This window comes from Arachis stenosperma, chromosome 10 (genome assembly GCF_014773155.1).
Source record: "Arachis stenosperma cultivar V10309 chromosome 10, arast.V10309.gnm1.PFL2, whole genome shotgun sequence".
Lineage (NCBI taxonomy): Eukaryota > Viridiplantae > Streptophyta > Magnoliopsida > Fabales > Fabaceae > Arachis > Arachis stenosperma.
In genome coordinates, this window is record NC_080386.1 from 15,357,758 (window position 1) to 15,429,846 (window position 72,089).

At 33.3% G+C, this 72,089-nt stretch overlaps 1 protein-coding gene and 3 non-coding genes across 4 annotated transcripts; 1 reads left to right on the top strand and 3 right to left on the bottom strand.

Annotated features, from left to right (window-relative positions):
* Positions 1–32,348: 32,348 nt before the first annotated feature.
* On the bottom strand, positions 32,349–34,098 carry LOC130954146 (protein INCREASED RESISTANCE TO MYZUS PERSICAE 1-like). Its single transcript, XM_057880882.1, has 2 exons — positions 33,553–34,098; positions 32,349–32,917 (listed from the first exon to the last, which is right to left on the bottom strand). Exons 1-2 carry the CDS (start codon positions 33,867–33,869, stop codon positions 32,710–32,712), a joined length of 525 nt encoding a protein of 174 aa, XP_057736865.1. The 5' UTR covers positions 33,870–34,098; the 3' UTR covers positions 32,349–32,709.
* Positions 34,099–44,517: 10,419 nt separating this feature from the next.
* On the bottom strand, positions 44,518–44,625 carry LOC130958916 (small nucleolar RNA R71). The gene has a single exon (XR_009078017.1). It is a non-coding gene; the product is annotated as a small nucleolar RNA R71 (small nucleolar RNA).
* Positions 44,626–55,087: 10,462 nt separating this feature from the next.
* LOC130959552 (small nucleolar RNA R71) lies at positions 55,088–55,195 on the bottom strand. Its single transcript, XR_009078625.1, has one exon. It is a non-coding gene; the product is annotated as a small nucleolar RNA R71 (small nucleolar RNA).
* A 15,868-nt stretch (positions 55,196–71,063) lies between these two features.
* On the top strand, positions 71,064–71,167 carry LOC130959221 (small nucleolar RNA R71). Its single transcript, XR_009078315.1, has one exon. It is a non-coding gene; the product is annotated as a small nucleolar RNA R71 (small nucleolar RNA).
* Positions 71,168–72,089: the final 922 nt, after the last annotated feature.

Below are 72,089 nucleotides of genomic sequence, written 5' to 3' on the forward strand. Positions count from 1 at the left end.
GACCATCGGACCTTAGTCAGAGGAAAGATTGTTCATACCCATCCTGACAAGATCAGGGAGATATTTAAGCTTCCTCAACTGAAAGATGACCCAGACTCCTTTAATAGGAGAATGATGAGGGTAATAAAGGTCTAGACAAGATTCTAGAGGATATATGCATCCCTGAAGTCAGGTGGACCACCAGCACGGACCCCCCCCAATTCAACTCAAAAGAGAAGATCTAAAACCAGTAGCCAGAGGCTGGCTGGATTTCATTGGGCGTTCCATATTGCCCACAGCAACCGTTCTGAAGTTACCATTAAAAGAGCAGTAATGATTCACTGCATCATGTTGGGAAAAGAAGTAGAAGTCCATCAACTGATCTCATGCGAATTATACAAAATAGCAAACAGGAATTCAAGGACGCCAGATTGGCCTATCCAAGCTTAATTCTATGCTCTGCAAAGATGCCGGAGTAAAGATGGAATAACAGAGTATATCTCAGTTGAGAGGCCAATCACCAGAATATCAATGGACAGACAACAACTGCAGGATGATCCAATCAAGAGGAGCACAGGAAGTCCTCCCAGAACTCCCTCAATTCGAATATTAGGGACATCTTGAAGCCTCTATTGCCAAATTGCAAGAAGCTATGGACCAAATAAAGGAAGAACAGAACAATCAAAGTAGCATGCTTTGCAAACTGCTTAAGGAACAGAAGAGCAAGGGCGTGATCTAAGGGAGCTGAAGCGCCAAAAATTAATCTTTGAAAAGCACCCCACAGATTAGAAACATCTACTTCTCAAAAACAGGTTGCTGAGTTCCAATTTTAGCTTTAACTCTGTGATAGTTTTTATAGAAATTACCTTAGGAGATATATATAGTAGTAGTAGTAATTAGTATAGTATATCTATTCTGATTTTATTCCCAATTAAGTTATAATTTATTTTTCTCATCACATCAAGCATGAATAAAATAGTAGATAATTAGAATAAAGAAGTAATTTTTCTTTTTCGAGTTCTTAATAATAAATTATAATTAACTATGTGTTGGCAATACTTTTTGTTCTCTGAATGAATGCTTGAACAGTGCATAACTTGTATTTTGAATTTGATGAATATGGCTCCTGAAAGAATGAGAAACACGAAAATATTATTGATGATCTGAAAAATCATGAAATTGATTCTTGAAGCAAGAAAAAGCAGTCAAAAAAAATTTTTTGGATCAAAAGGAATAAAAAAGCCAAACAGCCCTTAAAACCAAAAGGCAAGGGTGAAAAGGATCCAAGGCTTTCGAGTTCTTAATAATAAAATTATAATAACTATGTGTGTGGCAATACTTTTTGTTCTCTGAATGAATGCTTGAACAGTGCATAACTTGTATTTGAATTTGATGAATTGGCTCCTGAAAGAATGAGAAACACGAAAAATATTATTGATGATCTGAAAAATCATGAAATTGATTCTTGAAGCAAGAAAAAGCAGTCAAAAAAAAATTTTTTTGGATCAAAAGGAATAAAAGCCAAACAGCCCTTAAAACCAAAAGGCAAGGGTGAAAAGGATCCAAGGCTTTGAGCATCAGTGGATAGGAGGGCCTAAGGAAATAGTTCCAGGCCTAAGCGGCTAAACCAAGCTGTCCCTAACCATGTGCTTGTGGCATGCAGGTCCAAGCTACAAACTTGAGACTGAGTGGTTAAAGTCGTGATCCAAGGCAAACAGAGTGTGCTCAAGAGCTCTGGACACCTCTGACTGGGGACTCTAGCAAAGCTGAGTCACAATCTGAAAAAGGTTCACCTAGTCATGTGTCTGTGGCATTTATGTATCTGGTGGTAATACTGGAAAACAAAGTGCTTAGGGCCACGGCCAAGACTCATAAAATAACTGTGTTCAAGAATCAACATAATACACTAGGAGAATCAATAATACTATCTGAATTCTGAGTTCCTATGGATGCCAATCATTCTGAAATTCAAAGGATAAAGGGAGATGCCAAAACTATTCAGAAACAAAAAGCTACAAGCCCCGCTCATCTAAAAAGAATCTGAGCTCCATTTAAAACTCTTAGATATTATTACTTCTTAATTTCTTTCATCCTATTTTATTTATCTAGTTGCTTGAGGACAAGCAACAGTTTAAGTTTGGTGTTGTGATGAGCGGATATTTTATACGCTTTTTGGGGATAATTTCATGTAGATTTTAGCATGTTTTAATTAATTTTTAGTTAAATATTACTAGTTTTTAGGCAAAAATTATATTTCTGGACTTTACTATGAGTGCGTGTATTTTTCTGTGATTTCAGGTATTTTCTGGCTGAAATTGAGGAAGCTGAGCAAAAATCTGACTTAGGCTGAAAAAGGACTGCTGATGCTGTTGGATCCTGACCTCCCTGCACTCGAAATGGATTTTCTGGAGCTACAGAAGTCCAATTGGCGCGCTCTCAACGGCGTTGGAAAGTAGACATCCAGGGCTTTCCAGCAATATATAATAGTCCATATTTTGCGCGAAGATAGACGACGTAACTTGGCATTGAACGCCAAGTACATGCTGTTGTCTGGAGTTAAACGCCAGAAACACGTCATGATCCGGAGTTGAACGTCCAAAACACGTCATAACTTGGAGTTCAACTCCAAGAAAAGCCTCTACTCGTGGATAGCTTTAGTCTCAGCCCCAGCACACACCAAGTGGGCCCCAGAAGTGGATTTCTGCACCAATTATCTTAGTTTACTCATATTCTGTAAATCTAGGTTACTAGTTTATTATTTAAACAACTTTTTGAGAATTATTTTGTACCTCATGGCATTTTCAGATCTAAATTACATACTTTTTGACGGCATGAGTCTCTAAACTCCATTGTTGGGGGTGAGGAGCTCTGCAGCGTCTCGATGAATTAATACAATTCCTTTATTTTCCATTCAAACACGCTTGTTCTTATCTAAGATGTTCATTCGCGCTTAATTATGGAGAAGGTGATGATCCGTGACACTCATCACCTTCCTCAATCCATAAACGTGTATCTGACAACCACCTCCGTTCTACATCAGATTGAATGAGTATCTCTTAGATTCATTACTCAGAATCTTCGTGGTATAAGCCGGATTGATGGCGGCATTCATGAGAATCCAGAAAGTCTAAGCCTTGTCTGTGGTATTCTGAGTAGGATTCTGGGATTGAATGACTGTGACGAGCTTCAAACTCCTGAAGGCTGGGCGTTAGTGACAAACGCAAAAGAATCAATGGATTCTATTCCAACCTGATTGAGAACCAACAGATGATTAGCCGTGCTGTGACAGAGCATAGGAACGTTTTCACTGAGAGGATGGGAAGTAGCCATTGACAACGGTGACACCCTACATAGAGCTTGCCATGGAAGGGACTTTGCGTGTGGAAAAGGATTTCAAGGAAGAGTTGAAGTTCAGAGGACAAAGCATCTCCAAAACTCCAACATATTTCTCATTACTGCACAATAAGTAACGCTTTTATTCTCTTTTATTTTTCCAATCTAATAATTCCAACTGATAATTTTAATTAATATCCTGACTAAGAATAATAAGATAAACATAGCTTGATTCAAACCAATAATCTCCGTGGGATCGACCCTTACTCACGTAAGGTATTACTTGGACGACCCAGTGCACTTGCTGGTTAGTTGTGCGGATCACAAATTCATGCACCAGCAGGTCGTGAGGATTTCAGGAGTTTCCATCTAGCTCCAAAACGCGAGTAATTCCTGCAAATACCCGTTTCGGCTGTTTTTGTGATCATCTTTATTGCTAGCATTCATTGGTTCGTGACGTGGAGCTATTCTAGCCACTCAATAAATTCTTAGATAATCAAAGTTTAGGTTATATCATTTTTATAAAGTTACATGTATCCTTGTTATAACAATATTAATAAAAGATAAATGGATAAACACTAAACTATTGTTTGGATATAAGATAAAAAATAAGAGGAAAGAAAAGATTTTTTTTGTGTGCTGTTTAGATTTAAAAAAATGAATGAAAAGAAAATAGAGGAAAAAATTTATTTTGCTTGAATGGAAGGAAAAGTAAGAAGAGAAAAAATTATAATAGAGAAAAATTATATTAATGGTTTTATATATTATATATAAATTATATTTCAAATAGTAACTCTGTATTTTTATCCATGTTTGTACTTTTGAATCAGTTTTCTTCGCAACTTTGAAGAAAAAAAATTTACGTGAGCTTCATATACACTTTTATGTTTTTAATTCAATTTCTTTGTTGAACCAAATAATGAAAAATTGATTTTTCCATCTATTTTCTTCCCCAGCATGTTATTTCTCTACAAATTCTTCTAATCTAAACAATGCATAAATATGTCACATTTTTTTTATATATATAACAAAAACTAATATCACATATTATGTTAATTTACGTTGATAAACCAAAGTCACCCTAAAATTACCTGAATCCCCTAAACTCAATAACGTTACCTAATTGTCTCCATTTAAATCAAATTTAATGAATTCGAAGTAGGGTAATAAGTAATAAATCTAATTTATATTTAATAATTTACCTTTAACTTATGGTAAAAATGTAAGATATGATACCAAAAAAAAAAAACTAAAGTGTCATAAATTTTTTATTAACAAAAAAAATATTTTTTTTTTCATTTTTTAGACACGTATCTATCTTTTTAAGTTATATATTTTGATTTATATAAATTAATTATAATTAAATGTACAAAAAAAATACTAATTAATAAAGGAATAAAATTTAAGATAAACATGTCCTGAATAAATTGAAATAAAATAAAAACTTTTAATTATAATCATTAATTATAATTACATATATTTACTTCAAGATTTATACTTCAAAAATACAGTATATTAATATTTTATATTTTTATTTTTTAATTTTATACTATCACAAACATTAGTTATTCTCCAATAATGACAATACTTTTAAAAAAATAAACATAACTAAATTATCTTAAAATTATATAATAATTTTTAACATAACAAAAAAATATACAATTGCCTAAAATATAATATTTGTGTAGTAACTGAAATTTAATTGTCAATATAAAAAAATATATAATATCATTTCATAATCAAATAACTGTTTAATCAAAGAATTTAATATTTATATAATAATATGACAAAATAAATTAAAGTTTGAGTTTAATCATAGCAAGCGTTCAAGTTTAATTTTTTATAAATTAATTTATTTGTGTTAAAGTGAATTGCGCAATAAAAAATTCATAAAAATTTCATATATTGAAGTAGACAATAATTTATTTATAAATACAAAAAGTGTATTGAATAAGTAAGAAATTATTTTATTTTAATTTGGTCCATAATTCATATGATTTGAATTTAGCTCAATATATGATTTGATTGATTTGATTTAATTATTAGTTGAAAGTATCTCAGTTGCCTATTTTATTCATAGATTTATTATTTTAATGACTAATAAATTAATGAAATTAATTAATTAGTACACACAATAAATTTGGGTTAATAAATTAAAAAAATTAAAAATACTGACAGAATATTAAAATAAATAAATTAAAAAATACTACCAAATCAAATTGATATAAATTATAATAAATTATATAATATTTAAATATTATATCAAATTAATTAGTTGATATGGTTAATTTATCGTAATAACTTATAGTTAATGAGTTAAAAGAAATAAATCGAAAAACATTTTCAAAAGCATGCTATGTCAGGTTCATCGATCATTAAGTACAAAAGTTCGATTTTTATATAATAGAATAGATAAATTTAAATGCATAATATTATTCTTATTAAAATTATCTAATTATATTATGCAACTTAAACTTTTAGAGAAGATTATTAATGACATCTTATTGGTCAAAAAACTTATTAATGACTCTAGAGTCTAGATAACTTGATGTGAATTTTTTTTTTACATTAACTTTAGATAAAAAAAATTAGTTCTGACATATAATTAAAAACTTAAAATGTAATTAATAAAAATTTTTTATCTATAATTATTAATGAGATATAATCTAGATATAATGAGAAATAAATCATATAAATAGAGATTTTGCATAATAGTAGAGTTAAATTCAAGGATAACGATGTTTTTTAATTAATTTTTTTTATTTATTCAATTACAATAATAATAATAATAATAATAATAATAATAATAATAATAATAATAATAATAATATATTTGTCTAACTTAATTTAATTTTTCCGTAGACAATTTTTAATATATTTTATATTCATCTACACTTAAAAAAGAGAAAGAAATGAAGGATATATAATCTTTAACACGACGCTCTTTTAGGTATTTAGAAATCTGAGAAAAAGCCTTGAAAAAACAAATAGCCACCCAACTTTTCTTACCCTCAATTCTATGACCTCACTTCCAAAAACTCAAGAGAGTAGAATATTGCTTGACTTGCTTTCGAATGTAATAAAGAAGAACATGCAACTTCCATCTCGTCGCCGTTATTCCACCTGCCCAGTTACTACTGTTGTCATGTCTGTTCTGCTACCGTGTGCGTTGCTATGCGTCATCCAATTTAATGAATTTAATTAGAATAAACAATAAATTATTTATTTTATTTTAGATTTCATAAATGAAAAAACTAGTTTACTGATATAATGAATTATAATTAACGTAGTCTAATTAATTAAGTAATATAAATTTTAATAAATTATATTAATATTTAAATATTCAATCAAATCAATTAGTTAATATAATTAAGTCATCATAATAAATTGTATTTAATGAGTTAAAATAATTAAATCGAGAAACACTCTCTAGAGCATGCTACGTCAGTTCTATTATTAAGTGCAGAAACTCAATTTTTATATAATAGAATAAATAAATAGAAAAAATAAGCAAGTATTTGCACTATTATACTTCTTGTTCTACATGATGATTTAAGATATTTATTTTGTATGTTAAATAATATAAATAATATTTTGTATCTTATATTCATTAAATATTGATATTAAGATGAGAAAATTATGTAATAAATTTTATAAATAGTAATTATAAAAAATAAATAATTATTTATTATATATAATAATTTTTGGTATACATAGGATCATGTATATATTAGGATATCTATTTTAATTATGTGAGTAATTATTGTTATTTTTAATTTTTATTATATTAGTAAATAATATTTAAAACTAAAAGAAAAAAATAACTAAAAAATTTTCTTAATTTGAATAAAAACTCTCTTATAAATATAGTAAAAATATAAGATGTGATATAGAAAAAAAAGTTAAAGCGACATAAATTTTTACTGAAAATAAAAATATTTTTTTGTTCATTTTTTTAGACACATAACTATTTTATTCAAGGTATAAATTTTAATTGATATTTTACCAAAAAAAAGCAATCAATACAAAAATAAAACTTAAATAAGGAAAATATGTTCCGAAAAAAATTAGAATAAAATAAAAACTCCAATTATAACCATTAATCATAATCATATATATTTATTTTAAGATTTATACTTCGAAAATTCAGAATATTAATATTTTTTATTTTTTATTTTTTTCAATTTTAAACTATTATAAATATTCGTTGTTCTCTAATAATAGTAATCCTTTTAAAAGAATAAACATAATAAAATAATTTTAAAAATATATAATGATTTATAAAATAACAAAAAATATACAATTACCTAAAATATCAATTAAAATTTAATTGCCAATATAAAAATATATATAATATCCTAACATAAACAAATAAGTATTTAATCAAAGAATTTAATATTTATATAATATAAAAAATAAATTAAAATTTGAGCTTAATCATAGTAAACACTCAAGTTTAAATTTTCATAAATCAAATTTTATCATTTTTTTCTCGAAGTAACTTATACGATGAAAAATTCCTAACGCATTATTGATACTCAAATAATAGAAATAATATATTAATAAATAAAAAATATTATTAAAAAGTTAAATATACAGATAAAAAATTATAACTTGCAAAAATATCTCTAAAATTTATTACATAAAATATTAAAAGTCATGTATTTATATAAATTAAATTATATTAAATTGTAAGATATTTAGATATTTAATTAAATTTAAAAATAAATAGTATGCCCATTCAAATAATTTAGATTGAAGATAAAAAAATATATATTCAAATTATATCATATAACATAACATTTCTATAAGTTTCTTTTATAAGAGATTTAATACAAAAATATTTATCATCATCTGTTTAACGTAACAAATTATATTTAGGTGAATTGTTCTAAAAAATACATTTTTCGAATTATTTATTGTTAATATCAAGTCAATTTCATAACATTTAATAATAACATAAATGATTATATTTGAACCACAGAGTTAACTTAAAATAAAATATAGAAATTGATGAGAACAAAATATTAAGACAAAAAATGATTAGAAGCGTAAAAATAGAAAAAAAAATATCAAATCTAAATAATGTCAAAAAGAATCTAATATATAAAGATGTAAATTGTAAAAATAGAGGGATATATATATAAAGAAGAATAGCATGCATGCATAAATATTTTTTCACTATATCATAATTTGCTCCAGCTATACGATGAATTCAGCGGCAGTCGGCAGCTCCAAAAGTTTGCATCGGTACACCTCGAACACATGACCTGATTTCTTAAGCTGCAAGTATGCCGAGCACATTGCCGTCCAATTCCATCAGCAACGTTAATGCCTAAATTGAGATATTTTTAAGTTATAAACAAACAATCAACGAAACACTATTCATCCATACCTTTTCATTTATCCATAAAAGAAATTTTATATAAAGAAAAAAAAAAGAGTTAAAATAGCAAGAGTGATACAAATGATTATTCTTATCATTTTGTTTGGCCGTCTATATATAGAAGACCAGAAAATCATCATTATCTAACAAAAATAATTTGTATTTCTTACATTTAATTTGAATAAACAAAAAATTATCATATTTTAGTTTAGTATTTAATTCACATTATTTGAATTTGACTTAATACGTATAATTTAATTTGATTTAATTATTAGTTAAAAATATCTCAATTACTTATTTTACTTATAGATTTATTATTTTAATTATTAATAATTTAATCAAATCAATTAATTAATATACATAATTTATACCTAATTTGATTTAATAAATTAAAAAATACTACCAGAATATTAAAAGAAATAAATTAGAAAAAACTATTAAAACAAATTGATATAAATTATAATTATTATGTAATATTTAAATATCTAATCAAATCAATTAGTTGATATAATTAATTTCATAATAAATTGTATTTAATGAGTTAAAAGAAATAAATCGAGAAACACTCTCATAAGCATGCCACGCCAGTTCCATCATAGAGTGTAGAAATTCGATTTTTATATAATAGAATAAAATAGACGTTAATTCATATATAGTATATAAATAAATTTAATTAGAATAAATAACAATTTATTTATTTTATTTTAGACTTTATAAATGAAAAGACTAATTCACTAATATAACGAATTATAATTAATGTAGTATAATTAATTAAGTAATATAAATTATAACAAATTATATTTAAAAAAGAAATATTTAAATATCTAATCAAATCAATTAGTTGCTATAATTAATTCAGTGCAATAAATTGTATTAAATGAGTTAAAACAATTAAATTGGGTAACACTATCCGAAGTATGCCACGTCAACTTTATCATTAAGTACAGACATCCAATTTTTATATAATAGAATAGAAGCGGAAAAATAAACTAGGGAACAAAGGAAAAGTTGAGTGTGAAACGCACTAGATGTAGCAATAAATTTAGCTGGTCAATTTTCTTGAGTTCACTTTTTAGGATCTAGGTTCACAAGAATGAGGAGATACGAGATACAACCTAGTTCAAGGAACCCCATCATATGTTTTTTTACACTGCCGTCCTATCATCTGATTCTTGTGAGACACAATCTCATAAAATTCAAGTCTTTGTAGATTTGGGATGCCAAATTTCAACATCTATTTGGATTCTCTTTGTTACTTCATCGTTCTTTGTTGGATTTGTGTCTCGGTGAATCTTACTATTATTACAATGGGAAACAATCAAGAGATGATTTTGTGGGAAATCCAATTCAGATTTTAATTGAGGAAAAATATGTGGATTTGCTTTAAGTCACGTTTTAACGATCACGAGGCAGGTTTTGGCGGATAAAAATTTATGTAAATACCAAAAATCAATTTTCAAATTCTTTATATGTATTTATATGTTATTTTAAATATTTTTCCAATTAGATATCATAATAATTAAATGTGTAGTAAAAGAACCATCAAACTTTCTTCATAACGACAACTGCAGAGCAAAGGTGAACTACGGACTTTAATTGGATGAAACGTTTTCAAAAGAGTATGTATTTTTTGCATTTTAACTTGTTCAAGGATCTGAATTTATGAATCGCAGACACTTCGTTGAGTTGTCGTGTTTGTATGTTGGGCACATTTTGAACACGATACTCATCGACATTTGTCTGATATGCGTGTCTATTGTGTCCAACTGTGTCTTAATAAAAAATAAAAAATTCTTTTCTGTACACGCTTGAATACACATAAATACCATCATGTATCAGCGTGTCCAGTTTTATTCTTAACATATATATATTATTGAAATGAATTTAGATATAGTATATATTATTATTTATTAAAACAAAAAATATTTTAAATACTTGATACAATATAAGACATAAAAATTAATTAAAAAATTAATTTATATTTTAATATCAATAATATATCAAACTATAATTATGATTTATCTAAAAATTATTTTATATTTTATATATATGTGTATTTCTATATCTTATAAGATTTTAAAATTTGCGTGTCAACGTGTCTCGTGTCCGTGTCAGTGTCCGTGCATCATAAATCTAAATACTAAAAATATTATACTATATATATCGGTCTTAGATATCAAAAATACTAAAAAGTTCGACTCAAAAACAATAATGCTAAAATACCGACACTCAGTTTATTGGGCTAAACAAGAATATCAAAACTAAACACAGCCTACGTGAATAATTTTCAGGTTTTTTCAGTTTAGGCCATCCTAGCCAAGGAAATTAGTAAGTTCCGGGTAACATATATTCGCGTATAAGATTGGATATGTTAACCTTTTTTTTTTCACAATAATATAATCAATTTTTTTTATAAAAACTAAATATGTATTCTTATATATATAATAAACTAGTGACTAGTTTTTTATTTATGTAATGTAGTTGTGTTCGATGTTGATGTCAATGACAATGTCACAATGGTAATACGATGGAATACCACTTAATCACTTACGAAAAAGAAAAGAGTTAATATTATGAAATTCTAGATTTAATTAAATTTTACGAGTTTATTAGTCTAAGTTCTCAAGTGCAAGTTAACGAGTTTAATTCATGGATAAATAAAATTCTTATTAATTTATTTGTTAATTTTACTATTCTAATTCATTTTAACTCATGTATAGACTTCACAAATATAGGGGAAGTCTCTTCAATATTTTTTATTTTTTTACTAAAAGTATTGACTGCCTATCATTCTCCTTGTCAATACTGTTTAAGGCGACAAAAGTTTTTTAATTGTTATATTCAATCTCCTCTCAAATTTATTTATTAGGTTGTATTACGAAACGAAAGTGATTGACTAATGAACGTGTATATTGTGTCACTACACGTCGCTAAATATCATTTTCGTCATAATTATTTTCATTTGTAATAAACGAAACTTATTGATTTATTGTTTCTTTACCACAGTGACAGGTTGGCTGATGCACGCACGTCACCGCCACTGCATATATTATTCAAGGACACAAACTAATTTGTTGTATTCCAAACAAACAAAACGATGATTCTTTTGATAAAATAAAGAATAAAAACATGAAATATTGAGCTGCCCACTCTAGTTAATCGCAGTGTATATATATCGTATTAAACAAAATAGAAGATATAAATTAATTAAGATTTTAATATGTTGAGATTTTACTGTTTATTTCTAAAACTATCATTTATTTTGGTCTTTTTACAGTTTAGTTATGGATAGTTGTACATTAATTTAATTATATTAGTATATTTTTGTGTACATGTATTGTTATTTGGCATAAACCTATCAATAAAAAATTTAAGATTAATAGTTTAAGTCGAATTTAAACTTTAATTATATTTAGAATTTTCAGAATTTTCAATAGAGTTTTATTTATAATTAAAAGGCGCCTAAAACTCTATCTATAAATAATTCACAAACAAACCATTATGACAATATACAACACAAAATTAGCAATAATATCTATCAACAATCAGGAATTCTCAAACACTTTCAGCAGTTCAAACTTACTAACCCAAATCGAACCTATCTTAATAACCTAAATCCACTAAAACCAGAAAATTGAATCTAACTAAAATAAACTAACTACATTACATTTAAAAGGCATTAAAATAGTACTCACGTTGTCAAACCACTAGGCCAAATTGTCATCCATACGATGGACGGCGGTGGAGCGGCATTTGGCAGAGATCCGTGAGACGAATCCAGCACCACAGTGTCTGTCACCGGAGGTGTCATCGTCGTCGAAGTCATGGGCTGATGAGTGGATGGAAGTGGTGGAGGAGTCCACTTTGGTGAAGCAGCTGGACGACTTCTTGGTGGCGAGAGTGGTGCAATAGGAGGAGCCACGTAGTTAGGGTTAGGGACCATGATGAACGGTTGATCATGTGACCCCATTGCCTGTGATATCTCAGGGGTAGTCAGAGTAGAAGGCAATGACTGAAAAGTTCCAAGGGTACCAGTAGACACCCTCCTTCTACCTTGACCACGTGATTTGTGACACCTCTTCCTATTATCATGTCTGCAAAGAATTGGAAAACAAACACATATGTTACAAAAACAATATAATAAAGGCAAACAAAGAATATTCTCAAGTTAAAACAAACAAAGAAGTCAACAAGAAGTATGACAACATTCAGACATGATAATCGAGTGTTTGTGAAATGAAACGATGAATGACAAACAAAGAAGTATATCAAAGCAAAGTGCAATAAGCGAAGTAATAATCAATATGAACAAGCATCACCAAGTATATTATATTCTCATGGTGTTCCTACATCGATAGTATCAAAGAAACGTACATTAATTAGCTGATTTGATTTTTAAACAAACTTACATAGCACAAAGTACAAATTCTTGGTACACTTAACAAATTATAAATGTTTGTTAGCTGAGTTTAGAAAAGAAAACAACTTGCAACAAACATTCAAAAGCATGAGCATTTGTCGTTATTCACTATATATTTCAACAATTTCATTCTCAAATCCAATTTTATATGGACCTATTGGAACTGCTTAGCTCTTATCCAACAAAAGCTAATCAATATATAATGAAAGAGAGTCTAATTCAAAATGAGGGGGAGAGGGGGCTGCTAGAGATGGGAGACACGAAAAGGTTAGAGAGAGAGTGAGAGAGAGAGAGAGAAGGGGGAGGGGGAGAGACATTTTCGGTTTGAATTTAGGACAAAATTACTGTCAGGTTTACTGGCGGATTTATCTGTTGGTAACGAATCAGCTAGTAACCAAAACGCAGCGTTCCACTAATTAGGTTTACCGTCGGAAAATTCCAATCCTAAATCCAACGGTAATTATCACACTAATTTTTCTTTTTTCTCTCTAACTATTACTAGTAAATTTACCATCGAAAAAACGAATTTGCTAATAAATCTGTCGCTAACTTGTGACGCTAAATTTAAAGGTAGGCAGAGTTTCTTGTAGCGATATTATACATATTGATTTGCATATTTTTCTAAATAAATGATTAGTCATCACAATAATCAAACTTGCAACAATAAAATACTGAAACCTACAACAAACAAATAATCAAACTTATTTATAGTAAGATGATAAAAAAAAGTTTTATAAGTTGTCAAATATATTTCTTTGAGGTAAATACCAATTTCGTACTCAAAATATTTAAATACTGGCAAAATAGTACCTGAAAGAAGTTATCAACAAAAAGGTCCCTAAAAAAAATTAATTTTGACAAAAGTGACAAACTAACAATTGAATTACTTGAAGTTAAGGTTAAATACTGACATATCAGTTAACAATTATCATACTTACAAAAGTTACCCATACTTTTAATTTTTATAATTTTAAAAACATCCCAATTTTAATTTTCTAAAAATCCTAATCCGTCCTTTTTTTTCTAAAACTCTCATCTCTTCTTCTTCTTCTTCCTCATCATTATCCATCAATGTTTCTTCTTTCTCCCCAATAAAATCCTCATTTCCATTTGCTACTACCTCTACCTTCCTCCTCCTTCTTCCTCCGACCAACCTCCAGCTCTATCTCACTTCAACCGTTGACAATGCCGTCAAAATTCATAAAATCATCGTAACTATTCTATCAAAAAAAGAATAAACAAACACGTTACATTTTCTACCCCATAAACTTGAAATTTGAAAGCACACTTCACTCCCGTTTACTTCTCCTTCAATTCATCATGAAAATTCTTCAATAAGCATCATCGCCAACTTTTTTTTCCTTCTTCAATCTGTCTCAAGTATAAGTTCAAGCCTCCTATTATGACAAAAATACTGTTCCTTTTTTTTTATTTTTTAATTCTGTCCTCAAGGATTACTCACTAACAAGTGTTCTTCTTTGAAAGCTTCAATGGTGGTGGAGCCGCCGCAAATGTGTCCCTAGATGGTGGCACAGTCATTTACCAAAGCAACATACTTGGTTAAACAAACGATACTCAAAGGGTAGTTAGTCACGCGTTTTATTCAATCCCAATCCAATTCAAGAACAAGAACAACAACAAAGTTGTCTCCTTTTTCACCGCATTTGCATTTGCAGTAGTCCCTCAATACTGAACACCCGGTGGCCATGGCTTCTCCTTCACCATTGCTCCCTCTAGGGACCTTTCTAACGGTTACCCAAGCAATTACTTGGGCCTCCTCGACCCAAAAAATGTTGACAACGTTTTAACCACTTTTTTGCAGTGGAGTTTGACACCGTCCAAGACTTCGAGTTCGGAGACATCAATGACAATCATGTGGGAGAAGAGAGAGAAGAAGCTAAGGAGGAAGGAAGAGGGCAGCGTCGTTGAAGTGAGGCAGAGCTGGAGTTTGGTCAAGGAAGAAGGAGGAAGAAAGTAGAAGCGGCAATGAATGGAAATGAGGAGAAGTTTATCGAGGAAGAAAAAGAAAAATATTGGTGGATAATTGATGAGAAAGAGGACGAGATGAGAGTTTCAAAAAAAAGAAATTAGGACTTTTAGAAAATTGAAATGGAAATATTTTTAAAATTATAAAAATTAAAAATATGTATAACTTTTGTAATTATGATAATTGTTAATAGACACGTTAGCATTTAATCTTAATTCTTTGTAACTCAAATGACTGTTAGTCACTTTTATCGAAATTAATTTTTAAAATTTTTTTTTGTTAATAATATTTTAAATATTATTTTATCGGCGTTTTAACCTTTCGAATATTAGATTGGTATTTACCTCATTTTTTTATCTAGTAACCGACCGATAGCTGGTTTTTAATATATATATATATATATATATATATATATATATATATATATCAAAGGCTTTGATATGACAAATAACTGAGATTGTAATAAGATAGTTATAAAACTTTAGTTAAAGACTAACATGTCCTGTGTTATGATTTTATAAATCAAAAAGTTCATTTTAGAATTTCAAGATGAATTATATAACGTAGATGCATGTATGTGTAATTTGAGAGGCTAAATTAAATTATTAATTACCTAAATTTCCAAGTGGACCTTCTAAATTGCACTGAATAATTGATGCATGTGTAAAGGGTAAACTCAATCATCCCAAAGAACAAAACTCCATTAGAGAGGGGAATGGGGGCCCTCTTTTTTTATTTGGCGATGGGGCCCCCATTATTAAACCAAGCTGAATGAAGTGAATGCAAGTGGTCCCATATTGTTGTGACAAAAAGAGGTGTGACTTTGAGTGTTTCAAGGCCCCCACCATTGCCTTGTCTTTCACACACAAAAACCCAATTCAGTCTATTTCAGTTATAATGAATGATGATAGTGGAACTCTTGTCCTTACTCTCAATAAATCAATATTTATAAAGAGATTTAATTAATTTGTGTTTTAAAAATATAATAATAAAAAAATTTTAATACTTTTAATATATTTAATACATTAAAAATATAAAAAATTTATTTTATAAAATATTTTTTATAATATATTTCATCTATATTCTTAAAATATAAATTAGCTAAATCTTTTACAAAGTTTCAAACCACCGGCAATCTCCATGGCCAACATCAATTCATTTTTTTTTCTGGGCTTTTACATTGCCATCACCGTCATGAACTAACTTCATTACGAGTACTTTTCAAATATAATAAAACGGTAAAAAAAAAAAAGTGCATAAAATATGGGCCGTGAGCTGCTTTGCGAATATATATTAAAAATCTAAAATCAATTTAAATTGGTCCAGAATTCAGTTCACTCGTTTACTTAAGTAAAGTGTCGGAAATTTGAATTCTATTTTATACATATAACAATTCATTAGTCAATAGTAGAGCAACAAAAAATATATTAAAAATCTAAATTACTTTGAGATAATATCTTTCTTCTATTTTTATATTTTGATTAGCATATGTCTTATTAATTCAAATTTTAATTATTAAATATATAAATTATAAAAATATAATATTATTCGAAACAGTATATATTTAATATTTTAATAAAAAATGTTGAGTTCACGTCTTATATATAAATAATCATTTTTCATCAATAATAATCAAATTTAGTAATTAATTTTTGTGTGTACAATATATGTATAAAAAGAGGTACAGATATAGATTTAATTGCCATAGGTATAAATTATACATAAGTATAGATACGTACACTCCTACAAAGTTAATTATCAAAATGGTTTCTAAGAGAATAAGAATGAACAATTTGGTTCATAAAATATTCGATAAATCAACTTAGTCTATAAAATATACAAATGTGAGTCCAATTAATCCTTTGGTCAACTTTCCACCATCATGTCAAATATATTAAGTGTTGTATGTCACAAAATAATTTACTGACTTGTTAATTATCAGATATCATTGATATGACAAAACAAATCAAAAATTAATTTCACTCTTGTATAATCTTTCAAATTTTCCTTTTTTTTTTGTTCCGGCTAGCTAGTACTTCTCCAGTTCTCCTCTTCTTATTACTATTGTATTTGTCAGATGTTCTATGCATTAACATATAATTTATTTTAAATAATGTTAAACAATATTAGTGTATTCTTATCACTACAAGAAATAAGGGGTTTAGTCACGAAAAAAATTGTGGCTAAACTCTAAGATAACCGTAACAACTATACATTGGCCACGAAAGAATATTTGTGGCTAATCGGGGGGTTGCATTTTTAATTTGCCACGATTTTAGCGTTATTAGCCACAATTTTAAACATCGTGGAGACCTTCAAAGAGCCACGATTTATATATCATTGTCCACGCATAATGCCGTGGCTAAATAAGAATAATTAAATAAAAAAGTATAATTCTACTACACTTCATTCGTAGTTAATTTGTGCAGGCCGGGTTTTTTAGCCACATTTTTTTGTGGCTAATGTTGGATTATTTAATTACACTATTTTTATGGCTAACTCACTATATTTTTCACATACAATTCAGGACTAATTTGTGCTAATTTGCTCTAATTGAATAATTTTATTAAATTAAAATTATATTTATATATATTACATTAATAACAAAAATCAAACTTTTTAAATATATAATATCCAACATTTTTCCATAAAAAAATACTAATAAAAATTCAGTATAATAATAATAATAATAATAATAATAATAATAATAATAATAATAATAATAATAATAATAATAATAATAATAGTCTAAACTTATATATAATAAGAAATAAAAAAAATTTAACATAAATAAAATAAATTTTAATCCCTTCTAGATTAAATATATTTAAAATTTCAACTATTACTTATTAAATATATTAATTAAATGTCTAACATATCACTGGATAAACTAGGCACTTTATCACTGTATTTTGATAACAAAAATTTGTACAGAGCTGTTATATCCATAGCTTTTTCTCTAAAGTTTCATCCAGTTTCTCTAAATTTATCACACATCATACATTTTCAACACCAAAGACCTTTCCAATTTACAGCATTGCTCTACGAGCCATTACACCCAGAAATCGTATCAATAAATTTACGTCATTATCTCGATTTTGTCCATGCCCATCAAGTTACATAATGTCTTTTTCATCCATTTTCAAATGCCAAACTTGAATTGTCGTCCTTTTGCCAGTTGTAATTTCTTCCATAGAAGTGTCTGCAATGAATATAAAATTGAATAAAAAAAATAAACTAAATATTAGAATTCAAAAAATCACGTAAAAAAATTAAAATTTCATATACCTTTGACATTCACAACTAAAGGGTCATTATAATCTTTTCTGATAGGTATAGTTGGTTGAGACTTATTTCACCCAAACCTTCTGCAAATTCTTCATTGTTGTTGATATTCTGTGTTATCGTAGTTCTGCTAAAAGGGTCTCTTCTAAATTATATGTTTTTGCTTCACGAAAAAATCTACTAAAAAAACTAACAAATAACAAAGAAAAAATCGGTATTTTGAGTTTGGAGGATACCCTGTCATATGATAGGGTTTATATAGTGTGGTTAAAGAGAGTGCTTTTAAGGTGCTGCAGAAAAGTAGGAGTTAAAAGACAACGTGAATGATGGGAAGTTATATTAAAATTTGTCCGTGATTATTTTAACTTTCCGCAAAAAACTACTTCAGAAGTTAAGCGCATATTAAAATTTCAAATTTTAAAAATTCAGCTTGACCAATGTTGTTTAAATTGTCTTTTAACTTTCTTTCATCTTAAGAATATTTCTTTCATCCTACTGTTTATTATCTACTAAATATACCTTAAATTATTTTATTTTTAATACAATAGTTATTTATTTATTTTTTAATGATCAAATATAATAAAAAATTTAAATTTAAATTTTGATTTGTAATATTTTTATCTTTAATTTTTATTACAATAACAATAAATAACCAAAAAACTACTTTAATAAATATATGACCATCACAATCTCTCATTTCATGCAGTTGATAGTTGATGATTTAAATAATATACTATTATTTAATTATTTACCTATTATACATGAAACAATATAACAAGAGTTATACATTAAGTAAATTTTGTAAATATTTTTACCTGAAAATTTTAATGTTTAATAAATTTTAATTACTAAATTAGTTACTAAAATTTTATTACATTAGACAAATTAATTATCAGATAAAATTGTTATAAGAAATTATATAAATTAATTTCTTTGTTACTTAATAAAATTTCAAACTTTTATATAAGTGACTCATAAATTAATTAGTATTAATTTTTTTATCACTGAAAATAATTGTAAAATAATTAATTAATAGAATATACCAATTAAATAATAGTAAAAATAAAAAATTTAATTCATAATTTCACAAAATAATTTTTAAAAAGATAATTATACATATAATAAGAGTACAGTACTCACAAAAATATATAGTATGTACTAAACCATATAAATAAAGACTAATTTTTTTTAATTTATTCTCATTTTTTTAAATTCAAAAAATGATAAATAATTTATTTTTAATAAAAACTAAAAAATTTTTTATACTTACAAATTATTGAACTTTTTATTATCTATTCAAATTATATTATTTTAGTTAAATAAATTTTATCTTTATAATTAACTCAAATATTAGAATCTTATCTTTATTTTTATAATTTTTTATTTTATCTAAATTCATTTTTTTATATTTTTAGATTTAATTTCATAAATATGTGTTAATGTTAGAATATTAAAAAAATGATACTATACATTAATAAATTTATTTAAAAAATTAATTTATTCAAGACAGAATAGCCATGGTACGTTAATGTAAGCAAGAAATACAGCTACGAAAAATATTGTTCGTAGCAAAAGATTAAAATACAGCTACGTAATGTTTCGTGATAAATAGAAGATACGCTCATTTATTTTTATCACGATTTAGTGTTCGTAGTTAAAATTTGGTGGCTAAACACCGTTTTTGTGGTAGTGTATATACAATAATAGTAGCTTTCATACTTTAGTGGAGGGTGTAGTCATGAGGAATATCAAAGCAAAAATATACATCAACGTTAGATGATGGGGACCATGCATGGTGATTCCGAAAAGTAAATGGCCATGTTTGAAGGCTTGAAATCAAACATCACAGGAAAGGAACAAAAAGTTTGGTTCTTTTCTTTTTCTTTTGAAAAAAATCAAGAGGAAAGATAGAGTGCTTTTCATCAAGAGTGAAAAGAGGAATCAAACCGAGACTAAATATTATTTTACGAGCAATATTTTATGATTAGCAAATATTATTATTTTTGTCAGTATTTAATCAATAATAATTTATATCAAAATTTGTATATATTTTACGCACAATAAATATATAATTTATATTTATATTTATTAAAATTTTATATACATAAATTACTATAATTTATACTCATAAATTAATATAATTTATATTTATAATTTTAAAATTTATATATATAAATTAATAAAATAATAATTTAATATTTATGTTAATTAAATAATAACTAAAAATACTAAAAGTTGGTGGTTAGAATTTCTCTTCTTTTATTTTGTGACTTTTCCCCTTACATTATGCAATATATACATGAGTAGGTAGAAAGATAATAATATAAAATTCTCATGTCTAAAACATTCATATTCAGTTATACTCTTTCTCATCAAGCTAAAGCTAGATACAATACAATTATAGATTTAATTTGTAATAATATAAAAAAAAATAGCTAGTAATATCTAATATGTATTATTATGTGAAGAAAAGTATTTGGTCTGATTATTTACTATCTTTATAGTTTTACAAATATAAATACATGATCAATAATAATAATAATAATAATAATAATAATAATAATAATAATAATAAATAATAATAATAATAATAATAATAATAGAGAAAATATAGGGAGCCAATGACCTAAGTGTACAATGTGTACAATGAAGGTTTAGAAAGTATTAGAGATATGATTATTAGTGTTACGACATTGTTTTATCATGTTACGCTTTTGGGATGAGTGGTTTTAGGACATGGTATTAGAGTTCCAGATCCAGAAGGTCAAGAGTTTGAACCTTGGTGAACTCAAAATTAGCTTTTTATAACATGAGATGTTTATTATCCCTGGTATTTGGATGGTTATTCCTGGTATCCGGATGGTTATTCTGGATAGTATAGGTGATATTCATTTTATTCATAAACCAAAGATTTAGCCCATTGTACACATTGTACGTTTAGGCCATTGGCTCCCTAGCACTACTCATAATAATAATAATAATAATAATAATAATAATAATAATTTTCAGTAAATATATAAGTATCAAATTCTATAACTATTTAGACACCCACAAAAACTCTATAACTATTTAAAATAATAAGATGTAAAAAAATTAAGAGTTTGTTTGGGTGTTATTAAGTTATTAAAAAAATTTTAATAAAAAAATATTTTTTTTATTTTATTGTATTTGATAAATTTTTAATAGTAAAAATAAAATTAATAAAAAATATATTTTTTAAGAATTACACAATTTTTAATATAATAAATAAAAAATACGTTTTTTATATTATTGTAATTAATTAATAAATAACAAGTTATTCTCAAACATCAAATTATTTTTATTTTTTTAAATATTTTTAAAAATTCGCTGAAGAAAATTTTTTACATAAACTCTTCCAAAGAAGCCCTAATTTTCTGCCGTTAAAGAAGTTCCTACATCGACTTTAAAACGGTGATATAAGGGAAAATGTGTACTGTCATCAATCATCTCTTCGTGGAAAGGAGTTTATTATAGCAAATAAAGTGAGTAAATAAAGATACAAGAGTACTATTATTAGATTAATATTTAATTAACTATAATTTTTAAAAGATTTTACTAATTTAATAGTCATAGTATACATACATTTTTACTTCTTCATGTAATTTTGAAAACATCTATATTGTATAGCCATTTTAAAAGCAAGTTCACTTTATTAAGAGAATCATGCCTCATGATTTCGTTAAAAGAACCTTAGCATTTTCATTATAATATATATTCAAATAAGTCTCTACAAAATTTTGCATAGAATGTTTTTACTCCCAAAAAAAGTTTATTATATTAAAATTTTTGAATTTTATAAAAATAAGATATATAATCTTTTATCTTAGTTAGATCTGTTAGATAGGTAAGAGAGAACAATAAAAAAAATTTATATATATTTATCAGTTTATCGAAAATAATATAATATAAAAAAATATTTATATATACTAAAAGAATTAAAATAATAAATATTCAAATATACTAAATAATGCTAATTGATCCAATTGATCTTAATTATACTCTAACAAAATTTATTATTTTTATTTTGACAAAAATAAAAGAATCTATATCTTTTATTTTCATAAAATTTAATATAATAAAATTTTTAAAAATAAAAACATTCAACATAAAAATTTTTAAAGACTTATTTGAATTTATACTCTTTTCATTATATTAGTGGGAATAGGAATCACCCAAAAGGAAGAAGAGAATATGCATGCTTGCTTCAGCTAGTGCCTTTCAAAACCCACCTTTCAATGACGACATCATGCCAATAATAAAGTAATTAGAATAATAAATAAACAATAATGCAAGTTGCAGATTCTAATTTTAGTTTTAATACACAGTTCTCATTCTTATGATTTAAATGTGGGTCCTTTCATTTCATTTATCTGCTAAAGCATTTTTTATTTCGTCAACTGCCTCTATATGACGCTTACCACTTTGTAAATGTAACGAAAGTTTAGACCAAATATTCACGTAGGATCATCATATATAGTACTATCAAAATAAATTACTGTACTTTAATGTATTGCGTCATTTATTTAACTTTGTAAAAATTGTAGCCAATTTGAGTTAGTTGATTCGTTTCTTCAAATAAATATTGGGTTGGGATTTTATTTTATGTATATAATAATTTATTGATCAACAATAAATTTTTTTTACAAAAATTCAGATATGAAAAAACTTAATCTTTAAAAATATCTTGTCCAACCAAAAAAATCTTGTAAATACTGTATTATTAAATGTTGTTTGAATTTAGAGGTAGCTACTAGCTAGCTAGAGGTCGGAAAGCAAATTGAAGACAGCAAATTAGAGTTATGGCAACTGTAAATAAAGATGATTATCGCCTAACTTTGGTAATTAAATTGAACTAAATGATTAATTACTATAGTAAACGGGATTAATTATGAATCATTCTTTCGGTGGAAAGGCTTGCTTACATGGATATAGGAAAGAAAATGAAAAAAAAAAAGAAAAAAATGAGAAAAGAAAAAGAAAGAGTGAAATTATTTGTATACTGCTTGAATAAAAAAATTAGATAAAAATAAAAAAATTGTTTAAATAAAAAAATAAAAAATATAATGATATAAAATTATATTAATATTCTTATAATAAAATAAAGTATAAATATTTTTATTTATTTATGTTTATTGTATTTTATAAATATTATAAAATATTATAATTTTATATATTTAATTTAAATTATTTATTTAATAAGTATATAATATTTAAATGTAAATCTCAATTATAATAATATATTAAAATTATTAAAACTAAATTTATATTGATAATTATTAATAATAATATAACTATGGATAATATTATAAATGTAGAAAAGATAACATTTTTTGCTTTGTTTTTTTGTTTGTAATAGATGAAAAAAAATTTTAGTAGAATCCACACAAATTGTTTTTTATTTTGTTTTGGTATATATCCAAACTCATTTTCTATTCATTTTTTCGATCCTTTTTCTTTTTTCTTATTTTCTATTAAACCAAACATAATGTTAGTGTTCTTGGAGTATTCGTCTTTTTTATTCAAATAAATAAATAAAATATTTAATAGAAACTACAGATCATTAATATTTTGATTGTCTGATATTTTTTAACTCATTAAATAAAAAACTAATCTATTATAAATCTAAACTCTATTTAAAAATATGTTAATAATTAAATATTTTCAGATTGTTATAATCAAACTTCTCATGAACACAAAATCAACTAAGTACACCATTGCATTTTTTATACTTTATTCATATTTTGTTAATAAATCTAAATTTAATTTAGTTATATTATTTAGAAAGTTTGATGATACGTTTTATGTAAGTTTAATTATAATACGCATAAAATTTGATTATAAATATAAATGAGTGATGAGTGATGATTGAGAGGTTTAATTTATCATTTTTTTCAATTATTTCTTTAATTTTTAAATAAATAAAAAATTTAAATTATTTTTGACTCAATACTTTCTTTTATTTAAAAAACTCAATGCAAATATTATGTGATTATTCCAATAAATGTATTCCTATAAGTGTGATGATATCTTGTCATCGTAGCATAATTGTAAAAAAGTTAGTTATATTTGCATTTCTATAATTAAATAAAAATATTCTATAAATACAAAAACTAAATTATTATATATAAATATGGACTAACAAATTTTTCAAATAAAGTTTTGTAACAACAGTGTCGCCTTACAAAATGACCAACTACTAAAATTATCAAATATATTTTATAGTAAAATAACCAAATGTTTTAATAGATCATTCTAATCAAACTTTTCATAAATAAATAAAAATCAGTCACCACTATATTTTTATAATTTTTTTTGTATGTTCGATAATAAATATAAATCTAATTTAGTTATGTTATTTATAAATTTTATTATAAATGTAAATCACTAAAAGTGACAAAAAAATTCAGAGATACTAAATTCTTCTTTTAGTTAATCTTAGCAATAGATTTTTTTATTTTTTTTATTTAAAAAAATACAATGTATAATCTCTCATCATTAATTTTATAAATAAGACAAAAAAATAAAAAATAAAAAATTATATTTCATGTCTTTCAATTAAAAAAATAAAAAAAATTCATTTCCGTTAACCTTCTATCATCACTTGCACTCCATTATTGAGTGTTCCGCCAATATTTAATACTTCCCATTCGTTTTCCTCATATCAGAGAAGTTAGCCCTTCCTCTAGTATCTACCAGACTATCATTTTCATTTCCATACCCTTCATATCAATTCTCAATATCCCCCGCCATTTAATAATATATCTTTATTTATGTTTATGAACTTACTACTTAAATTGACAAATAATAAAAGTAATGTAAAATTTTAATCCAAGATATCAAAAAACTCAATTTTTACATTATACTTATAGAATTATCAAGGTTGCGAGAACCGGATCGGTCAATGAATTGGTAAGGTAACTGATTCACTGGTTCAATGGTTCGATCGAAGTTTAACCGGAGTTCAACCGGTTTAATTAAATATTAAATAAAATTATTAAAAATTAATATATGTAATGCTTGATCACTATCTAGTTGTTCTATCTTCAAAAATAAAAATTTCTAATTAGTAACAACTATAATTTACAAACACAAATTTACACAAATTAAATATTGATTGTTGAACAGATTTACATAATTTCTAATCACATCAAGAAGCAAAGAATACATGCAGCACCAAAAGTTCAAAACAGAAAATTATCAATTACATTTGACATCAAAAGTTCAAAAAACAAAATCAGAAATTAGAATCCAAATAATTAGACAATTAAATCAACAATTAACAAACAACAAAATTAATAAGTACCACAAAAAATTAACAAAATTATTTTAAAAGAATTAATTCAAATTGAAAAAAAAAGTGAACCTGAACAAAGTCACTAAATGAAGTCAATCAAAATACAATAGTTCTCAACAAGCAACTAGAGAAGGCTAATTCCATAATTTCTAGCCTTGAAGATGCCCACAGAATTATGTTGTAGTTGCTGATCATGGCTGTTCCATCTAAATTCAAAAAAGACAGCAATCTAGAATCCAGAAAAATATATCAATCCATATAACTCATACGACATTCATTCAACATAATTAACAGAGCAGAATTGAATTTAAATTTTAAACCCCAAAATTCAACAGAGCAGAAATAAACAAAACTCAATATAGCCAAATCCAACATAGCAGAATTGAATTTATATACCGAAATTTAAAATAAACAAAATTGAAAAACAAAACAAGAATAATTAACAAAATAAAAAAAATTAATTGAAAAATAGAACAAGAACCCATGAACAAGAACTCAGAAGATGGAAAAGATTTGAAAAATAGAACAAGAACCATGAACTCAAATCTATCCAATTCATACAGTTTTATCACCAAATAAACGAAATTAATTGAAAGAAGGAAAAGATTGAAGTACTTACTACTGAGTACTCACCGCGGGACGGCGACCTTCGACCCGGATGCCACGGTGACCTTTGACCCGCGACGGTGATGCTTTGCTCCAGCGTTTGTTGGAGGTGACGGTGGTGTTTGTACTTTGGAGGAAGAAGGTTGAAGAGAGACTGAGAAAGTTAGGGTTGGAAGGCAGAGTATTACCGGCGGCGAGTAGGGGCGACGATGGAGGAAGCGAGCTCGGCGACGACGATGGAGGAGAGGAGCTCGATGACGACGAAGAGGGGCTGCTCCATCGTGGGTGGCTATGTGACGGTGGGTTTGCCTGTGGTGGCTATGGTGTCTCTTGTGAGAATTGGGAATAAGACACCATTCCTCCTTGAGAAAACACCTTTGACAGAGAAATAAAATAGACACAAGCACAACACAAGAATTTAACATGGAAACTCCAATTACTGGAGAAAAAAACCACGGCCCTTGTCAAATGACAACTAGAGAATATCACTATGTGAAAATTGTTACAACACATAGACTTCTTTCTCTCTAACACCGGCACCCTAGTACACCCACACTCTCTCAAAGTAAATATCTAACTACACCTCACAACACTCTCTAATAAAAGAGTACAGAGAAAAAGAAAAATCAAATACAAGCTTAAAGTGTTTCTGACTGGTGCAAAAACAAATGGAGAACTTAGCCTCATATTTATAGCCTAGGCCACCCACTCCATTTGCTATCCTAAGCAATATGGGACTAATTCAACCAAATCCTAACAATCTCCACCTTGATTGAAATAGTCACACATCTTCAGCTTCCATTGTCAACACCGACAATTCTTTGCTGCCATTGTCTATACCGACAATCATAGTTCAGAGAACTATCATACTCCACCATGAAAGTATACTCACTTGGAATTAGACCAATCCAAGCATTTTGCCTTGGTACAGATCGAAACCTTGCTGAAAATTCATGGTGCAACTTCCAAATTGGCTTTTCCTGGAAGTTCTTCAGCCATCGACCTAACTCCACCACACACCTTGCATCTCAACGCCAACCAATACCCGTGTGCAATTATGGACCCGATTACCACAACTTATCCTTATCCATGGCAGTGCGGTAATACCATGAGGATACTTCTTGTCTTCAACGCCTTGTGCAAACCTGATTGTATCAACACATCCTTGACTTGTATTTGCCACAAGCCAAAATTGATTCTTTCATCAAATTTCTCTATTTCAAGCTTCACAGCACTTGAATATCCTGACATTGTTGCAACCGTATACTGGAATAGTATAACTCAACTGTAGACCGTGCACTAGGAAGGGTCCCCAGGAAAGAGAGGTGGATCACAATGGACACACTTAAATACCAGGTCTTTCCTTAGCCAGAACCTTTCCAAACTACACTCTCACAGTGTCACACTGCCTTTCAGAAACAACAACAGCAACCAAAGATCAACCTCAAACTACAGGACAAAATTCTTTTCTGATGTGGAAGGTCAGACTAGGCTGCAACCACAGAGCATACTAAGAATAAATCCCACCGAACCGAAGCTCTGATACCACTTGTTGGGAATAAGACACCATTCCTCCTTGAGAAAACACCTTTGACAGAGAAATAAAATAGACACAATCACAACACAAGAATTTAACGTGGAAACTCCAATTACCGGAGAAAAAACCACGGCCGTTGTCAAATGACAACCAGAGAATATCACTATGTGAAAATTGTTACAACACATAGACTTCTTTCTCTCTAACACCGGCACCCCAGTACACCCACACTCTCTCAAAGCAAATATCTAACTACACCTCACAACACTCTATAATAAAAGAGTACAGAGGAAAAGAAAAATCAGATACAAGCTTAAAGTGTTTCTGACTGGTGCAAAAACAAATGGAGAACTTAGCCTCATATTTATAGCCTAGGCCACCCACTCCATTTGCTATCCTAAGCAATATGAGACTAATTCAACCAAATCCTAACAACGGTGGGTCTGCCCATGGTGGCTATGGTGTCTCTTGTGAGAATGTGAGAGTTGAGAGTTGAGAGTTGAGACTGAGATTAGGATTAGGGTTGTGCGTTTAGCACTTTAGCTTCTCTCTCTCTCTTTTTTTTTTACCTTCAAAACGACGCCGTTTTGAAGTTTAATATCCAAACTAAAAATCGCTAAAAAACCGAATAATTCTCCTGATTCACCGGTTAACTACCGGTTTGATCGATTTTTTTATCGATTTTTTGTCAAACGGTTTCTGATCTTATCCAAACCGATTAAATGACCGATTCTCGATTTTTTCGGTTGAACTGACCGGTCCAATTCGGTTTTCAGAACCATCAGAGTTATAGTAACATTAGTTAATTATTAATTGTGTTCTATAAATCATTAGATTATTTTATTTCACACTTTAACTAAAGGGTCTTTGCGCTTTGCACTCTCTGTAGTGTTTTCCAGTTAAAACCGCAACTTGGTTTCAGGATCGGATCCCCCCGCCGATATTGGCTATGACCTTCCCAAAATTTTTAAAAAAATAATGTTATATATTCAATAAATATTATTATTTTTATTAATAATTTATATTTATATTTATAAAAATTTTTATATATAAAATATATAATTTATATTTATATTTATTAGAATTTTATATACATAAATTAATATAATTTATTAGTATTCACATTAGTTAAAATTTATATACATAAATTAATAAAATTTATTTATTAAAAATAATTTAATTTTTATATTAATTAAATAATAATAAAAATACTAAAAATTATTGTCAAAAATTTTTCTTTTCTAAAAACATATATATCTTCTAAAACTTACAATTTGATAATCCAGTAGAAATGACTTTTATGGTGTAATACTAGGTGTATATTATTACTTCTAAGTAGACACCCAAAATTTAAAAAAAAAAAAATATTACTTCTAAGTTCTAATACTGATATTGAGTTTGAGCGAATTGGGAGAACGAAAATAACATTACAATAAATTTTCCTCCTTGAATTGGACCAATTTAGGTCACATACATACATAGGCTGGATAAGGACAGAAGCATTTAATTTTAGTTTGTTCGTATGCATATAACATCAAAAATATTATTTACATATTAAAATTAATTATTAATATATTTATATATAAATATATATATAGTTTAATTTATTTTTAATAAATATTTATATTTTAATATATATTTTATATTAATAACTAATTTTAATATTAACATAATATAACCGATATAACATAAACATAACCCGCATTTGCAAATATCACCGCCAAGCCGAAACTGCACATCTTAATATATTTCAGGAATATAATATGTATATTTTTAAATATATTTTTTATTTAAGAAAAAAATAAATAGTTCCTAACTTTTTAGTTTATAAATATTTAAGTCTTTAAAAATTTAAAAATATATTTAAATTTTTGATTTTTTTAAAATTTAGATATATCAAATTTTTTGTTCATTTAAATCTATTAGACCTAACAGAAAAATTAAATATGACTTTTATTATTCTGATTTGGTCGATATATAGATGAACATGTGGGAGAATTTTTTAAAATGAGATAAATTAAACCTAAAAATTGATATGTCTAAGTTTTAAAAAAGTTAGAGACTTAAATATATTTTTAAATATTCAAATACTTAAATGTCTATAGATCAAAAAGCCAATGACCTATTTATCTTTTTTTTTCTTTTTATTTTGGATACTAAAGTAATTATAAAAAATGAGAGAAAATAAAATATTAAATTATATATACACTAAAAAAATGTACATTTGATAGTATAAAAAAATTAGTACAAAAATCAAGTAAAAAATATTATTTATATATTAAAATTAACTAATAAAATTAATTATTATATATTTATATATAAATATATAATTTAATTTATTTTTAATATATATTTTATTATAATATATATTTTATATTAATATCTAATTTTAATAACTAATTTTAACATACATTTATCATAATTGTAATTAATTGGACTAACAAAAGTGACCTATAAAAATATGCATGTGAATTCTACTATTTTTCTTCTTCTTTTTCTATACCTACTGTGTCATGTTTATTTTTGTTTATTCTTCTATAGTTCTTCTTTTTTTTTTTTTGTTGTTTTTTGTTCTTTCTTCTTTTGTTTCTTTGCTGATCTTGCTTCTTCTTTTCTTTTGAGAGAAAAAAAAAAGAAAAATAAAAAATAAGAGAAATAGAAAAAAGCAAAAAACTAAGGAAGATAAAGAAGAGAAAAAAATAAAATAGAAAAAATGCAGATTTTTGTGTTTTCACTAACAAATTTTTATATTTTTCATAAAAAATTTAAAAATAAAAAATATAAAAAAATAAATTTCTAAAGTTGAACATAGAAATTTGTGAAATTGCATACATAATGCTTACATAGAATTATGGTTTGATAAATAAAGAAATCCAAAATCTATATGTTCTCTATATGTCTCTTCCAAAATTTGTTTTCATCGGTCAAAGAGAAAAAAAGAAAACCCAACATAAATAACACACTCTTTTTTTTCATCTGAAAATTTTTGTATTTCTTAAAAAATTTTGTTCTTTTAATTAAAAAATAAAAAATAAAAAAATTTAATAGCAGAAAACACAAAATTACAGTAACAAAAAATACAGAAATTTGTGAAGGCAAACACAATATATTTACATAGACAAAATCAAAACACAAAATTTTCAATACAAAACGCTAAAACTTTTCCTACACAAAAACTAAAAAATTTCGTAAATAAAGAAACTCAATTTGATATATGTCCTATATAAACCAACACAAAACTATGCTTTAATAAACACAAAAATCCAAAAATTATGAGTTTTCTTTTTTATGTTTTTTTTTTCAAAATTTATGTGTTTAACGCACTTTTTTTTTTGTTTTATCTTCAAAGAGGAGAAACAAAAAAGAAAAACATAAATAACATTTATGTGATTTCATCTACAAATTTCTATCCTTTTCTTCAAAACTTTTTGTATTTTTTGTAATGTTTGTTACGTTACTATACAAATTTTTTCTCTAAAATTGAAAAAAAAAATACAAAATTTTCAATAACAGACAACACAAAAAATTGTGAAAGCCGGATTATATAAAGAAAATAAACACACAAAAGTTTTTATTTACATAACATAAAAAATTTTATCTACATAAAATATAAATTTTTGCTATACATACACAGAAATTTTGTAAAGAAAAAGAAACTCAACTTATATATATCCTATCTAGATTAAACACAATTATATTTTAATAATAAACACAAAAACCTAATGTTTTTTTTTATGTTTCTCTTCTAAAATTTACATGTTTATTATACAAAATTTATGTGTTTATCGTTAAAAAATATATAAAAAAATTTGTAGATTTTCATCTACAAATTTTTGTATTTTCCTCCAAAATTTCTATGTTTTTTAAAGGTTTGTCATAAAAAAATTTTGTTCTCTAAATTAAAAAATAAAAATACATAAATTTTAGTAACAGAAAATATATACTCTTTAGTAATAGAAAATATACAAATTTGTGAAATTGAACACAAAATAATTACAGACAAAATAAATTCTTAACTACATAACATACAAAATTTGTGTGTTTATTTCTAAATTTTTCTTATTCTTTTGTTTCTTATGTATATTTTCTCTTTCCTTTTTTTATTCATTTCTTTATTCTTCTTACTTTTTCATAATTTTTTAAAAGAAAACAAAAAGAAAGAAAAAAAAAAGGAACAAACAGAATGGAAAGACGTAAGAGAAGAAGATATATCGAACAAACGAAGGAGATGGAGAAGATGAAGAATACCAGCAATTCAATGTGGAGTACGTGAGTAAAAAGCGAAAAAATAAATATGATTAGAAATACTTGATTAAACTTAATTAAAAAATATTATTTGGTCACTCAATATTTTTTCTTTCAGTATAACATAATAAGATGGGTTTACGGTTTTTTTCGCCAGTAATGAATGGTGGAAGAGACAAATATACATGAAGAGTATTAAATTTTTTTTTTTTATGGGATAGATGAAGAGAATTAAATTAATTAATGACATGTATGGAGGAGAGATTAATAATTAAACATTGATTTCAAAGACAAAGGTTCACATATCCGGAATACATTATCAGCTAGCCGGCACCCTTGATACAACTTTTTAGCACTCAAGCAGCAGAATTAATAAGTCAACAATTAGAAAAATATCCACCATAGCTTAGGTCTAATAACAATGAAGAACGTATATATATATATGACATGATATGAGGGTAGGGGCAAAATTAAAGCGTGGAAAATGGTGTCCTAATAATAAAGTGCACATGAAGCATGAGCTATAGCATGACCCTCAAATTTTAATTTGTTCTATCTTGTAATTAGTCTTCAAATATACTATAATATGATACTACCAATAATTGATTGATAAATATCAAGTAGAGCAAGCAGCCGCAGCAGCAGCAGGAGTAGTAGTAGTAGTAGTGGGTTCGCTTTTGGGTGATGAACGGTGGTGATGATGATGATCCTGTTTGTTAGAGGCAGAAGCCACCACCATATTATTATTCTTCCTCTTCTCTTTTCTACCGTCTTGTTTCATTTGCTCCTCTCTACACTCTAAACTGCAAAATGCCGTGTCCCCCCTGCAACCACACATCCACTCCTTTCTGATTAATTTTTCTAATTAATATGATTAATTAACCATATCATATATATATATCCCCATAAGCTAAGTAAAATAGCATGAATTAATTAATTGATATACTATTTCCTATTTTTTATTTAAAGAAACGCAAATAAACAAACCAAAGCAGCTGTCCAGGATATTATTGACAAATAACCAGGAATAATATATGAGAAAGTTTTGGGAGTGAACATTATATATTTAATATTGTAGCCAATATTTAATACAAAAAATATCTGAAATTATTAATAACAAGAATATTTGAAACTCAATTAAAAGAAAATTTTAATCAAAATAGACTAAAATATATGTTATTTAACTCTTACACAACTGAAAAAAAATATATGTTTTAGAATAAAAGAAAAAAAATCATTTAAACATCTCACAAATAAAAAAATTGTCATTTTTCCTTAAAAAAAATATAAAATTCAATTTAACAAAATCTTATTTTTAATAGATTTTATATTAGAATTGTTATAATATTGACTGAAATGGTCCGTTATAGAGTTAATTTTCCAGTATTGCTGATAATATAAAGTCTGAAACTTGTGGATACTAATAGTAACTTAATTGGTGGTATATACATACACATACCTATACATGTAGATGTCTTGAGCAGGTGTCAAAGGAGATTTACAGAGGCCACAAGTCCGAAGAAAGTGAGGAGTATTGTTGTGTTGTATGACATCATCATCATTATCATGATGAGGGATGATTCCATGACCAACATCACCATGATGATGATGATGAAGGTGGAGGATGGTGTTATCATTACTATTGTTGTTATGAGGTGGCATGATCATCATGAATTCCTGATCATCACGGTCTATGTCGATGGCCATACCGCCACTCATGCTGGTGGTTCTCCTTATAACCGTCGCCGCTTGACCACCGCGCTTTCCCACTAACATCTTTCTTCGTTCTTTGCTTGTTTGCTTCTATAGATAGATAGTTCTCTTTGTCTCTCTTTCTTTTGGTGTATAAATTAAAAAAGGTTCATTGGAGAGAGAGAGAGAGAGAGAGAGAGAGAGAGAAGTGAGAGTGTGGAAGGTGATAAAAGAGAGAGTGGTGGGGGGATCAGATCAGAGTGCTCGTGATTTGTGAAGAAGGCTCAAGGGCAAATCTCAGCCGTTGGTTGCGGGGGCCTATAATGTCAACATCATCTTGCCCGCGTCACTCCATTATTTGCTTTCTTTCTTTCACTCAAACCCTGAATAATGGGAGCAATTTATAAGGGCAGATAATTACTCAATGATGTTGAGACCGTTACACCTCAACTCTCTATTTTATGCTTCTTTTACCTCCTATACAGAGTAAATACTGTAAACATATATTATTATTAATTGTTTTTTATAAACAATTATTAATAAAGTACTGAATGAGTAAAGATTGAAAAAAAATTAAACACAGAAAAATGTTAAAATTTCTATTTTGGTTAACAATCAAACATTTCTCTATTGATTTGCTGAAGTCTTGTCTTATAAAAAGAATGGAGGTCTTTTGGCAAGGATTTTGTCCACTATCATGAAACGAATCCGAGACCAGCACTGGTTAAAGGATGAGGTATTTAATTTTTTAAATAGTGATGTTTGGTGAAGAGTGAAAATTATAGTTAATTTTTGAAAGAAATGTGGATTGTGTTATAAAATAACTAAATAAATAAACGAGGAAAATGTAACAAATAAAATAAAGAAATATAATTAGAGAAAGAGAAAGAGAGAATCGTATGCTTTTGTGTGTATAATCAACGGATGCTTAACCTCCTATTTATACATGTACAAGAGTCCTCTTTTTCCTCTTTTATTAAATGTAATTACCTTGATAATATGGCACTTTACTATAGGAAAGTTAAGTCATCCAAGTCATACGTGGTCAATGGTCATCCATATCCTTATCACAATACTCCCCCTTGGATGACCATTTAGGATTATTGCCTCATTAAAACCTTATTAAAGAAAAACCCAATGGGAAAAAATCTTAGTGAAGGAAAAAGAGTACAATATCCTTTAGTGACGAGGACTGCCTCATTAAAAACTTTGTCAAGAAAAACCCAATGGGAAAAAAACCTGACCAAGGGAAAAAGAGTACGGTCTCCCCCTCTTGTCGACATCATTTAATGTCTCGGAATCGGCGCATCCCAATCTCATGTACCAATCTTTCAAAGGAGGATTTTGGGAGTGACTTTGTGAATAAATCTGTCAGATTGTCACTTAAGCGAATCTGTTGGACATCAATTGTCCCTTGATTTTGAAGATCATGAGTGAAGAAGAATTTGGGAGAAATATGCTTTGTTCTATCACTTTTGATATATCCGCTTTTAAGTTGAGCAATACATGCTGTTTTATCTTTAAACAGGACAGTTGGAGCTATCTTCTGATCAATCAGTCCACATGATGACAGAATATATTGAATCACACTCCTGAGCCAAAAACACTTGCGACTTACTTCATGTATCGCTAGTATTTCAGCATGATTAGAGGAGGTTGCTGCTATCGCCTGTTTCGTGGACCTCCATGATATAGTTGTACCACCATATGTGAATATGTATCCTGTTTGAGATCTCCCTTTATGTGGATCAGACAAATATCCAGCATCTGCATAGCCAACTAATTGTGACTTGGATCCATAGGGATAAAACAATCCCATATCAACCGTTCCATGAAGATATAAAAAAATCTGTTTGATTCCACTCCAATGTCTTCTGGTTGGAGAGGAACTATATCTTGCTAGTAAATTCACCGCGAATGATATGTCAGGTCGCGTATTATTGGCAAGATACATTAGTGCTCCAATGGCACTAAGATATGGTACTTCAGGACCAAGGATATCTTCATTCTCTTCTTTAGGACGGAATTGATCCTTTTCCATATCCAAAGATCTTACGATCATTGGGGTACTCAAAGGATGTGATTTATCCATATAAAATCTTTTCAAGATCTTCTCTGTGTATGTCGCTTGATGAATAAACATCCCATTTTTTGTATGCTCGATCTGCAGGCCGAGACAAAATTTAGTCCTTCCAAGATCTTTCATCTCAAACTCTTCTTTCAGAGTGTTTATAATTGTTGGAATCTCTTCAGGAGTCCCAATGATATTTAAATCATCAACATACACAGCAATTATAATAAATCCAGATGCGGTTTTCTTTATGAAAACACATGGACAGATATCATCATTCTTGAATCCATTTTTGGCCAGATACTCAGTAAGACGATTATACCACATTCGTCCATATTGCTTTAGACCATATAAATATCTTTGCAATTTTACTGAGTATAACCCTTGCGAATATTCACTGGATGGTTTAGATATCTTTAGTCCTTCAGGGACTTTCATATAGATATCCCGATCTAATGAGCCGTACAAATAGGCTGTTACCACATCCATTAAATGCATATGCAGTTTATGATATGCAGATAAACTGACCAAATAACGCAATGTTATCGCATCCACTACAGGAGAATACGTTTCTTCATAATCTATACCTGGCCTTTGTGAAAAACCTTGTGCCATAAGCCGGACTTTGTAGCGCACAACTTCATTTTTCTCATTTCGTTTTCTCACAAATACCCATCGGTATCCAACAGGTTTTACATCTTCATGTGTACGGACTACAGGTCCAAAGACTTCACGTTTTGCAAGTGAGTCTAATTCAGCCTTCATGGCTTCTTTCTATTTTGGCCAATCATTCCTTTGTCGACATTCTTCGACTGATCTTGGCTCAAGATCCTTACTTTCATGCATGATATTTAATGCCACATTATATGCAAATATCTCATTGACAATTGTCTTATTTCGGTCCCATTTCTCTCCTGTAAAGACATAATTTATCGAGATCTCATCATTTTCACAATTTTCAGGTACCTGAATGTCTTCTGGCGTCAAAACTATATCAGAATTTTGGACAACTACAGGTGTCTCTACAATGTCTTTTTCAACAGGAATAATATTTACCTCTTTTCTCTTTCGAGGATTTTTATCTTTGGAACCGACAGGCCTACCACGCTTTTGGCGTGTATTTGCTTCAGTGGCTATTTGCCCTACTGGGACATCAATTCGAATTGGGGCATTTTTCGCCCTGCCACGCTTCTGGCGTGAAGTTGCTTCAGTGGCTACTTGTCTTACTGGGACATCAATTCGAATTTGGACATTTTCCCGCTGGTATATAAGATTTCGTTATCCTCTTTGTATCAGAAAATGCATCAGGCAATTCATTTGCTATTCTTTGCAAATGTATAATCTTTTGAACTTCAAGTTCACATTGCCCAATCGAGGATCTAAATGCATCAACGATGATGCATTCCAATTAAGTTCTTTTTTAGGAAACTTATTCTCTCCCTCTAATGTTGGAAATTTTGATTCATCAAAATGACAATCTGCAAACCGGGCTTTAAATACATCTTCCGTTTGTATCTCAAGATACCTTACTATAGAGGGAGAATCATATCCAACATATATCCCCAACTTTCTTTGGGGTCCCATTTTGGTGCGATTAGGTGGTGCAATGGGAACATATATCGCACACCCAAACATTTGGCTGCTGGCCAAAAGTTAATTGCATAGGAGAGAACTTATGATAACTCGTTGGCCTCAAACGAATAAGTACTGCGGCATGTAAAATAGCATGCCCCCAAACCGAAGTTGGGAGATTTGTTCTCATAAGTAAGGGTCTAGCAATCAATTGGAGACGCTTAATAAGTGATTCTGCTAACCCATTTTGTGTGTGAACATAAGCTACTAGATGTTCAACACTTATTCCATTAGCCATACAATAAGCATCAAAAGCTTGGGAAGTAAATTCACCAGCATTATCAAGACAAATTGCTTTGATTGGATTTTCTGGAAATTGTGCTTTTAATCGAATGATTTGAGCCAGTAATCTCGCAAATGCCAGGTTGCGAGAAGATAATAAGCACACATGTGACCATCTCGAAGATACGTCTATCAGGACCATAAAATATCTAAAAGATCCACATAGTGGATGAATAGGTCCACATATATCACCTTGAATCCTTTCTAGAAATTCAGGAGACTCAAATCCAATCTTTACTGGTAATGGCCTTAAAATTAACTTCCCTTGAGAACATGCAGCACAACAAAATTCACTAGTTTTAAGAATCTTCTGGTTCTTTAGTGAATGTCCATGGGAGTTTTCAATAATTCTCCTCATCATGGTTGTTCCCGGATGACCCAATCGGTCGTGCCAAGTTATGAATTCATTTGGGCTAGTAAACTTCTGGTTTACAATGGCATGTGATTCAATTGCACTAATCTTGGTATAATACAACTCAGATGAAAGTGAGGGCAACTTTTCTAATATAACTTTCTTATTTGAATCATGAGTTGTGATACATAAGTACTCATGATTTTCCTCTTTCATAGTCTCAATATGATATCCATTTCGGCGAATATCTTTAAAGCGCAACAAGTTTCTTCGAGACTTGGTAGACAATAGTGCATTATTTATTATAAATTTTGTTCCTCCAGGAAACAAAATTATAGCTCTTCCGGAGCCTTCTATCACATTGCCTGAGCCAATAATAGTATTAACATATTCTACTTTTGGCACAAGATGGGTAAAATATATATCACTTTTAAGAATAGTGTGCGAACTTGCACTATCCGCAAGGCAAATATCTTCAGAATATGTTCTTGCCATTTTTCTTCAAAAAAATAAATGATAATAATAATAAAATGAGTAGAAGTACATACACAGTAAAATTATTCACATGAATACTTAACAAACACATACATATATCAAACTATTCCATCGTTGATCAAGTAGCCAAAATTTCCTTCAGAATCCTCAAAGAAATTAGATACATCATAATAAGTGGTGGAATTTTCATCATTTGAAACAAAATTTGTTTCCTTTCTTTTGTCATCCCTTTTCAAGGATGCTTTATAAAGATCAACTAGGTGCCTTGGGATACGACAGGTACGTGACCAATGGCCCTTTCCACCACAACGGAAGCATTTATCCTCAATTGATTTACTTTGCTCATTGTTTCTTTCTTTATCCCACTTCTGGTGAGATCCTCTTTTGTGAACATAATTCATTTTCCTTCCACAATTTTTCTTGTTATTAAAATCTTGCCATTTACCTCTTCTAGGGTTATAATTTGCCCCATTTGCTTCAGAAAATGGGGCAGCGCCAGCTGGGCGCGCTTTATGATTTCTTAAGAGTCATTCATTGTTGCGTTCAGCAACAAAAAAGCAAGAAATTAACTCAGAATATTTTTAAATTCCATTTCTCGATACTGCTGCTACAGGAGCACATTCGAGACATAGAAGGTCAAGAAAATTTTCTCTAACATATCGAGCTTGAGGAAGTATCACCGTCTTTCGATGATTGTACCTTTCTTCAAGGTCTTTCGACAGATCTGCAGGATCTCTTAATGTATGATATTCATTTTTCAATCATACTTCAAGATGACGACGAAGGAAAATCATAGCTTTGGCTTTATCCTTCTGGGATTATTTTCAGCCTTAATGGTATCTCCAAGATCCATTGAATCAATATGGATTTTAACATCTAGTATCCGTGATAAATAATTATTTCCAAATATATTAAGAGCATTGAATTCAAGATGAAAGAGCTTCAACATAATGAAAATTTGTTACCTGAAGTCTTCCTAAAATTTCGTGCTGATAACGTGTTATAAAATAACTAAATAAATAAATGAAGAAGAGGTAACAAATAAAATAAAGAAATATAATTAGAGAAAGAGAAAGAGAGAATGGTGTGCTTTTGTGTGTATAATCAACGGAGGCTTAACCTCCTATTTATACATGTACAAGAGTCCTCTTTTTTTTTTCTTTCATTAAATGTAATTACCTTGGTAATATGGCACTTCACTATAGGAAAGTTAAGCCATCCAAATCATACGTGGTCAATGGTCATCCATATCCTTATCACAACACATTGCATATGATATCTTTAATTTTTTTTATTGTAAAGAGTGCAATCTTTACTTTTCACCTAACTACTATCTTTACCATAACATTACCCAATTTCGCTTGATATAAGCAACAATCTATTATTTAACAACAAATCTTAAATAAAATTCAGATGTACGAAAGATTAATTCTAATTTCTCAAATTGTAATAGTTTGAAATCACTACAAAATAAATTTGCTGCGATAATCCTATACTTAGTGGCAGTTATTTCAACCGTTGCTGGAAGTTGCTGCTAACCATGTAGCTGCACGGTTGTCAAAATGAGGGATTTAATTTTCACATTAGCTTATATGTATCTATTATTATATACATGGTTAGTGAATCAAAATATTTGTTATATATATTGGCTAATAGTAAGAAAGTTTAGAACAAGCTAATGAAGATAAACCCTAAAATTAATTATAAAATTGTAACACCTTAATTATCTTAAGCCTTACTTCGCATCGTAAAGTAAAAGTTAATCAAAAGTTACGACAATTCTAAAGCTTATACATATTATATAGAAAGAAGTAATATATTCTAGAAGCCCGATGAAGAATACAGCTCAAAAAAGGATTTGAAAAGCGCAAAATGTATACACGAAGTTACAACTTAACGCACAAGATATAAATATAAGATAGAAAAATATGAGAGTATAATAGCATAAAGATCTAGCCATGGCTCGCGGAGTTTAAGTCGGCTAGCTATATACAGACAATACAGAACTCTAAAAGTTAAAAACAGCTTATACAAGTCTCTCTCTCCAAATAAGCCTCTAGGCAAAAGTAAATAGAAAAAGATGAGAGAACTAAGCAAAATAATCAAAAGACTTCAAAACGGAATGGAGATCCTCCGCTCTGTCACCACCAAAGCAATTCACCGAGGTGGGTTGCGACCTGCATCTAAAAAATAACAGCAGAATATGGTATGAGAACCGGAGGTTCTCAGTATGGTAACAGTGCCCAGTGATGTAAGATATAAGACTTCGGGACACCATAGGGAATCCTAGAACTTCATATCTATCACAAGATTCATCTTATAGCATAACTAAACATTAAAGAGTAAATTAAACCTTAACATAATAAATGGGTAATCTAACTAGTGAATTTCTAAACTAACAACTCTCCGTTGTCCCATAGCCTTCACCAACCTATCTTCCATGCGATCCCATCGCCACCACCATCCGAACCTCCTCAATCCCAATAGAAAACACAGATAATATCATTGCAAGTAAAACACAAGTATAGGCATATATGACAAGTAATTCAATTAGGCAATTAGATATGTTATGCAGTTAGGCAAGCAAATTCAAGTCGGTAGAGCAAACAAACAGATAAAAGATGCACATGATGAATGCCGGTTCTATAGGCTGTGATATCACATTGGCAGTTCAACTGTGATGAGCGGATAATTTATACATTTTTCGGCATTATTGTTACATAGTTTTTAGTATGTTTTAATTAGTTTTTAGTATATTTTTATTAGTTTTTAAGCAAAATTCACATTTCTGGACTTTACTATGAGTTTGTGTATTTTTCTGTGATTTCAGGTATTTTCTGGATGAAATTGAGGGACCTGAGCAAAAATCTGATTCAGAGGCTGACAAAGGACTGCTGATGCTGTTGGATTCTGACCTCCCTGCACTTGAAATGGAATTTTGGAGCTACAGAAGTCCAACTGGTGCGCTCTTAATTTTTTTTTGGAAAATAGACATCCAGAGCTTTCCAACAATATATAATAGTTCATACTTTGCCTGAGTTTAGACGACGCAAACTGGCGTTTAACGCCAGCTTTCTGCCATATTCTGGCGTTAAACGCCAGAAACAAGTTGCAAAGCAGAGTCAAACGCCAGAAACAAGTTACAAATAGGCGTTCAACTCCAAGAAAGACCTCTACATGTGAAAGCTTCAATGCTCAGTATTCCGAGTAGGATCCGGGATGGGATGACTGTGACGAGCTTCAAACTCGCGACTGTAGGGCGTGGTGACAGACACAAAAGGATAGTAAATCCTATTTCTACACGATCGAGAACCAACATCTGATTAGCCATGAGGGAAACCGTAGAGGACCATTTTCACTGAGAGGATGGGAAGTAGCCATTGACAACGGTGACACCCTACCTATAGCTTGCCATAGAAAGGAGTATGAAGGATTGGATGAAGACAGTAGGAAAGCAGAGATTCAAAAGGAATGAGGCATCTCCATACACTTATCTTAAATTCCCACCAATGAATTACATAAGTATCTCTATCTTTATTTTATGTTTCATTTATCTTTTAATTATCAAAACTCCATAACCCATTTGAATCCGCCTGACTGAGATTTACAAGGTGACCATAGCTTGCTTCAAGCCGACAATCTCCGTGGGATCGACCCTTACTCACGTAAGGTTTATTACTTGGACAACCCAGTGCACTTGCTGGTTAGTTGTGCGAAGTTGTGAAGAAGAGTGATATTACAATTGTGTGTACCAAGCTATTGGCGCCATTGAGATCACAATTTCGTGCACCAAGTTTTTGGCGCCGTTGCTAGGGATTGTTCGAGTTTCGACAACTGACGGTTCATCTTGTTGCTCAAATTAGGTAATTTTCTTCTTATTTTATTTTCAAAAAGTTTTCAAAAATATTTCCAAATTTTTCTTCTTTTTCATTTTTCTAAAAATAATTTTCGAAAAATCCAAAAAAAAATTTAATAAAATCATAAAATCAAAAATATTTTGTGTTTCTTGTTTGAGTCTAGAGTCAATTTTTAAGTTTGGTGTCAATTGCATTTTTTTATTTTTTCTAAAAAAATTTTGAAAAATTCATGCATTGCATTCTTCATGATCTTCAAGTTGTTCTTGACAAGTCTTCTTGTTTGATTTTCATATTTTCTTGTTTTGTGTCTTTTCTTATTTTTCATGTGCATTTTTGAATTATTAGTATCTAAGCATTAAAAATTTCTAAGTTTGATGTCTTGCATGTTTTTCTTTTCTTGAAAATTTTTTCAAAAATAAGTCTTGATGTTCATCTTGATCTTCAAAGTGTTCTTGGTGTTCATCTTGACATTCATAGTGTTCTTACATGCATCATTGGTTTTGATCCAAAATTTTCATGTTTTGGGTCATATTTATGTTTTTCTTTCTCATCATTAAAAATTCAAAAAAAAAATATCTTTTCCTTATTTCTCTCATAAATTTCGAAATCTTTGGGTTGACTTAGTAAAAATTTTTTAAAATAAGTTGTTTCTTGTTAGTCAAGTCAAGATTTCAATTTTAAAAATCTTATCTTTTCAAAACTTTTTCAAAAATCAAATCTTTTTCATTTTTCTTTTATATTTTCGAAAATTTATTAAAATTGATTTTCAAAATCTTTTTCTTATCTTTACTTCATAATTTTCGAAAACTTTACTAACAATTAATGTGATTGATTCAAAAATTTAAAGTTTGTTACTTTCTTGTTAAGAAAGGTTCAATCTTTAAATTCTAGAATCATATCTTTTAGTTTCTTGTTAGTCAAGTAATCAATTTTAATTTTAAAAATTAAATCTTTTTAATTTTCTTTTCAAATCTTTTTTAAAATATCTTTTTAAACATATATTTTTCAAATCATATCTTTTTCAAAATCAATTTTAAAATCTTTTCTAACTTCCTATCTTTTCAAAATTGATTTTCAAATATTTTTCAACTAACTAATTGACTTTTTTTGTTTGTTTTACTATTTCTTATCTTTTTCAAAACCACCTAACTACTTTTCTCTCTCTAATTTTCGAAAATTCCTCACCTTTTTCAAAATTCTTTTTAATTAACTAATTGTTTTAGATTTTAATTTTAATTTTATTTCTTCTCCTAATTTTTGAAACTAACATCATAAATAAAATAAAAACAAAAATATTTCTCCTCTCACTTCTTTTAATATTCGAATTCTCTCTCTCTCTCTCTCATCTCCTTCTATTTATTTATTTATCTACTAACACTTTTTTCTACTCATAATTTGAACCCTCTTCTCTTCTCTCTTTGTGTTCGAATTTTTCTTTTTCTACTCACATAAAAGAATCTCTATACTGTGACATAGAGAATTCTTCTTCTTTTCTGTTCTCTTCTTTTTTATATGAGCAGAAGCAAGGACAAGGACATTCTTGTTGAAGCAGATTCTGAACCTGAAAGGACTCTGAAGAGGAAGCTAAGAGCAGCTAAAACACAACACTCTAAAGAGAACCTTACAGAGAATCTCGAACAAGAAGGAGACATGGCCGAACCCAACAACAATGCAAGGAAGATGCTTGGTGACTTTACTGTACCAAATTCCAACTTACATGGAAGAAGCATCTCAATCCCTGTCATTGGAGTAAATAATTTTGAGCTAAAGTCTCAATTAGTTTCTCTGATGCAACAGAATTGCAAGTTTTATGGACTTCCATCAAAAGATCCTTTTCAGTTCTTAACTGAATTCTTGCAGATCTATGATACTGTTAAGACCAATGGGGTTGATCCCGAGGTCTACAGACTTATGCTTTTCCATTTTGCTGTAAGAGACAGAGCTAGAGTATGGTTGGACTCTCAACCTAAAGATAGCCTGAACTCTTGGGATAAGCTGGTCACGACTTTCTTAGCCAAGTTCTTTCCTCCTCAAAAGCTTAGCAAGCTTAGAGTGGATGTTCAAACCTTTAGACAGAAAGAATGTGAATCCCTCTATGAAGCTTGGGAGAGATACAAGAAACTGACAAAAAAGTGTCCTTCAGACATGCTTTCAGAATGGACCATCCTGGATATATTCTATGATGGTCTATCTGAATTGTCTAAGATGTCATTGGTCCATTCTGCAGGTGGATCTATTCACCTAAAGAAAATGCCTGCAGAAGCTCAAGAACTCATTGATATGGTTGCAAATAACCAGTTCATGTACACTTCTGAAAGGAATCCTGTGAGTAATGGGACGCCTCAGAGGAACGGAGTTCTTAAAATTGATGCTCTGAATGCCATATTGGCTCAGAACAAAATATTGACTTAGCAAGTCAACATGATTTCTCAGAGTCTGAATGGATTGTAAAATACATCTAACAGTACTAAAGAGGCATCTCCTGAAGAAGAAGCCTATGATCTTGAGAACCCTGCAATGGCAGAGGTGAATTATATGGGTGTAGCCTATGGAAATACCTATAATTTCTCATGGAAAAATTATCCAAATTTCTCATGAAAGGATCAACAAAAGCCTCAACAAGGCTTTAATAATGGTAGAAGAAATAGGTTTAGCAACATCAAACCTTTTTCATCATCTTCTCAGCAACAGACAGAGAATTATAAGTAGAGTTCCTCTAGCTTAGCAAACATAGTCTCTGATCTATCTAAGGCCACTCTAAGTTTCATGAATGAAACAAGGTCTTCCATTAGAAATTTGGAGGCACAAGTGGGCCAGCTGAGTAAAAGAGTCACTGAAACTCCTCCTAGTACTCTCCCAAGCAATACAGAAGAGAATCCCAAAAGAGAGTGCAAGGCCATAACTGTGAGCAACATGGCTGAACCTGGAGAGAGTGGAAAGGACATGAATCCCAGTGAGGAAGACCTCTTGGGATGTCCTCTGGACAAAAAGGAGTTTCCAATTGAGGAATCTAAGGAATCTGAGGCTCACTTAGGGACCATAGAGATTCCATTGAGCCTCCTTTTACCATTCATGAGCTCTGATGACTATTCATCTTCTGAAGAAGATGAAAACATTGTTGAAGGGCAAGTTTCCCAGTATTTAGGAGCAATCATGAAGCTGAATGCCAAGCTATTTGGTAATGAGACTTGGGAGGATGAGCCTCCATTGCTCATTAATGAACTGAATGCCTAGGTTCAGCACACTTTACCTCAAAAGAAACAGGATCTTGGTAAATTCCTAATTCCCTGTACCATAGGCACCATGACCTTTGAGAAGGCTCTGTGTGACCTGGGGTCAGGCATAAACTTAATGCCACTCTCTGTAATGGAGAAACTGGAAATCTTTGAGGTATAGGCTGCCACATTCTCATTAGATATGACAGACAAATCCATGAAAAAGGCTTATGGACAGGTAGAGGACGTGCTAGTAAAGGTCAAAGGCCTTTACATCCCTGCTGATTTCATAATCCTAGACACTGGGAGGGATGAGGATGAATCCATCATCCTTGGAAGACCCTTCCTAGCCACAGCAAAAGCTGTGATTGATGTGGACAGAGGACTGTTGGTCCTTCAATTGAATGAGGATTACCTTGTGTTTAAAACTCAAGGATCTCCCTCTACAACCATGGAGAGGAAGCATAAAAAGCTTCTCTCAATACAGAGTCAAACAAAGTCCCCACAGCCAAACTCTAAGTTTGGTGTTGGGAGGCCACAACCAAACTCTAAGTTTGGTGTTGAACCCCCACATTCAAACTCTAAGTTTGGTGTTGGGAGGTCCCAACAATGCTCTGAATATCTGTGAGGCTCCATGAGAGCCCAATGTCAAGCTATTAACATTAAAGAAGCGCTTACTAGGAGGCAACCCAATTTTTATTTATCTATGTTATTTCATGTTATTTTCTTTGTTTTAGGTTGATGATCATGTGGAGTCACAAAAATAAATTGCAAAAATTCAAGAAAAATAAAAAACAGCATTAAAAATAGCACACCCTGGAGGAAGAACTTACTGGCGTTTAAACGCCAGTAAGGGTAGCAGAACGGGCGTTTAACGCCCAGTCTGGCACCATTATGGGCGTTAAATGCCAGAAATAAGCACCAGACTGGCGTTAAACGCCAGAAAGAAGCAACAATCTGGCGTGAAATGCCAGAAACAGGTTGCAACCTGGCATTTAACGCTAGAAAAGGAATAAAAGCTGGCGTTTAACGCCAGAAACAAGCAGCAATCTGGCGTTAAACGCCAGGATTGCACTGTAAGGGAGTTTACACGCCTAAAAGGAGTAGGGATGATAAATCCTTGACCCCTCAGGATTTGTGAACTTCACAGGATCCCCACCTTTCACTCTCTCCCTCCATCTCCTCCATTCTCTTCTTCTTCCCCTTCTTTCTTTCTCCTTTTGCTCGAGGACGAGCAAACCTTTTAAGTTTTGTGTGGTAAAAGCATTGCTTTTTGTTTTTTCATAACCATTTATGGCACCTAAGACCGGAGAAACCTCTAGAAAGAGGAAAGAGAAGGCAAAAGCTTCCACCTCCGAGTCATGGGAGATGGAAAAATTCATCTCAAAGGTCCATCAAGACCACTTCTATGATGTTGTGGCCAAGAAAAAGGTGATCCTTATGCAATTCAGCTGGAATTGTCATAGAGAAAGACATCCTCATTGAAGAGGACAAGCCCATCACTAAGAAAAGGATGGAGCAAACAAGAGAGCCCACTCATGGACCTCAACAAGTCAAGAAATCCCTGAGATGCCTCAAGGGATACATTTTCCTCCACACAACTATTGGGAACAACTAAGGATAGGAACACCAAAATCACTAGGGATGGAGCAACAAAGGCATGGAAGAAACATAGAGGAGCTCAGGCATTCCATTGAATTTTCAAGAGGAAGATGCCACCCACACTAAGGTGGACTCATTCCTTAATCTCCTTGTCTATTTATTTTCTGTTTTTGGTTTTTGAGCTTCATATTTGTTTATGTTTGTGTCTTCATTACATGATCATTAGTGTCTAGTGTCTATGTCTTAAAGATATGAATAATTCCAAGAATCATTCACCTCTCTTAAATGAAAAATGTGCTTAATATACAAAAGAACAAGAAGTACATGGATTTCAAATTTTATCTTGAAATTAGTTTAATTATTTTGATGTGGAGGCAATACTTTTTATTTTCTGAATGAATGCTTGAACAGTGCATATTTTTTATCTTGTTGTTTATGAATGTTAAAATTGTTGGCTCTTGAAAGAATGATGAACAAAGAGAAATGTTATTAATAATCTGAAAAATCATGAAATTGATTCTTGAAGCAAGAAAAAGCAGTGAAAAAGAAAAAAAGTAGCGAAAAATTTGCGAAAAAAAAGAAAGAAAAAGAAAAAGCAAGCAGAAAAAGCCAATAGCCCTTTAAACCAAAAGGCAAGGGTAAAAAGGATCCAAGGTTTTGAGCATTAATGGATAGGAGGGCCCAAGGAAATAAAATCCAGGCCTAAGCGGCTAAATCAAGCTGTCCCTAACCATGTGCTTGTGTCATGAAGGTCCAAGTGAAAAACTTGAGACTGAGTGGTTAAAGTCGTGATCCAAAGCAAAAAGAGTGTGCTTAAGAACTCTGGACACCTCTAACTGGGGACTTTAGCAAAGCTGAGTCACAATCTGAAAAGGTTCACCCAGTTATGTGTCTGTGGCATTTATGTATCCGGTGGTAATACTGGAAAACAAAGTGCTTAGGGCCACGGCCAAGACTCATAAAATAAATGTGTTCAAGAATCTATATACTGAACTAGGAGAATCAATAACACTATCTGAAATTCTGAGTACCTATAGATGCCAATCATTCTGAATTTTAAAGGATAAAGTGAGATGCCAAAACTGTTCAGAGGCAAATAGCTACTAGCCCCGCTCATCTAATTGGGACTAAGTTTCATTGATATTGTGGGATTCATTGTATATTCTCTTCTTTTTATCCTATTTTGTTTTCAGTTGCTTGGGGACAAGCAACAATTTAAGATTGGTGTTGTGATGAGCGGATAGTTTATACGCTTTTTGGCATTGTTTTTACATAGTTTTTAGTATGTTTTAATTAGTTTTTAGTATATTTTTATTAGTTTTTAAGCAAAATTTACATTTCTGGACTTTACTATGAGTTTGTGTATTTTTTTGTGATTTCAGGTATTTTTTGGCTAAAATAGAGGGACCTGAACAAAAATCTGATTCAGAGGCTGACAAAGGACTGCTGATGTTGTTGGATTCTGACCTCCCTGCACTCGAAATGGAATTTTTGGAGCTACATAAGTCCCAATGGTGCGCTCTCAATTGCGTTGGAAAGTAGACATCCAAGGCTTTCCAGCAATAAATAATAGTCCATACTTTGCTCGAGTTTAAACGATGCAAACTGGCATTTAACGCCAGCTTTCTGCCTTATTCTGGCGTTAAACGCCAGAAACAAGTTGCAAAGTAGAGTTAAATGCCAGAAACAAGTTACAAACTGGCGTTCAACTCCAAGGAAGATTTCTACATGTGAAAGCTTCAATGCTCAGCCCAAGTACACACCAAGTGGGCCCGGAAGTGGATTTCTGCATCATTTACTTAATTCTGTAACCCTAGTAACTAGTTTAGTATAAATAGAACTTTTTACTATTGTACTAGGAGTATTTTTCCCTATTTTTGAATTCATATGTCATTTGGGGAGGCTGGCCATTCGGCCATGCCTAGACCTTGTTCTTATGTATTTTCAACGGTGGAGTTTCTACACACCATAGATTAAGGGTGTGGAGCTTTACTGTTCCTCGAGTATTAATGCAATTACTACTATTTTCTATTCAATTCATGCTTATTCTTATTCTAAGATATCCATTCGCACTTCAACCTTATGAATGTGATGATCTGTGACACTCATCACCATTCTCACTTATGAACGCGTGCCTGACAAACACTTCCGTTCTACCTGCGAAAGCTAGAATGTGTATCTCTTGGTTTCCTGGTCCACGATGCATGGTTGCCTCGCCTGACAACCGAGCCTTCTGGTGGACGAAATTGTGATCATCAATGTTGTATTCTTTTGTTGTTGTATGGAATAATTATAATGGCTCTTTGATATGTGTGGACACAACTCCGTTCAACTAACCAGCAAGTGTACTGGGTCGTCCAAGTAATAAACCTTACGTGAGTAAGGGTCGATCCCACAGAGATCGTTGGTATGAAGAAAGCTATGGTCATCTTGTAAATCCCAGTCAGGTAGAGTCAAATGTAATTGGATTAGATATTTAAATGATAAATAAAATAAAGGGATAGAAATACTTATGTAAATTAATAGTGGGAATTTCAGATAAGCGTATGGAGATACTGTGCCCTTTCTTTTTCTACTTTCCTACTTCTTCCTTCAATCCTTCTTACTCCTTTCCATGGCAAGCAGTATGTAGGGCATCACCGTTGTCAATGGCTATATCCCATCCTCTCAGTGAAAAAGGTCCAAATGCTCTGTCACAGCATGGCTAATCATCTGTCGGTTCTCAATCAGGTTGGAATAGAATCCCTTGATTCTTTTGTGTCTGTCACTAACGCCCAGCCTTCAGGAGTTTGAAGCTCGTCACAGTCATTCAATTCTGGAATCCTACTCAGAAAACCACATACAAGGTTAGACTTTCCGGATTCCCATGAATGCCGCCATCAATTCTAGCTTATACCACGAAGATTCTGATTAAGGAATCCAAGAGATATGCGCCCGGTCTAATGTGAAACGGAAGTGGTTGTCAGTCACGTGCGTTCATAGGTGAGAATGATGATGAGTGTCACGGATCATCACATTCATCAAGTTGAAGTGCAACGAATATCTTAGAATAGGAATAAAGAGAATTGAATAGAAAATAATAGTAATTGCATTAAAACTTGAGGTACAGCAGAGCTCCACACCCTTAATCTATGGTGTGTAGAAACTCCACCGTTGAAAATACATAAGTGAAAGGTTCAGGCATGGCCGAATGGCCAGCCCCCAAAACGTGATCAATAGTCTCTTAAGATGAAGAATAAAACAAAACTGAGACCAAAGATGTCTAATACATTAGTAAATTATCCTATTTATACTAGACTAGCTACTAGGGTTTACATGAGTAAGTAATTGATGCATAAATCCACTTATGGGGCCCACTTGGTGTGTGTTTGGGCTGAGCTTGATCTATCCACGAGCTGAGGCTTCTTTTGGAGTTGAACGCCAAGTTACAACGTGTTTTGGGCGTTCAACTCCGGGTCGTGACGTGTTTCTGGCGTTTTACTCCAGACAGCAGCATGGAACTGGCGTTGAGCGCCAATTTACGTCGTCAATTCCCGAATAAAGTATGGACTATTATATATTGCTGGAAAGCTCTGGATGGCTACTTTCCAACGCCGTTAAGAGCACGCCATTTGGAGTTCTGTAGCTCCAAAAAATCCATTTCGAGTGTAGGAAGGTCAGATTCCAACAGCATCAGTAGTCCTTTGTCAGCCTCCTATCAGAGTTTTGCTCAAGTCCCTCAATTTCAGCCAGAAGTTACCTGAAATCACAGAAAAACATACAAACTCATAGTAAAGTCCAGAAATATGAATTTAACATAAAAACTAATGAAAACATCCCTAAAAGTAGCTTGAACTTACTAAAAACTACCTAAAAACAATGCCAAAAAGCGTATAAATTATCCGCTCTCATTGATGAGCGGATAATTTATACACTTTTTGGCATTGTTTTTAGTATGTTTTTAGTGTGATCTAGTTAGTTTTTAGTATATTTTTATTAGTTTTTAGTTAAAATTCACTTTTCTGGACTTTACTATGAGTTTGTGTGTTTTTCTGTGATTTCAGGTATTTTCTGGCTGAAATTGAGGGACCTGAGCAAAAATCTGATCCAGAGACTCAAAAGGACTGCAGATGCTGTTGGATTCTGACCTCCCTGCACTCGAAGTGGATTTTCTGGAGCTACAGAAGCCCAATTGGCGCGCTCTCAACGGCGTTGGAAAGTAGACATCCTGGGCTTTCCAGCAATATATGATAGTCCATACTTTGCCCAAGATTTGATGGCCCAAACCGGCGTTCAAAGTCACCTCAAGAAATTCCAGCGTTAAACGCCGGAACTGGCACCTAATTGGGAGTTAAACGCCCAAACTGGCATAAAAGCTGGCGTTTAACTCCAAGAAGAGTCTCTACACGAAAATGCTTCATTGCTCAGCCCAAGCACACACCAAGTGGGCCCGGAAGTGGATTTTTATGTCATTTACTCATCTCTGTACACCCTAGGCTACTAGTTTTCTATAAGTAGGACCTTTTACTATTGTATTTGTACAGATCTTGGTAGCTATCTTCTAATTTTATGCTATCTTAGATCATTTGGGAGGCTGGCCATTCGGCCATGCCTAGACCCTGTTCTTATGTATTTTCAACGGTGGAGTTTCTACACACCATAGATTAAGGTGTGGAGCTCTATTGTACCTCGAGTATTAATGCAATTACTATTGTTCTTCTATTCAATTCCGCTTGTTCTTTGTCCAAGATATCACTTGTTCTTCAACTTGATGAATGTGATGATCCGTGACACTCATCATCATTCTCACCTATGAACAAGGTGACTGACAACCATTCTTGTTCTACAAGCATTCGAGGCTTAGTGAATATCTCTTGGATTTCTGATTGCATGATGCATGGTTGATCGCCTGACAACCGAGTGCTCGCCTGACAAATGAGCCAGCAATTCCGTGAGATCAGAGTCTTCGTGGTATAGGCAAGAACTGATGGCGGCATTCAAGAGAATTCGGAAGGTCTAACCTTGTCTGTGGTATTCTGAGTAGGATTCAATGATTGAATGACTGTGACGTGCTTCAAACTCCGAAAGGCGGGGCGTTAGTGACAGACGCAAAAGAATCACTGGATTCTATTCCGGCCGGACCGAGAACCGACAGATGATTAGCCTATGCTGTGACAGAGCATCAGGGACGTATTTTCACTAAGAGGATGGGAGGTAGCCACTGACAACGGTGAAACCCTACACAAGCTTGCCATGGAAAGGAGTAAGAAGGATTGGATGAAGATAGTAGGAAAGCAGAGAGACGGAAGGGAAGGCATCTTCATACGCTTGTCTGAAGCTCTTACACCAATGATATGCATAAGTATCTCTATCTTTATCTTATTGCTTTATTCGTTTACCCCTATACCCATTTGAGTCTGCCTGACTGAGATTTACAAGGTGACCATAGCTTGCTTCATACCACCAATCTCCGTGGGATCGACCCTTACTCGCGTAAGGTTTATTACTTGGACGACCCAGTGCACTTGCTGGTTAGTTGTGCGAAGTTGTGTTTATGCCATGGTATTGAGCACCAAGTCTTTGGAGCCATTACTAGGGATTGTTTATGTTTTGAAAAGTATTGATCACAATTTCGTGCACCAAGTTTTTGGCGCCGTTGCCGGGGATTGTTCTTGTGTATGGACAACTGACGGTTCATCTTGTTGCTTAGATTAGGCATTTATTTTTTTCGAAATTCTTGAAGATGAATTCTAGAGTTTCATGATGATTTGTTGAAATCTGGCTGGCTGTAAAGCCATGTCTAATTTCATTGGACCGAGGTTTCAACTTTTCATCACAAGAGCTTGTTGATTTTCATCAATCTTGCGTTTGGAGCAGTGATTTGCTAAGGCTTGGCTGGCCTTTGGCCATGTCTAGTGTTTTGGACCGAAGCTTTCTTTGAAAGCTTGGCTGGCTGTGAAGCCATGTCTAATTCCTGGACCGGAGTCTTAGACTAGCATTGCACTGATTCCTGAAATTCTCATTAAGAATTTTGATATCTTTTTCCACTTAATTTTCGAAAAAAAAAGCACAAAAAATTCACAAAATCATAAAAAACCAAAAAGATTTTATGTTTCTTGCTTGAGTCCAGTGTCCCATCTTAAGTTTGGTGTCAATTGCATGCATTCATTCATGTGTCTTAAAGATCTTCAAGTAATTTTTGATGATTTCTTACTCTGATCTTTGAATTCTTTTGACTTGAGAGTTTATGTGTCTCATATAGTGTCAGTAGTATACAAACTGCTAAGTTTGGTGTCTTGCATGCATTGTTATTTGATTCTTGTTGCATTTTGATTATTAAAAATCCAAAAATATTTTTAATTTGTGTCTTTTCAAGTCAATAATACAAAGAATTGAAGATTCAGAACATACTGCAGAGGAATTATACAGAAAAAGCTGAGCATTCGAAAATGCCCAGTGAAGAAGACAGACTGGCGTTTAAACGCCAGCCAGGGTACCTGGTTGGGCGTTTAACGCCCAAAAAGGGTGCAATTTGGGCGTTAAACGCCAGAATGGATACCATTCTGGGCGTTTAACGCCAGGATGGTGCTAGGGGGAAGATTTTGTTTTCAAATCAATTTTTTTTCAAGTTTTCAAAGTTTTTCAAAATCAAATCTTTTTCAAATCATATCTTTTCAATCAAATGTTTTCAAAATTAATTTCTTTCCTTTTTTCAAAGATACTTACTAACAATTAATGATTTGGTTGAACATTTTTTGCCTTTTCTGTTAAGGAAGGTTTTATGTTTGAATCATATCTTTTCTTGTTAGGCAAGTCATTTATTTTCAAATCAAATCTTTTTAAAATTGTTTTCAAATCATATCTTCTCAATTACATCTTTTTAAAAGCATAACTTTTCAACCATATCTTCTCAATCACATCTTTTTCAAAATAAGTTCTCAATCAAATCTTTTTAACTTCTAATTTCAAATCTTTTTTTTAAAAAAATCACTTGATTTCTTTTCCACTCTTATTTTCGAAAATCAATTAGTGTTTTTAAAAAAAATGTTTTCAAAATATTCTAATTAATTTTCGAAAAATTACTTCCCTCCTTCTCACATCCTTCTATTTATGGAGTACCACTCCTTCTCAATGCACAATTCGAACCTTATCTAATTAAAGTTCGAATTCTTCTTCTCCTTCTTCTTTCTATTTCTCTTTTCCTCTGACACCTCAAGGAATCTCTATACTGTGACATAGAGGATTCCATATCTTCTTGTTCTCTTCTCTTTCACATGAGCAGGAGCAGAGACAAAGGCATTCTTGTTGAAGCTGACCCTGAACCTGAAAGGACCTTGAAGCGAAAGCTAAGAGAAGCTAAGGCACACTTCTCTGTAGAGGACCTAACCGAATTCTTCAAAGAAGAAGAAGATATGGCAGCCGAAAATAACAACAATGCCAACAATGCAAGGAAGGTGCTGGGTGACTTTACTGCACCTACTCCCGACTTCTATGGGAGAAGCATCTCTATCCCTGCCATTGGAGCAAACAACTTTGAGCTTAAGCCTCAGTTGGTTTCTCTACTGCAACAGAATTGCAAGTTCCATGGACTTCCAATGGAAGATCCACATCAGTTTTTAGCTGAGTTCTTGCAAATCTGTGACACAGTCAAGACTAATGGGGTAGACCCTGAGGTCTATAGACTAATGCTATTCCCTTTTGCTGTAAGGGACAGAGCTAGAATATGGATGGACTCTCAACCTAAAGAAAGCCTGGACTCTTGGGAAAAGCTAGTCAATGCCTTCTTGGCAAAGTTCTTTCCACCTCAAAGATGGAGTAAGCTTAGAGTGGAAGTCCAAACCTTCAGACAGAAGGATGGAGAATCCCTCTATGAAGCTTGGGAAAGATACAAACAATTGATCAGAAAATGTCCTTCTGACATGCTTTCTGAATGGAGCATCATAGGTATTTTCTATGATGGTCTCTCTGAACTATCTAAGATGTCCTTGGATAGCTCTGCTGGAGGATCTCTTCATCTGAAGAAGACGCCTACAGAGGCTCAAGAGCTCATTGAAATGGTTGCAAATAACCAATTCATGTACACTTCTGAGAGAAATCCTGTGAACAATGGGACAAGTCAGAAGAAAGGAGTTCTTGAGATTGATACTCTGAATGCCATTTTGGCTCAGAATAAAATATTGACTCAACAAGTCAATTTGATTTCTCAAAGTCTGTCTGGAATGCAACATGCACCTGGCAGTACTAAGGATGCTTCATCTGAGGAAGAAGCTTATGATCCTGAGAACCCTTCAATAGAAGAGGTGAATTACCTAGGAGAACCCTATGGTAACACCTATAATTCTTCATGGAGAAATTACCCAAATTTCTCATGGAAGAATCAAGAGAGACCTCAACAAGGTTCCAACAACAACAATGGTGGAAGAAACAGGTTTAGCAATGGCAAGCCTTTTCCATCATCTTCTCAGCAACATACAGAGAATCCTAAGCAGAACCCCTCTGACTTAGCAACCATGGTCTCTGATCTAATCAAAACCACTCAAAGTTTCATGAATGAAACAAGGTCCTCCATTAGAAATTTGGAGGCACAAGTGGGACAGCTGAGCAAGAAAGTTACTGAACTCCCTCCAAGTACTCTTTCAAGCAACACAGAAGAAAATCCAAAAGGAGAGTGCAAAGCCATCAATATGGCCGAATTTGGAGAGGAAGGGGAGGAAGTGAACGCCACTGAGGAAGACCTCAATGGGCGTGCACTAGCCTCCAATGAGTTCCCCAATGAGGAACCATGGGAATCTAGGACTCAAAATGAGACCATAGAGATTCCATTGGACTTACTTCTGCCTTTCATGAGCTCTGATGAGTATTCTTCCTCTGAAGAGGATAAGTATGTCACTGAAGAGCAAGTTGCTAAATACCTTGGAGCAATCATGAAGCTAAATGACAAGTTATTTGGAAATGAGACTTGGGAGGATGAACCTCCTTTGCTCACCAAAGAACTGGATGACTTGTCTAGGCAGAAATTACCTCAAAAGAGACAAGACCCTGGGAAGTTTTCCATACCTTGTACCATAGGCACCATGACCTTCAAGAAGGCTCTGTGTGACTTAGGGTCCAGTGTAAACCTCATGCCTCTCTCAGTAATGGAGAAGCTAAGGATCTTTGAGGTACAAGCTGCAAAAATCTCACTAGAGATGGCAGACAACTCAAGAAAACAAGCTTATGGACTTGTAGAGAATGTTTTGGTTAAGATTGAAGACCATTACATCCCTACTGATTTCATAGTCCTAGAGACTAGGAAATGCATGGATGAAACCATCATCCTTGGCAGACCTTTCCTAGCCACAGCAAAGGCTGTGATTGATGTTGATAGAGGTGAACTGATCATTCAAGTGAATGGAGAATCCTTTGTGTTTAAGGCTCAAGGATATCCCTCTGTCACCATAGAGATGAAGCATGAAGAGCTTCTCTCAAATCAGAGTCAAGAAGAGCCCCCACAGTCAAACTCTAAGTTTGGTGTTGGGAGGCCACAACCAAACTCTAAGTTTGGTGTTGAACCCCCACATTCAAACTCTAAGTTTGGTGTTGGGAGGTTCCAACATTGCTCTGAGTATCTGTGAGGCTCCATGAGAGTCCTCTATCAAGCTACTGACATTAAAGAAGCGCTTGTTGGGAGGCAACCCAATATTATATTTTACATATTTTCTTTTGTTATTTTATTTTATTTTGTAGGTTGATGATCATAAGAAGTCACAAAATTAATTGAAAAAGCAAAAACAGAATGAAAAACAGGAAGAAAACAGCACACCCTGGAGGAAGATGCTGCTGGCGTTCAAACGCCAGTAAGCCTAGCAGTTGGGCGTTTAACGCCCAGTCTGGCACCATTCTGGGCGTTTAACGCCAGAAAGGGGCACCAGACTGGCGTTAAACGCCAGAAAAGGGCAAGAACCTGGCGTTAAACGCCAGGAATGGGCACCAGCCCGGCGTTTAACGCCAGCAATGGCTCAAACGTGAATTTTGATGCCATTTGGTGCAGGGATGACTTTTCCTTGACACCACAGGATCTGTGGACCCCACAGGACCCCCCACCACTCTCGCTCTTCTTCCCCCATTCACCAATCACCTCAACACCTCTTCCCCAAAAACCCTTCACCTATCAAATCCCATCTTTCTCTTCACCACTCACATCCATCCTTCATAAAACCCCACCAACCTCACCCTTCAAATTCAAACCACTTTCCCTCCCAAACCCACCCATAATGGCCGAACCTCATCTCCCCTCTCTCCTATATAAACCCTTCTTAACCCCTTCATTTTCACACAACCTAAACAACACTTCTCCCCCTCTTTAGCCGAATACACCACCATCTCCCTCTTCCTCATTTCTTCTTCCTCTACTCTCTTCTTTCTTCTTTTGCTCGAGGACGAGCAAACATTTTAAGTTTGGTGTGGTAAAAGCATTGCTTTTTCGTTTTTCCATAACCATTATGGCATCCAAGGCCGGAGAAACCTCTAGAAAGAGGAAAGGGAAGGCAAAAGCTTCCACCTCCGAGTCATGGGAGATGGATAGATTCATCTCAAGGGTGCATCAAGACCACTTCTATGAAGTTGTGGCCTTGAAGAAGGTGATCCCCGAGGTCCCCTTTTCACTCAAAAAGGGTGAATATCCGGAGATCCGCCATGAGATCCAAAGAAGAGGTTGGGAAGTACTTACCAACCCCATTCAACAAGTCGGAATCTTGATGGTTCAAGAGTTCTATGCCAATGCATGGATCACCAAGAACCATGATCAAAGTGTGAACCCGGATCCAAAGAATTATCTTACTATGGTTCGGGGGAAATACTTGGATTTTAGTCCGGAAAGTGTGAGGGTGGCGTTCAACTTGCCTATGATGCAAGGAGATGAACATCCTTACACAAGAAGGGTCAACTTTGATCAAAGGTTGGACCAAGTCCTCACAATCATATGTGAAGAGGGCGCACAATGGAAGAGAGATTCAAGAGGCAAGCCGGTTCAATTGAGAAGGCATGACCTCAAACCCGTGGCTAGAGGATGGTTGGAGTTCATTCAATGCTCAATCATTCCTACTAGCAACCGGTCCGAAGTTACTTTAGACCGGGCCATCATGATCCATAGCATCATGATTGGAGAAGAAGTGGAAGTTCATGAGGTCATAGCCCAAGAACTCTACAAGGTGGCGGATAAGTCCTCTACCTTAGCAAGGTTAGCCTTTCCTCACCTCATTTGTCACCTCTGTTATTCAGTTGGAGTTGACATAGAGGGAGACATCACCATTGATGAGGATAAGCCCATTACCAAGAAAAGGATGGAGCACACAAGAGACCCCTCTCATCATGAGATCCCTGAGATACCTCAAGGGATGCACTTTCCTCCACAAGACTATTGGGAGCAACTTAACACCTCCCTAGGAGAATTGAGTTCCAACATGGGACAACTAAGGTTGGAGCACCAAGAACACTCCATTCTCCTCCTTGAAATAAGAGAAGATCAAAGAATCATGAGAGAGGAGCAACAAAGACAAGGAAGAGACATTGAGGAGCTCAAGCACTCCATAGGACCTTCAAGAGGAAGGAAGAGCCGCCATCACTAAGGTGGACCCGTTCCTTGATTTCCTTGTTCTTTATTCTTCTGTTTTTCGAATTTTTATGCTTATGTTTATCCATGTTTCTGTCTTGTGATCATTAGTGTTTTAGTGTCTATGCCTTAAAAGTTATGAATGTCCTATGAATCCATCACCTTTCTTAAGAATTGTTCTTAATTGAAAAAGAAAAAGAATTGCATGAATTTTGAATTTTATAACAGTTTAATTATTTTGATGTGGTGGCAACACTTTTGTTCTCTGAATGTATGCTTGAACAGTGCATATGTCTTTTGAATTTGTGGTTCACAAATGTTGGCTCTTGAAAGAATGATGAAAAAGGAGACATGTTACTGAGGATCTGAAAAATCATAAAAATGATTCTTGAAGCAAGAAAAAGCAGTGAATACAAAAAAAAAAGAGGAAGCAAACGAAAAAAAAAAAGAGAAAAAGAAAGAAAAAGAAAGAAATAAAGTTGTGATCCAAGGCAATAAGAGTGTGCTTAAGAACCCTGGACACCTCTAATTGGGGACTTTAGCAAAGCTGAGTCACAATCTGAAAAGGTTCACCCAATTATGTGTCTGTGGCATGTATGTATCCGGTGGTAATACTGGAAGACAGAGTGCTTTGGGCCACAGCCAAGACTCAATAAGTAGCTGTGTTCAAGAATCATCATACTTAACTAGGAGAATCAATAACACTATCTGGATTCTGAGTTCCTAAAGAAGCCAATCATTCTGAGTTCCAAAGGATAAAGTGAGATGCCAAAACTATTCAGAAGCAAAAAGCTAAAAGCCCCGCTCATCTAATTAATACTGATCTTCATAGATGTTTTTGGAATTCATTGCATGTTCTCTTCTTTTTATCCTATTTGATCTTTAGTTGCTTGGGGACAAGCAACAATTTAAGTTTGGTGTTGTGATGAGCGGATAATTTATACACTTTTTGGCATTGTTTTTAGTATGTTTTTAGTGTGATCTAGTTAGTTTTTAGTATATTTTTATTAGTTTTTAGTTAAAATTCACTTTTCTGGACTTTACTATGAGTTTGTGTATTTTTCTGTGATTTCAGGTATTTTCTGGCTGAAATTGAGGGACCTGAGCAAAAATCTGATCCAGAGACTCAAAAGGACTGCAGATGCTGTTGGATTCTGACCTCCCTGCACTCGAAGTGGATTTTCTGGAGCTACAGAAGCCCAATTGGCGCGCTCTCAACGGCGTTGGAAAGTAGACATCCTGGGCTTTCCAGCAATATATGATAGTCCATACTTTGCCCAAGATTTGATGGCCCAAACCGGCGTTCAAAGTCACCTCAAGAAATTCCAGCGTTAAACGCCGGAACTGGCACCTAATTGGGAGTTAAACGCCCAAACTGGCATAAAAGCTGGCGTTTAACTCCAAGAAGAGTCTCTACACGAAAATGCTTCATTGCTCAGCCCAAGCACACACCAAGTGGGCCCGGAAGTGGATTTTTATGTCATTTACTCATCTCTGTACACCCTAGGCTACTAGTTTTCTATAAGTAGGACCTTTTACTATTGTATTTGTACAGATCTTGGTAGCTATCTTCTAATTTTATGCTATCTTAGATCATTTGGGAGGCTGGCCATTCGGCCTTGCCTAGACCCTGTTCTTATGTATTTTCAACGGTGGAGTTTCTACACACCATAGATTAAGGTGTGGAGCTCTGCTGTACCTCGAGTATTAATGCAATTACTATTGTTCTTCTATTCAATTCCACTTGTTCTTTGTCCAAGATATCACTTGTTCTTCAACTTGATGAATGTGATGATCCGTGACACTCATCATCATTCTCACCTATGAACAAGGTGACTGACAACCATTCTTGTTCTACAAGCATTCGAGGCTTAGTGAATATCTCTTGGATTTCTGATTGCATGATGCATGGTTGATCGCCTGACAACCGAGTGCTCGCCTGACAAATGAGCCAGCCATTCCGTGAGATCAGAGTCTTCGTGGTATAGGCAAGAACTGATGGCGGCATTCAAGAGAATCCAGAAGGTCTAACCTTGTCTGTGGTATTCTGAGTAGGATTCAATGATTGAATGACTGTGACGTGCTTCAAACTCCGAAAGGCGGGGCGTTAGTGACAGACGCAAAAGAATCACTGGATTCTATTCCGGCCGGACCGAGAACCGACAGATGATTAGCCTATGCTGTGACAGAGCATCAGGGATGTATTTTCACTGAGAGGATGGGAGGTAGCCACTGACAACGGTGAAACCCTACACAAGCTTGCCATGGAAAGGAGTAAGAAGGATTGGATGAAGACAGTAGGAAAGCAGAGAGACGGAAGGGAAGGCATCTTCATACGCTTGTCTGAAGCTCTTACACCAATGATATGCATAAGTATCTCTATCTTTATCTTATTGCTTTATTCGTTTACCCCTATACCCATTTGAGTCTGCCTGACTGAGATTTACAAGGTGACCATAGCTTGCTTCATACCACCAATCTCCGTGGGATCGACCCTTACTCGCGTAAGGTTTATTACTTGGACGACCCAGTGCACTTGCTGGTTAGTTGTGCGAAGTTGTGTTTATGCCATGGTATTGAGCACCAAGTCTTTGGAGCCATTACTAGGGATTGTTTATGTTTTGAAAAGTATTGATCACAATTTCGTGCACCACTCATCACCTTCCATTCCGTGAGATCAGAGTCTTCGTGGTATAAGCTAGAATCCATTGGCAGCATTCTTGAGATCCGAAAAGTCTAAACCTTGTCTGTGGTATTCCGAGTAGGATCCGGGATGGGATGACTGTGACGAGCTTCAAACGCGTGACTGTAAGGCGTGGTGATAGACGCAAAAGGATAGTAAATCCTATTCCTACACGATCGAGAACCAACAGCTAATTAGCCATGCAGGAAACCGTAGAGGACCTTTTTCACTGACAGGATGGGAAGTAGCTATTGACAATGGTGACACCCTACATACAACTTGCCATAGAAAGGAGAATGAAGGATTGGATGAAGGCAGTAGGAAAGCAAAGATTCAAAAGGAATGAGTTATCTCCATATCTGAAATTCCCACCAATGAGTTACATAAGTATCTCTATCTTTATTTTATGTTTCATTTATCTTTTAATTATCAAAACTCTATAACCCATTTGAATCCGCCTGACTGAGATTTACAAGGTGACCATAGCTTGCTTCAAGCAGACAATCTCTGTGGGATCGACCATTACTCACGTAAGGTTTATTACTTGGACGACCCAGTGCACTTGCTGGTTAGTTGTGCGAAGTTGTGAAGAAGAGTGATATTACAATTGTGCGTACGAAGCTGTTGGCGCCATTGAGATCACAATTTTGTGCACCAAACTGCCAATCCGACACATCACCATGGAGATGTCGTCCTTCGGAATCATAATGGAAACCCCCGAGATATGGTGCTCGGAACACCGTCCAGGATTTTGTGCCTGTACACTCTAGTGATCTGAAGGGATGCGAGCGGGATACTCTTGCTACTAAACACTAATGATCATGAAGTAGAGACACAAAACATAGATAAACATATAATATAAAAACCGAACAGCAGAAAAGTAAGAACAAGGAATGAATCCGCCTTAGTGGCGTCTTCTTCTTGAAGGACCAACAATGTCCTTAAGCTCTTCTATGTCCCTTCCTTGCCTTTGTTGCTCCTCCCTCATTGCTCTTTGATCTTCTCTTATTTCATGGAGAATGACGGAGTCCTCATGATGTTCCACCCTTAATTGTTCCACATTGTAACTCAAATCTTCTAGGGAAGTGTTGAGTTGTTCCCAATAGTTTTTGGGAGGAAAGTGCATCCCTTGAGGCATCTCAGGGATTTCTTGATGATGAGCTTCCTCATGCATCTCTTGAGATCCGTGGAGGGTCTCTCTTGCTTGCTCCATCCTCTTCTTGGTGATGGGCTTATCCTCTTCAATGAGGATGTCTCTTTCTATGATAACTCCAGCTGAGTAACATAGATGGCAAATAAGATAAGGAAAAGCTAGCCTTGCCATGGTGGAGGGCTTTTCGGCTATTTTGTATAATTCATGGGAGATGACTTCATGAACTTCTACTTCCTCTCCAATCATGATGCTATGAATCATGATGGCCCGATCCACAGTAACTTCAGATCGGTTGCTAGTGGGGATGATGGAGCGTTGAATGAACTCTAACCATCCTCTAGCCACAGGCTTGAGGTCCAGCCTTCTTAATTGAATCGGCTTGCCTTTGGAGTCTCTTTTCCATTGAGCTCCTTCCACACATATGTCCATAAGGACTTGGTCCAACCTTTGATTAAAGTTGACCCTTCTAGTGTAGGGGCGTTCATCTCCTTGCATCATGGGCAAGTGGAATGCCAACCTCACATTTTCCGGGCTAAAATCTAAGTATTTCCCCCGAACCATTGTGAGATAATTCTTTGGACTCGGATTCACACTTTGATCATGGTTCTTAGTGATCCATGCATTGGCATAGAACTCTTGAACCATTAAGACCCCGACTTGTTGCATGGGGTTGGTTAGGACTTCCCAACCTCTTCTTCAGATTTTATGTCGGATCTCTGGATACTCATTTTTCTTGAGTTTGAAAGGGACCTCAGGGATCACCTTCTTCTTTGCCACAACATTATAGAAGTAGTCTTGATGGCTTTTGGATATGAATCTTTCCATCTCCCATGACTCGGAGGTGGAAGCTTTTGTCTTCCCTTTTCCTTTTCTAGAGGATTCTCCGGTCTTAGGTGCCATTGATGGTAATGGAAAAACAAAAAGATTATGCTTTGACCACACCAAACTTAAAATATCGCTCGCCCTCGAGCAAAAGAAGAAAGAAGAGAAGAAGAAGAAGAAGAAAATATGGAGGAGAGTGAGGGAAGGTGTTTTGGCCAAGGTGTAGAAGAGGGGGTTTGTGTTGTGTGAAAATGAAGTAGAATGGAAGGGTATATATAGGGAGGGGAGTGGGTGTAGTTTCGGTCATTTAGGGTGGGTTTGGGTGGGAAAGATTTTTGAATTTTGAAGGTAGGTGGGGTTTATGGGGAGGAGTGGATGGATGTGAGTGGTGAATGGGGTAATTGGGAAGAGAGATTGAAGTTGTTGGGAGGTGTGTTTTGGGGAAGAGTGTTATAGGATTAGGAGGTAAGGTGGGAATATGTTAGGTGGGGATCCTGTGGGGTCCACAGATCCTGAGGTGATACTGTGGGGTCCACAGATCCTGAGGTGGCAAGGATTTACATTCCTGCACCAATTAGGCATGTAAAATGCCTTTGCACACCATTCTGGCGTTTAAACGCCGAGATGATGCACACTCTGGGCGTTCAACGCCCATGTGTAGCATGTTTTTGGCGTTGAACGCCAGTTCCATGCTTGTTACTGGCGTTCAGCGCCAGCTTTCCTCAAGGCACATTCCTGGCGTTCAAACGCCAGGATGTTGCTTGTTTCTGGCGTTCAGCGCCAGATTCATGCTCTGTTCTGGCGTTGAACGCCAGCCAGATGCTCCTTACTGGCGTTGAACGCCAGTATGTCCTCCCTCCAGGGTGTGATTTTTCTTCTGCTATTTTTGATTCTGTTTTTAATTTTTAATATTTTTTTCGTGATTCCACATGATCATGTACCTAATAAAACATAGAAGAACAATAAAATAAAATTAAAATTAGATAAATAAAAATTGGGTTGCCTCCCAACAAGCGCTTCTTTAATGTCAATAGCTTGACAGTGGGCTCTCATGGAGCCACACAGATGATCATATCAATGTTGGAGACTCCCAACACCAAACTTAAAGTTTGGATATGGGGTCCTAACACGAAACTTAGAGTTTGGTTGTGGCCTCCCAACACCAAACTTAGAGTTTGACTGTGGGGGCTTTGTTTGACTCTGTACTGAGAGAAGCTCTTCATGCTTACTCTCCTTTGTTACAGAGGGATGGCCGTGTGCCTTAAACACAAGGTAGTCCTGGTGCGCGAAATCGTGATCACTACAACTTCGCACAACTAACCAGCAAGTGCACTGGGTCGTCCAAGTAATAAACCTTACGCGAGTAAGGGTCGATCCCACGGAGATTGTTGGTATGAAGCAAGCTATGGTCACCTTGTAAAACTTAGTCAGGCAGACTCAATTGGGTATAGATGATGAATAAAACATAAAGATAAAGATAGAGATACTTATGTATATCATTGGTAAGAGCTTCAGATAAGCGTATGAAGATGCCTTCCCTTCCGTCTCTCTGCTTTCCTACTGTCTTCATCCAATCCTTCTTACTCCTTTCCATGGCAAGCTTATGCAAGGGTTTCACCGTTGTCAGTGGCTACCTCCCATCCTCTCAGTGGAAATGTTCAACGCACCCTGTCACGGCACGGCTATCCATCTGTCGGTTCTCGGTCAGGCCGGAATAGAATCCAGTGATTCTTTTGCGTCTGTCACTAACGCCCCGCCTGCTAGGAGTTTGAAGCACGTCACAGTCATTCAATCATTGAATCCTACTCAGAATACCACAGACAAGGTTTAGACCTTCCGATTCTCTTGAATGCCGCCATCAGTTCTTGCCTATACCACGAAGACTCTGATCTCACGGAATGGCTGCTCGTTTGTTAGGCGAGCACTCGGTTGTCAGGCGATCAACCATGCATCGTGTATCAGGAATCCAGAGATAAACACTAGAGCCTCATATGCTTGTAGAACAAGAGTGGTTGTCAGTCACTTTGTTCATGAGTGAGAATGATGATGAGTGTCACGGATCATCACATTCATCAAGTTGAAGAACAAGTGATATCTTGGACAAAGAACAAGCGGAATTGAATAGAAGAACAATAGTAATTGCATTAATACTCGAGGTACAGCAGAGCTCCACACCTTAATCTATGGTGTGTAGAAACTCCACCGTTGAAAATACATAAGAACAAGGTCTAGGCATGGCCGTGAGGCCAGCCCCCAAAATGATCTAAGAACTAGATGTCCAAAGATTATCTAGAGATCTCAAGTGATCAAAAGATGAAAATACAATAGTAAAAGGTCCTATTTATAGGGAACTAGTAGCTTAAGAATTACAAAGATGAGTAAAAGACATAAAAATCCACTTCCGGGCCCACTTGGTGTGTGCTTGGGCTGAGCAATGAAGCATTTTTCGTGTAGAGACTCTTCTTGGAGTTAAACGCCAGCTTTTATGCTAGTTTGGGCGTTTAACTCCCATTTAGGTGCCAGTTCCGGCGTTTAACGCTGGGAATTCTGAAGGTGACTTTGAACGCCGGTTTGGGCCATCAAATCTTGGGCAAAGTATGGACTATCATATATTGCGGGAAAGCCCAGGATGTCTAATTTCCAACGCCATTGAGAGCGCGCCAATTGGGCTTCTGTAGCTCCAGAAAATCCACTTCGAGTGCAGGGAGGTCAGAATCCAATAGCATCTGCAGTCCTTTTCAGTCTCTGAATCAGATTTTGCTCAGGTCCTCAATTTCAGCCAGAAATACCTGAAATCACAGAAAAAACACAAACTCATAGTAAAGTCCAAAAGTGAATTTTAACTAAAAACTAATAAAAATATACTAAAACTCAACTCAAACTACTAAAACATACTAAAAACAATGCCAAAAAATGTACAAATATCCGCTCATCACAACACCAAACTAATTGTTGCTTGTCCCCAAGCAACTGAAAATCAACTAAGATAAAAAGAAGAGAATATGCAATGAATCCAAAACATCTATGAAGATCAGTATCAATTAGATGAGCGGGACTTTTTAGCTTTTTGCTTCTGAATAGTTTTGGCATCTCACTCTATCCTTTGAAATTCAGAATGATTGGCTTCTTTAGGAACTCAGAATCCAGATAGTGTTATTGATTCTCCTAGTTAAGTATGATGATTCTTGAACACAGCTACTTATTGAGTCTTGGCCGTGGCCCAAAGCACTCTGTCTTCCAGTATTACCACCGGATACATACATGCCACAGACACATAATTGGGGTGACCTTTTCAGATTGTGACTCAGCTTTGCTAGAGTCCCCAATTAGAGGTGTCCAGGGTTCTTAAGCACACTCTTTTTGCCTTGGATCACAACTTTATTTCTTTCTTTTTCTTTCTTTTTCTTTTTCTCTTTTTCCCCTTTTTCTTCATTTTTTTTGTATTCACTGCTTTTTCTTGCTTCAAGAATCATTTTAGTGATTTTTCAGATCCTCAGTAACATGTCTCCTTTTTCATCATTCTTTCAAGAGCCAACAATTTTAACATTCATGAACCACAAATTCAAAAGACATATGCACTGTTCAAGCATACATTCAGAAAACAAAAGTGTTGCCACCACATCAAAATAATTAAACTGTTATAAAATTCAAAATTCATGCAATTCTTTCTCTTTTTCAATTAAGAACATTGTTTATTTAAGAAAGGTGATGGATTCATAGGACATTCATAACTTTAAGGCATAGACACTAAGACACTAATGATCATAAGACACAAACATAGATAAACGTAAGCACTAAAATTCGAAAAACAAGAAAATAAAGAACAAGGAGATTAAAGAACGGGTCCACCTTAGTGATGGCGGCTTGTTCTTCCTCTTGAAGGTCTTATGGAATGCTTGAGCTCCTCAATGTCTCTTCCTTGTCTTTGTTGCTCCTCTCTCATGACTCTTTGATCTTCTCTAATTTCATGGAGGAGAATGGAGTGTTCTTGGTGCTCCACCCTTAGTTGTCCCATGTTGGAACTCAATTCTCCTAGGGAGGTGTTTAGTTGCTCCCAATAGTCTTGTGGAGGAAAGTGCATCCCTTGAGGTATCTCAGGGATCTCATGATGAGAGGGGTCTCTTGTTTGCTCCATCCTTTTCTTAGTGATGGGCTTGTCCTCATCAATGGGGATGTCTCCCTCTATGTCAACTCCCACTGAACAGAGGTGACAATGAGATGAGGAAAGGCTAACCTTGCCAAGGTAGAGGACTTGTCCGCCACCTTATAGAGTTCTTGGGCTATAACCTCATGAACTTCCACTTCTTCTCCAATCATGATGCTATGAATCATGATGGCCCGGTCTAGAGTAACTTCGGACCGGTTGCTAGTGGGAATAATTGAGCGTTGGATAAACTCCAACCATCCTCTAGCCACGGGCTTGAGGTCATGCCTTCTCAATTGAACCGGCTTCCCTCTTGAATCTCTCTTCCATTGGGCGCCCTCTTCACAGATGTCAGTGAGGACTTGGTCCAACCTTTGATCAAAGTTGACCCTTCTAGTGTAAGGATGTTCATCTCCTTGCATGATGGGCAAGTTGAATGCCAACCTTACATTTTCCGGACTAAAATCCAAGTATTTCCCCCGAACCATAGTAAGCCAATTCTTTGGATTCGGGTTCACACTTTGATCATGGCTCTTGGTGATCCATGCATTGGCATAGAACTCTTGAACCATTAAGATTCCGACTTGTTGAATGGGGTTGGTGAGAACTTCCTAACCTCTTCTTCGAATCTCATGTCGGATCTCCGGATATTCACTCTTTTTGAGTGAAAAAGGGACCTCGGGGATCACCTTCTTCAAGGCCACAACTTCATAGAAATGGTCTTGATGCACCCTTGAGATGAATCTCTCCATCTCCCATGACTCGGAGGTGGAAGCTTTTGCCTTCCCTTTCCTCTTTCTAGAGGTTTCTCCGGCCTTGGATGCCATAAATGGTTATGGAAAAATAAAAAGCAATGCTTTTACCACACCAAACTTAAAAGGTTTGCTCGTCCTCGAGCAAAAAGAAAGAAGAGAGTAGAAGAAGAAGAAATGAGGAAGAAGGGAATGGCTTTGTGTTCGGCCAAAGAGGGGGAGAAGTGGTGTTTAGGTTGTGTGAAAAAGAAGGGGTGAAGAAGGGTTTATATAGGAGAGAAGGGGCTTATGGTTCGGCCATGTATGGGTGGGTTTGGGAGGGAATGTGGTTTGAATTTGAAGGGTGGATGTAGGTGGGTATTTATATGAAGGAGGATGTGAGTGGTGGAGAGAAAGATGGGATTTGATAGGTGAAGGGTTTTTGGGAAAGAGGTATTGAGGTGATTGGTGAATGGGTGAAGAAGAGAGAGAGAGAGGTGGGGTTGGTGGGGATCCTGTGGGGCCCACAGATCCTGAGGTGTCAAGGAAAAGTCATCCCTGCACCAAATGGCATGCAAAATCACGTTTTGAGCCAATTCTGGCGTTAAACGCCGGGCTGGTGCCCCTTTCTGGCGTTTAACGCCAGGTTCTTGCCCTTTTCTGGCGTTTAACGCCAGTCTGGTGCCCCTTTCTGGCGTTAAACGCCCAGAATGGTGCCAGACTGGGCGTTAAACGCCCAACTGCTAGCCTTACTAGCGTTTAAATGCCAGTAAATTCTTCCTCCAGGGTGTGCTGTTTTTCTTCCTGTTTTTCATTCTGTTTTTGCTTTTTCAATTGATTTTGTGACTTCTTATGATCATCAACCTACAAAGTAAAAAAAAGAAAAAAAAACAAAAAATAACAAAGAAAAATAGATAAAATATAACATTGGGTTGCCTCCCAACAAGCGCTTCTTTAATGTCAGTAGCTTGACAGAGGGCTCTCATGGAGCCTCACAGATACTCAGAGCAATGTTGGAACCTCCCAACACCAAACTTAGAGTTTGAATGTGGGGGTTCAACACCAAACTTAGAGTTTGGTTGTGGCCTCCCAACACCAAACTTAGAGTTTGACTGTGGGGGCTCTGTTTGACTCTGATTTGAGAGAAGCTCTTTATGCTTCCTCTCCATGGTGATAGAGGGATATCCTTGAGCCTTAAACACAAAGGATTCTTCATTCACTTGAATGATCAGTTCACCTCTATCAACATCAATCACAGCCTTTGCTGTGGCTAGGAAGGGTCTGCCAAGGATGATGGATTCATCCATGCACTTCCCAGTCTCTAGGACTATGAAATCAGTAGGGATGTAATGGTCTTCAATCTTCACCAAGACATCCTCTACAAGTCCATAAGCTTGTTTTCTTGAGTTGTCTGCCATCTCTAGTGAGATTCTTGCAGCTTTTACCTCAAAGATCCCTAGTTTCTCCATTACAGAGAGGGGCATGAGGTTTACACTTGACCCTAAGTCACACAGAGCCTTTTTGAAGGTCATGGTGCCTATGGTACAAGGTATTGAAAACTTCCCAGGATCTTGTCTCTTTTGAGGTAATTTCTGCCTAGACAAGTCATCCAGTTCTTTGGTGAGCAAAGGGGGTTTATCCTCCCAAGTCTCATTTCCAAATAACTTGTCATTTAGCTTCATGATTGCTCCAAGATATTTAGCAACTTGCTCTTCAGTGACATACTCATCTTCTTCAGAGGAAGAATACTCATCAGAGCTCATGAAAGGCAGAAGTAAGTCCAATGAAATCTCTATGGTCTCATTTTGAGCCTCAGATTCCCATGGTTCCTCATTGGGGAACTCATTGGAGGTCAGTGCACGCCCATTGAGGTCTTCCTCAGTGGCGTTCACTTCCTCTCCTTCCTCTCCAAATTCGGCCATGTTGATGGCCTTGCACTCTCCTTTTGGATTTTCTTCTGTATTGCTTGGGAGAGTACTTGGAGGGAGTTCAGTGACTTTCTTGCTCAGCTGTCCCACTTGTGCCTCCAAATTCCTAATGGAGGATCTTGTTTCAGTCATGAAACTTTGAGTGGTTTTGATTAGATCAGAGACCATGGTTGCTAAGTCAGAGGGGTTCTGCTTAGAATTCTCTGTCTGTTGCTGAGAAGATGATGAAAAAGGCTTGCCATTGCTAAACTTGTTTCTTCCACCATTATTGTTGTTGAAACCTTGTTGAGGTCTCTCTTGATTCTTCTATGAGAAATTTGGGTGATTTCTCCATGAAGAATTATAGGTGTTTCCATAGGGTTCTCCTAGGTAATTCACCTCTTCCATTGAAGGGTTCTCAGGATCAGATGAAGCATCCTTAGTACTGTTTGGTGCATTTTGCATTCCAGACAGACTTTGAGAAATCAAATTGACTTGCTGAGTCAATATTTTGTTCTGAGCCAATATGGCATTTAGAGTATCAATCTCAAGAACTCCTTTCTTCTGATTAGTCCCATTGTTCACAGGATTCCTTTCAGAAGTGTACATGAATTGGTTATTTGCAACCATTTCAATTAGCTCTTGAGCTTCTGTAGGCGTCTTCTTCAGATGAAGAGATCCCCCAGCAGAGCTATCCAAAGACATCTTGGATAGTTCGGAGAGACCATCATAGAAAATACCTATGATGCTCCATTCAGAAAGCATGTCAGATGGACATTTTCTGATTAATTGTTTGTATCTTTCCCAAGCTTCATAGAGGGATTCTCCTTCCTTCTGTCTGAAGGTTTGGACTTCCACTCTAAGCTTACTCAATTTTTGAGGTGGAAAGAACTTTGCCAAGAAGGCATTGACTAGCTTTTCCCATGAGTCCAGGCTTTCTTTAGGTTGTGAGTCCAACCATGTCCTAGCTCTGTCTCTTACAGCAAAAGGGAATAGCATTAGTCTGTAGACCTCAGGGTCAACCCCATTAGTCTTGACAGTGTCACAGATTTTCAAGAATTCAGCTAAGAACTGATGAGGATCTTCCAATGGAAGTCCATGGAACTTGCAATTCTGTTGCATTAGAGAAACTAATTGAGGCTTAAGCTCAAAGTTGTTTGCTCAAATGGCAGGGATAGATATGCTTCTCCCATAGAAGTCGGGAGTAGGTGCAGTAAAGTCACCCAGCACCTTCCTTGCATTGTTTGCATTGTTGTTATTTTCGGCTGCCATGTCTTCTTCTTCTTTGAAGATTTCTGTTAGGTCCTCTACAGAGAGTTGTGCCTTAGCTTCTCTCAGTTTCCGCTTTAAGGTCCTTTCAGGTTCAGGGTCAGCTTCAACAAGAATGCCTTTGTCTTTTGTTCCTGCTCATATGAAAGAGAAGAGAACAAGAGAAGATGGAATCCTCTATGTCACAGTATAGAGATTCCTTGAGGTGTCAGAGGAACAGAAAAATAGAAAGAAGAGGTAGAAGAATTCGAACTTAATTAGATAGAGTTCAAATTGTGCATTGAGAAGGAGTGGTACTCCATAAATAGAAGGATGTGAGAAGAGAGGAAGAGTTTTTCGAAAATTAAAAAGATTTTAAAAACATTTTGAAAAACTTTAATTTGATTTTCGAAAAAAAAACAAGAGTGAGAAAGAGATCAAGTAATTTTTTTGAAAAAGATTTGAAATTAGAAATCAAAAAGATATGATAAAAAAAAACTGTTTTGAAAAAGATGTGATTAAAAAGATTTGATTGAAAAGT

Excerpts from the sequence above, each read along its gene's own strand:
- LOC130954146 (XM_057880882.1), bottom strand. The coding sequence starts at position 33,869 with ATGTTAGTGGGAAAGCGCGGTGGTCAAGCGGCGACGGTTATAAGGAGA. Across the intron at positions 32,918-33,552 it reads CAAGACATCTACATGTATAG|GGGGGACACGGCATTTTGCA; the intron begins GTATGTGTATGT and ends GTGTGGTTGCAG.